The sequence below is a fragment of the Cyprinus carpio genome, chromosome A1 (genome assembly GCF_018340385.1).
Source record: "Cyprinus carpio isolate SPL01 chromosome A1, ASM1834038v1, whole genome shotgun sequence".
Classification (NCBI taxonomy): domain Eukaryota; kingdom Metazoa; phylum Chordata; class Actinopteri; order Cypriniformes; family Cyprinidae; genus Cyprinus; species Cyprinus carpio.
In genome coordinates, this window is record NC_056572.1 from 26013513 (window position 1) to 26085601 (window position 72089).

Here is a 72089-nt window from a genome sequence, read left to right on the forward strand (position 1 = left end):
ATATATATATATATTATATATATACTACATATATATATATATATATATATTATATATATAGATATATATAATATATATATATATATATATATATATTATATAACACCCCACATAAATTAAACCGGGCCTATATGCACAAACACAACAATTTTGAAAAAAAAAAAAGTAGATATTATATAATATCTATGAACATCTATAATATCTCATAGAAATATGAAATTTATATATATATATATACATACAGTGGGTACGGAAAGTGTTCAGACCGCCTTAAATTTTTCACTCTTTGTTATATTGCAGCCATTTGCTAAAATCATTTAAGTTAATTTTTTTCTCATTCATGTACACACAGCACCCCCTACTGACAGAAAACACAGAATGTTTGACATTTTTGCAGATTTATTAAAAAGAAAAACTGAAAATATCACATGGTCCTAAGTATTTCAGACCCTTTGCTGTGACACCTCATATATTTAACTCATGGTGCTGTCCATTTCTTCTTCTGATCATCCTTGAGATGGTTCTCTACACCTTACCTCATTTGAGTCCAGCTGTGTTTGATTATACTGATTGGACTTGATTAGGAAAGCCACACACCTGTCTATATAAGACCTTACAGCTCACAGTGCATGTCAGAGCAAATGAGAATCATGAGGTCAAAGGAACCTGCCTGAAGAGCTCAGAGACAGAATTGTGGCAAGGCACAGATCTGGCCAAGGTTACAAAAATATTTCTGCTGTACTTAAGGTTCCTAAGAGCACAGTGGCCTCCATAATCCTTAAAATGGAAGACGTTTGGGACGACCAGACCCCTTCCTAGAGCTGGCCGTCCGCCGGTGCCAACACTGAGCTAATCATGCGGAGAAGAGGCCTTGGTGAGAGAGGTAAAGAAGAGACCCAAAGATCACTGTTGGCTGAGCTCCAGAGATGCAGTCGGGAGATGGGAGAAAGTTGTAGAAAGTCAACCATCACTGCAGCCCTGCACCAGTCGAGGATTTATGGCAGAGTGGCCCGACAGAAGCCTCTCCTCAGTGCAAGACACATGAAAGGCCCGCATGAAGGTTTGCTAAAAAACATGAGAAATAAGATTCTCTGTCTGATGAACCAAGATAGAACATTTTGCCTTAATTCTTCTAAGCGGTATGTGTGGAGAAAACCAGGCACCTGCTTCATCAACTGTCCAATACAGTCCCCAACAGTGAAGCCATGGTGGTGGCAGCATCATGCTGTGGGGGTGTTTTTTTCAGCTGCAGGGACAGGATGACTGGTTGCAATCGAGGAAAGATGAATGCGGCCAAGTAACAGTGATATCCTTCTCCAGATGCTCAGGACCTCAGACTGGGCCAAAGGTTTACCTTCCAACAAGACAATGACCCTAAGCACACAGCTAAAATAAGAGAGGAGTGGCTTCACAACAACTCCGTGAACTGTTCTTGAATGGCCCAGCCAGAGCCCTGACTTAAACCCAATTGAGCATCTCTGGAGAGACCTGAAAATGGCTGTCCACCAATGTTTAACATCCAACCTGACAGAACTGGAGAGGATCTGCAAGGAGGAATGGCAGAGGATCCCAAATCCAGGTGTGAAAAACTTGTTGCATCTTTCCCAAAAAGACTCATGGTATTAGATCAAAAGAGTGCTTTTACTAAATACTGAGCAAAGGGTCTGAATACTTAAGACTGTGATATTTTAGTTTTTCTTTTTTAATGAATGTGCAAAATATGGAATATGTCTATATGGAGTGTTGTGTGTACATTAATGAGAAAAAAATGAACTTAAATGATTTTAGCAAATGGCTGCAATATAATAAATGGTGAAAATACTGGTGAAAAATTAAGGGAGGTCTAAATACTTTCCCTGTACCCACTGTGTTGTATGTATGTGTGTGTGTATATATATATATATGTATATATATATATATAAAATATACTACTGTTATATATGTATGTGTATATATGTATGTGTATATGTATATATATCTATATATATATATATATAATATATATATATGGATTATATATATAATAATATATATATCTATATATATATATATATAATTATAATAGATATATATAATGTGTGTACTATATATGGTGTGTATATATATATGTGTGTAATAATATGGTGTGTCTATATATATGTGTGTATATATATATATGTGTGTATATATATATATATATGTTATCTGTATATATATATATAGTGTATATAAATATATTATATATATATATATATATATATATATATATATATAAGCATATACTTTTAATAACTTTGAACCAGATGTTTCCACACACACACAGGTATATACTGTATATTTTTAATAACTTTAAACCAGATGTTTCCAGAAAGTCTAGTTTGGTTGAATTAATTACTTATATTTTCCCTTGACATCATTGCATATCGTTGAGAGTGTTTGAGTTTGTTCCCCATATTGTTCTTGAAAAATTGCAAATCTTATCCTTTGACAAGCACTGTTTCTGAAATGCAAAAGCAATTTAAATATTAAACAGCAAGTGCTGCAAAAACAAAGCATGCTTTAAATAGCTCAGACAAATATTTTCATGTTTTGTTTTTTGTAGAGTATGTCTTTTTTTTTTTTTTTTTTTTTTTTTTTTTTTTTTTTTTTTTTTTTTTTTTAGCAAGGAGTGGAATCTTTGTATAACGATATTTTGCATGGTGATAGAGGGATGAATAAATTATGCAGATTACAGTGTTACTATTTATTGTTTAGCAGTTTACAGCTTTTTTGTTGTTGTTCTCTTTAATGCCTTTATCTTTTGTAAGAGCTACTGTGGTTTGTGTGCTAGATGTTGAAATCTATGTGTAATCAAAACTTAAGTTTATTCTTCATACACTGGAGGTGAGTGGCACATCAAATTGTGGCAAATCTAGACTGGTTGTTGATTTATAATACAACAGATTTAGTTTTAGCTTCCAGTGTAGACTGAGTGTTAAATATCCTCACTTCCAATTTGTGATCTGTATGGTTTGAATGAGCACTGGTAGCTCCCCTGGGAAGTCTAAGCAATTGCCTGCATAGCCTATAGCCTCTTGAAGCACTTGAAATTCTGCAGTACAGGTCAGTGCACTGCCATTGTTTGTATATGGAGACTGTATGGCGGTACTTGAATTTCTACACCTTTTGTCAAAACTGTGATTGTGATAGCTATATTCACCACTTAAGACTAGTACAAGTATCGTATGGTGGAAAAGGCTTCTGTGCCATTATCCATAAATTGGCCGCTTTCCTGTCAGAATCGTTTCCTACTTGATCACAAGTGATTACTTGCATCTAAGTCAAAAAGGTTCTTACCCTGAATATATGTAGATTTTGAAACTGGATATCTGAGATACTGAAGCCATTGATTTAAATCACAACCTACAGAGCACAACAATATCATCTTTAGCAATTTGAGAGAGATCACTTACCATAATGTGCAGACATAGGATTTGAAGTAATTGTGTTCCTTTGTTTTAGATCTTGTTAAATTTCTTTCACATTTAAAAGTCTGGTAATTGAAATCAAAAAGCTGTTTGTCTGATGCTTTCATGTGCCACCTAAGCTCTCTGGTGCTGATTTCTTTTAATAAACAGCATACTGTGTCATGTGATCTCATCTTAATTATCATAATTGCCTGCAATTGTGAATCTCCCCTGATGCTCAAGCATGTGCCAGTTCCATAAGCATGATAAAAAACCCATGATGTAATTTTAATTAGTCTATTCAACAGCAGAGCCGCTCTTGCTGTCGAACTCTGCTATTATCACGGTATGCTAAATTAAGCATCAGCCCTCTTACTTTCTTATCAGGACTCAGTGACATTTGCATCACTGTCATTCCTTGTGTACCTTCCCAGAGTCTGTGACGTAACCTTCATCGGTCAGAATACCAAGACCTTGCCAGACCAATGAGCCTCTTCAAAGATTCAGATCTGAACAGAAAGGGAAACTGAGGAACATTTGACGTTGAAAAGAGTATGAGATATTTTTAGTATGAGATGCAAATGAAGCACTGACCCCCAACTGGGTTTAACAAACATGCAGATGATGAACAACATATAGATATCTCACAAAAACGCTATAATAGCAGAAGATAAACTCAACTTAAAAAAAAAAAAAAATAATAATAAAATAAAAATACATGAAATAAAACTCAAACCAGTGACTTCATGTCTGAAGTCTGAATCACCGCAATTAAATGACTGCATCCTGATGATACTACTGTACTTTGGTGGCTTCTGCAATTCTTTGTGTGACTCCATAGAGGAATCTTCCCTCTCAAGCGCTGAGTGACAACCGTGAAATCTCGGCGATTCCAATGTCTCTTGCATTTAGTTGAGTGTTTCTGAGAAGATGTGTATGAAGTTCTGGCAATATGTTCTGCTGAGGCCTTTGTGCCTTGGGGTCAACATGGAAATGAAGGATGGGGAAGACAGAGAGAGAGAAGCAGAGTTACAGTGTAGCACTTGCAGTATGTGAAGTACCTCAAGGTTTGTACTTTCTCTGTGGCTGGGAACATGTATCTTAGTCATCACTTTCTTTTGTAATTTGTGAAATGGTTATAAATGCATTTCAGCTGGAATGGGACTTGGCTTAAAAAGCTTTTTTAAAAGCCTAGTGATGGACAAGACTTGGTTTATAACCAACTTTTATTTTTGCAGGCTTATATACTGTGGAGGAATGTGGCAGTTGATTTCAAATAAAATCGCTCAGGCCTGTCTAATGCACATCATTTCCTTTGTTACAGGACATCACTGACAGCATACATAAGATAAAGAGACTTCACCTTCTAAAATGTTACTTTTAGACAGTATTAAATCTTGTGACCTGACCAAGGAACAGGATTTGAGAAGACATGAGCAATTCTTTCCCATTTCCTTTTAAATTATTCTTTGGCTTCCTTTTACCAGTTAAGCTGGCAAAACAAGAAATGTGCTTCCTTTAAAACCACATGAACCTGTGTGATCGTGGATAAATCATAGTCAACAGCATGGAGCCCATTCAGACACAATTGTTTGGAGGGAAATTAAACAACCTGTTTTTTGCTCTATCTGTGCCCCCATATCTACTGACTTTTGCTCCAGTTGTATAAGTTATAGTCTTAGACAGAGGAACAGCTTGATTGCTTATGTGAATATGCCATTTTTGCTTCCTTAACCACTGGGAAAATGAAAAGATACCTGAGACACCATTCAGGGGTTCTCAAATGCCACTTATACTTATATGGCCTGATGCATCCTGAACAGAAGAAAAGAAACAATGTCATCATTTACTCACCCTTCATTTGTTCCAGACCTGTATAAATGATACATGTTTCTTTCTTCTGTTGAACAAAAGAAGATATTTTGAAGAACAAATATAACCAAATAATCCACCGAATCCAATAACTACCAAAAAAAAAATGCAAAAAATATGGAAGTTAATAGCTGGCATCAACTATTTTCATTTTTGGGTGAACCATCCCAAAACAGGACACATATTGCAGCACTGCTGAAGGACCCACTGGAGAACCTCTAGGTACCCTTTTAAAAATGCCAGTTCTCTGAGGAACAAAATTGAACCCATAATTTCTTTCAAGAGCTCTAAAGACAGTAAAAAAGTTCATCCAATAACCCCATCATAAAGTAAAAGTCGTGATGGCACTATATAGATACATGGCAGATTCTCCAAATGTCCAGTGAGTTCCAGGACTATTACCATTGGAATTGAGAGCACGACCCTAATTTTTTTTTTTTTTGCTCCACTGTGATTTCATTATTTACGTATTTTGTCATGTAAGTTTCTAGTGAAAGACAAATATTGTGAAGATGGTTTATTGCTTAGGTGAATACATATTTTTGTCTCTTTTACTTGTACAAAGAAATACAATCAAACGTTAGAAAAGATCGCGGAGAAAAAAAAACATTCTAAACCATCCCTTACCAGACCTGTTTAACATTAAATTGCTTGAGGTTGTCCTCAACAGAAGCGACAAATAGTTCACCGCATCAACTATTTTCATTTTTGGGTGAACCATCCCAAAACAGGACACATATTGCAGCACTACTGAAGGACCCACTGGAGAACCCTTTTAAAAATGCCAGTTCTCTGAGGAACAAAATTGAACCCATAATTTCTTTCAAGAGCTCTAAAGACAGTAAAAAGTTCATCCAATAACCCCATCATAAAGTAAAAGTCTTGAGGCACTATATAGATACCTGGAGATTCTCCAAAATGTCCAGTGAGTTCCAGGACTATTACCATTGGAATTGAGTGCGACCTAATTTTTTTTTTCTTTTCTGATTTTTATTTATTTATTTATTTTTGTCATGAAGTTTTATTGAAAGACAAATATTTTGAAGATGGTTTTGCAGTCTTACATATTTTGTCTCTTTTACTTGTACAAATAATACAATCAAAGTTAGAAAAGAGCAGGAAAAAAACATCACAAACCATCCCTTACCAGACCTGTTTACATTAAATTGTAAAGTATTGTAAAATTAAAACTATGGGACAAATAAGCATCTACTGAATTACATTTGTCACAAAGAGTTGAAGTATATTGGATGTTTCTTTTTTTTTTTTGAATATTGTAGTCTGTGTATAACTTTAAGCTAAATAAGGCAGTGTCTAGAATTGATAGAATGTTTATATCCTTTAAACTCGTCTGCCATGCTTCCTCAAAAATTTCCACTCCTAGTTCTTTTTCCCATTCTTTCCCCTAAGGGGTCATCGGATGGCCAATTTCCTCAAGTTGATTTGATTCTTTGGGGTCTTAATGAAAAGTCTGTAACATAGTTTGGTTAAAATTTCTCAATGTTAGTGTAAAAAACACCTTTTTTTAGCCTGTCAAAAACAGCTCTTTTCAGAGCAAGCCATTTTGTAGCATTTTCCTTTAAATGCAAATTAGCTCTGCTGACCCTACCCCTCTCTTCCGAGCTGCTCTCAGAGAGACTGTTTACTTTAACCGCATTCATTGTGAAACTTGCTAATTAGCACATTATTAGGAAAAATGATTTGCAAATCTATTAATGAAAATTAATGAAAAAACCTTATACTCACTTTTTCTATTGGTGAAGCTGGCGAAGATAGACACATTTAGGTAGATCGGGGGCGCATTACCTTCAGAAACAAATGTAAGGTTAATCCACTGCGTCTTCAGCGGCTCAGATGTGGGGAGTAAATGATGGCTGCTATGTTCAGTTTTACATCCAACAACAGAACACACCAATTGCTTAGAAGCCATTTTTGTCTACACCTGCTCCGGCATCGAAACAATGGTGGACTGATGACAGCTCACTCAGGGCGGGTCTAAAGTAAGACGCCAGTCCAGTCTATGCTAAAATGCTACTGTCAATCAAACTACCGTAGGAGGGGCCTGTCTGTGTGTCGTCACAAAGACAGGCATCTGAGATTGGCTCGATTTGAGAAAGGGGTAAAGTTTTTAGTAGATTAAAAAAAAAAAATCACTAGGTGTATTTTTATCTTTATAGGGTGGTTGTGTAAACAAACTGCCAACACATATTTCAGTTCAAACAGCTTGTAAAAGTGCATGTAGCATCCAATGACCCCTTTAAGAAAACTTGTAGAGGGAGAAATAAAGGATTGTAGCAGATCAATTAAATTATCGATAATGCCTTTTTACTTCCTTTACATTGATCAAGACACTTGTCAATAATTGAGGGTGATGTATTATCCAATGAAGGTGTATGAGCACGTATATAATTCCTAATCTGTAGAAAAAAAAAAAAAAAATAAATGACTCTGAAGGAATTAAAATTTCTATTGCAGCAATGAATAGTACGTACACTAATTTGTTCCCATTGCATCCAGTTCCCATCCAGTCTGGTAAATGATGGATTCTTAGCGGCATGAGTTAGAAATGAAAGGGACTTTATCACTTTATCAGTGTTCTTTTATCTGTTTCCAGATAAATGTAGATTGTAAAAGTGTAGATTGAATTATGATACTACTATTGAAGGTAGAATGATCCAGAGTTACAAGGGAGAGAATCACCGCTCCGGGATTGTAGGGATAACACTGATCACAGATTATATGGAGCCAGACTGGCGGAGCACTATGATCATCCAACCACACTGAAATTAGTCTTTTATAAGAAGCCCAGTAATAAAGATAAAAGTCTGGAAGTGCCAGACCTCCCTCCTGTTTAGGTTTACAGTAATGTGCCTTAACTCTGTGATTTTAGTATCCCCTTTTTCTGATATTTTTTTTTTAATTGGAACAATATAATATCAAAATTCTAAAAGCTGAAAGAAAAATGAAATATGTGGTTATCCTAGCTCCATATTTACATGTCAGTATTATGGAAAAACAACTCATGTGATTATTGTCAACCTCTTCATGGGAAAAGCAGGGGCATATACTGCAGGCAGGTGTGTCATACTGGGGTTTGACAGATTTGAATGGCATGTTGTAGCAGGTGTTTATGCACATTACAGCAGCTCACTGGGTTCTGCCGAAAAACTAGGAATGTTAACATATTTTCAACCTTGAAAAAAACATTACAAATATTATGTGTTTATTATTATTATTATTATTATTATTATTATTATTATTATCATTTTAATATATTTCAGGGGAAAAATAAAAATGGAAAACTTAGTTTGATTTAGTACTACTGTCTGAAAACTGTCTTTGTGAATCAAACATGATTGACAGGAAAGCTTAACAAGGTACCCAACTTGAGTTTCAGTGTCAAACCCAAGAGTCTGACCAGTCAGCTTATCCCCATGTCATGAATCCAAGGCTGATATTGTAATGCTATTCAGACTTGAGGCTCAGAAAACCTTGATTTGTTCACTTGCTACTACATGTGTAGTATGTATTCGAGGTTATGACTTAAGTCACCTTTTGATTAAAAGGCTTATGCTAGACAATCATGAATGCATTGTGTGCATTGAACACCTCATTAGCGGAAGTTTTAGGGTCACTGGACTACATTGTAAGGGAGTGGATAATGTCCAAAAAACTTGTGATTTTTGAAATAATAAATAAACATTGGCAGATAAGAAATATTTGTGTATTGTGTATGACAGAGAATTGAGAAGAGAATTGGCTCTGTTATACAGTAATTCTATCCTTACTCAACATATGGTGCCTCTTTAGCCTTGCTATTGATGCTTACTTAAAAAAAAAAAAAAAAAAAAAAAAAAAACAACTTTTTTTTCCTCCAGGTAAACAAGAAATACACTTAAGTTGTACTAATACTGATGCACTTATTATATTTTTTATTATACCATACTAAGTTCACAATAAATGTGTTATTTTGGAACTTTAAGTATGTTAAGTGTTCTTTAAGATACTGTATGCTTAAGATCAACTTTAGCTAATTGCAATATATTTTAATATATTTGTGTTAAATTGGAACAACTTAAAGTACCTTTAGTGCAATTTAATTGTATTTCTTTGGATTATTTAAAATACACTTTTATACTTCTTGAAGTTCTTCTTCTTCTTCGGTTAGATTATATTTTAAGCTTCACTTTAATGTACTTCTAGTACATTTTTAATAGAATTTCAGCTCATTATGAATGCATTACCAGTACACTATTAGTTTGTTATAAAGCTTTTTTTTAGCATTCTAAAATAGTATATTAAAAGGTACAAAAATCATTAAATTAAAATGACACACATACTTTCATGTACTATAATGTACTTTAATATACTATATCGTGTACATTACAACAAATTCATTGAGTACATCTAAAACATACAGCTGCATATACAAACTCTTGACCAAAATAATCATAATAAATTATGATACATTAAAATAAATATCAGTGAAATGCTATAACAGAACTACTTTAATCAGTTTGTAGAACATTTATGTTGTACCTGTATTACTGGAAAGTACTCTTTGAATATTTCAACACTGAATACAAATGCATAATGCAATTTTCTGCACACACACACAAAGAAGTGAATAAAGCACAGAAGTGAATAAAGTGCTTCTTCTTTTTTTTTTTTTTTTTACAAACTCAAGTTAAACCTGCAAATGGCTAAATCAAACAATGAAACAGAACATTTCAAATGTCACTATCTTCATCATCATCTTCAAGTGAAGGGTCACTTTTCTTTGAGTTTGACTTTTGTTCGACAGATGCATTTTCTGCATTTGAGGGCTTGCAATTCAGACACCGTAATTGTGTCACCCCAAAAGTCAATTTATTGGGAAATATGTCAGCCAGAATTAAACCATTGAGATTCACTGATATGAGATTAAAACACACTTACCACTCTCTTCTTTGTTCCTCTCTCTAATCTGATTTCAAGTTGTCTTCTATTGCAACAGCAGCTGATGTGAAACTAATATTTCACAATAAAATACTAATTTACATTTAACATTTATTACAATTGTTACAATTACAAATTGTTGAGAAAAAAAAATGCCACTACTTAGACAACCATATACTCAGATCCTATAGTTGCTAGATAACTAGCTAGTAAGTGTCAGTTTCGTATTACAGCGGTTAGCATTCCATGTGTTAGCTAACATTAGCCAATAGACACCAGCACTATTCACCTAGGAAGAAATGAGTTCAAAGTTAGTTAAACAAATGGCTGGTAAAAACTTAGCATCAAAAAGAAGCATTTCCTGCAGGCAGTATCTTCATCTGTCCATATCTGCCTCGACTTGGTAGATGCACCTTTTAAGCACCTATTAAGTTGTTCATGGGAGGCGGTAGATGACCTGGTAATCTAGTCAGGAAAAAATAAAATAAAGCCAAACTTGAATGATTTCTGCTAAAAACATATTACTTGCAAAGCCGATTTGAAAAGCTTGGCCCTGATTGGTCAAATTGAATATAGCTACTGTGTTTAAAATAATAATAATAATAATAATAATAAAGGACAAGTAACTGAAATGAAATACCTAGAGTCACAAAATAAGTTCCAAAACTTTTTTAAATATATATAATATACTTTAAGAGTAAAATAAGTATGTATTCTGTAAATACACTAAAATGTCACAAAAAGTATGCTTGTGTTTTAGCATATTTCTTAAAAGCATAACTAAGCATATATTTATTACCAAAGTACTTCTGTTTTTTAAAAATATAATTCAATACATTTAATGCACTTCAAGTAAGCATGTTAGGAGTACAAATGTACTAAAATTATACTATCTGAATTTCAAGTTTTTTAATACGTTTAAAAGTACTTCTTTTTCACATGGGGTTTAGACCCTTAATTACACTTTACGTATGACAATCAGGATTGAAATTTCTTACAGTACACTTCTTACAGTAATGCATCTCAGTCTAGCAATCACTTTTCCATCGATTTCTGAAAGGTTTAGTCAAACCTATTTTCTACATCGCCAAAGGCATTTAGATGTGCAACAATTACATTCACTTACCCCATTTTCAAGAAGTACTGATTTTTTCCAGCTGAAAACTACATTCATAATACCATAAACTACTTTCCCTTTTGGTTGGATGTCCTGTATGTTTGACAAAATGTGCACATTTGACAAATCAATTTTGGGCCGTGATTTGTTTTCATTTGGATAATAATGTAGAGTTGTTTTCTCTCCACACTCTGGCAAAAGAAGCTCATGGGATTGTTTGTGTATATTGGTTATGGCTCTGAGTGACCTGAGGCTATGTCAGAGATGGTGGCAGGTGAAGCCCATGAGGCTAGCTGTTTATTTCCTCCTGGCTTTTACGAATGTGACATGTTTATGTGATAATTGAAAGGAGGTGAGACTTTTTGGAGGAAAACTTTGCGGTCACTCACCATATAATAGCTAACTTTTCCTAAACATTTCTGCCGTCATTAGAACAGTGAAGACATTATGTGATGTGGATTGATGCTGAGGTCTCTCCGCAGTTCACGACTGACAACCTTCATCATCAATTTTTAAGATTTGACTGACTGATGCCCATGCTCTATGTGCACCTTCTGCATTTAAACATTCAACAACTGTGTTGGATGGAAACAACTGCGCACCAAGGGAGTCAAAATGCAAAGTTCTGGATGTAATTTATTATTAAAAAATACACAAGAAATGCAATTCATACATGTAAAGAATACATACCTATTCTATGATGAGCATGTTTTTAAATTCATTTAAAAAAATAAAAGTTAGAAAATAATTATTTTAATTTTTTAAATAAATGTAAAAATACAATTGAAGCATAAAGTATATATATGAGCAACTTTGGACTTCATCACATCACCATAAATAAGACAAAAAAATAAAACATTTTCTCCAGCCATTTGTGACTCGGCCCTCTCAACAAGTCTCTTTCCTTTCTATCACTCCCCATATGTGATTAAATAATTTACTTCATTGTGTAGATTTGTGCAGGAAATGAAATGATCTTGTGTAATTCTTCCATTATTTTCTTGTGTTTAATTACCATTCTGGAGGCATAACTGATTCATCTGATCCCCTGGCTATTTTTTCTTCATCTCAGTTGAAGGCTTGAGTTTTCTGTACAATACCTTTCACATAAAGGAACTGCTTGCTATAGTTTGTGTATCATTTTGCACCTGAGGAGCTCTGCAGTTCGCTGTGCATCTATGCATAGACAATCTGCTATCAACCATTTCCATATATTAGTGAATGAAGAGCTACATATATTTTTTTTACTATCACGAAGGATTCCTTCATGCTATGACAAACCCCAAGGCTTTATTATCAGTGTAGAACAGAAATGCTTGCTTATTTATTTGATCATTCTCATCTTCTCATATGCACTGACACTGAAAGAATGACATTTGAGGTGTCATTTTTGAAGCTTCTGCTGGAATTTACAGTCTGGTGGGCTCTCCTTATCTTTTATTAAGGCTTGGAGAGTAAACTCTGACCTTGTACTCCATGAATCTATCAATGTTTTTCCAGAACAGCGCAGCTTGTTTTCTGTATCACCTCAAGCAGAATGAGATCTAATGAACCACCAAGCTCAACATTTGGTAGAATGTGATAAGCATGTTGCTCTGCCAGTGGTGCTTATGATGTGGAAAAACATCTGAGCCATGACTTTAAGGAAACTCTTATCAGGATTATTTACTGAATTTTGTTGTTTGGTTGTCTAGATGAAATATGTGGTACGCCAATTTAATTTGTACTTTTTGTCATTTATCATGCTTTCTGAGCAAGTGGAGGTAAAGCAGGGGTATTTCAGCATGAGTCATATCATTTATATATTTTCCAGAAACCACTAATATCTCACAGTATAAGACTTTTCAGAATCAGATCATGTACAGTATTCATCAAATGATGAATCCATATCTTAATTATAATTATGGGCAAAACATAATTTGCAATGCAAAAAAGATCCCTTGGCCCGAATATCTGAAAACACAGTAGTCATTCTGTTTAATGTCAGCCTTTGACATTTAGAGCCAAATGAATCTTTGGTTAAGAGACATTGATTATTAGTTTCTGTTGATGCCAATCGGTTCATCTTCCAGTATGGAAAACTTGTGATTTATAAACTGATTATTTACTCGCCCTCATGTTGTTCCAAACCATGCTGTTATTTTATCAGTGGAACACACAAAATTATACTTTTGTTTTGAAAGCTTTAACAGATGGAGACTGAAAATATAGCACAAAAAGTCACAGAATAGTATTTAGTTAGGTTATGGTTTAATTTTTTACTATTTAATTCCAGTGGCATGGAATTAAGTGCTGATTAAATCTTGTCTAATGTGTGTATTCATGCTAAAATTGTTCATTTGACTGTAAAACAGCATAATAAGCTACTGCACTGATTAAATGAATGGAGGTGATGGTTAGTGGGAATCTTATGGATAATGAATATCTCCTCCAGATTTGGTTCATTAGCTTAAACATCTGCAAAGTAAAACAGCTCAGAATCCCCTGCGGTTGCTATAATGCCACTCAGTCTTATTTAAGAGAGTGTCAAACACATTTTACCTGTCATGAGGATGACAGAATGTCCCAGTGTTAGGTCTACATTAAGAAAATCTTGTTGCTTTTCCTTGTATTTTAGCCTGTTGTGATCTTATTGAGATTTTTAGCATTTACTCTATAACCATTTACCATTTTGCACTGCTACATGCAGAGAAAACATGCACTGCATTTATTAGACTCCCCAAATATTCTAATGATAACCATCAAATGTGCATCACTCTATAAACCAGTCTCATCGCCCCAACTGTATTTAGCATTTTTCCCAAGGTTACAATATGTGCACATGAAATTGCATACTAAATTTCATTCAGCACAGGGTTTACTATATAAAAATCTTTATTATATGGCTGCCATGAAGATGGTGACTGACAGCTTAACCAATGGGTTTGTTTAAACTGTCTAGTTTGATATAATGTGTACATAATATAATTTTGGTTTTGGTTCTTTCACTGTCAGAAATATGAAATGGCACGATGTGGTTAATGTGTCTAATGCTATTTATCCATTATGCGTTTGACATGCACCAAGAAACACAGGAGCTGATTATCTTTTTGTTGAGGCAACAACATGTAAAGGTTTTAAATGCTGTAGCAATGCACAAATGGTCCATGGTCCTTATATGATTAAATACAGCCTACGTAAATAACTTAATACTATAACATTGCTTTTGGGAGCAACAGCCTCTGCCCCCTTTTTCCCCCCTGAACTACAGGGCATTGACCTGTTTCGTAAATGTATTTTACCCATTGATTCGATTCAGGATTTAGTCCAATTTGTCCTTGTCTGTACTCTACACCCTGAATCAATCGATAACTTTCTCTCCCAGTGGCACTAGTTAGACCAGTTGTCACATTGTGCATGGCACTGCATCTGACTACAGAGTGTATTGCGCTCGTGGCTGCGTTCAACAGGAGTCAAAAGACAATCGCGCGCGCATTTTATAACTTAAACGCAATTTAATTAATGATACCAGAGACTACATAATTCTTTATTCGGTTCATTTTGCATCGATTCCCACCAGATCGACCATTTATAAGTGACATGTTGCCGTTTTCCGCTTGAGCAAAAGACTCTCGCGCGCGTTTGGAACAGAGAGCATCGCGCGCGGTCTCCAGTCCCCTTGAGATATTTTATATCTGAAGATTTCTTGATATTTTCGCCATGGCACCGCCACAGAACGGATCTAACCCAACGGGGAACTTTACAAATCAGTTCGTGCAGCCGCCGTGGCGCGTCGCGCTCTGGTCTGTGGCGTATAGCTCAATCCTGGCGATCGCGGTGTTCGGGAATCTGATCGTCATGTGGATCATTCTGGCTCACAAACGGATGCGAACCGTCACCAATTACTTTCTCGCAGAGTCGGCGTCAGAGCAGATCTACTGGAGGGGCAGCAGAGTCGGCGTCAGAGCAGATCTACATCATCGGCAGGGGTCACTAGCGGTTGATAATCGGGGGGGCACTGTCGTTTGATAAATATTTTTTTGACGCATTGGCAACATCATAGTAGCATGGAAATCCAGACCTAAATCTGAAAGATCTATATAGAATGACAATGAAAAGATTTAAGGCCCGTTCACACAAAGAACGATGACTATAAAGATAACGATATTAGCGTCCACACCAGCGAACGATATCTTCTGTTTATTCTAAGCGCACGCTCGTCTGGCGCTTTAATTTCTCGAGCGCGTTTACAACAGGATGGATTCTGATTGGGCTGTCAATTTTTTTTATCGTTCATCAGCTGGAAAAAAAATCGTTTTTGAAAGTGATTCCAACGATATCGTTTTTCTTTGTCTTTATCGTTATAGTTGTGGTGTGGACGCTGCTGTTCTTTAATACTGAAAACGATTTTTAGAACTCTATCTTTATCGTTATCTTTATAGTTATCGTCCTTGGTGTGAACGGGCCTTTAGACTTGGGGTTTTATCTAAAAGAGGAACAGAAGACAGCGCTGAAATTTGCTGTTTTGCCGACCGGATACGGTTCCAATGATCTATATAGAATGACATTCTACCCTATAATGTTTGCTCCAATGATCTATCTATATAGAATGTCATTATATAATTTTTATTATATTACAACACAAAATGTTTTTTTGTTTTGTGTCTTGATTCCTAATACACAACAGATGACGATTGTTTAGGTTAAACGTTCAGAATACGATTCAATATAAGGTTAGTATAGCCTAGTTCAGCACGTCAGCGAATGGACAGCGACTCATTCTCGCGTTCTATGAGTTCAGTAGCCTACATTTTTGGGAAAATGTACATTTTTGGGAAACGCACGAGGAATTGCGGCTAACGTTTATAACCTTGCACGTAGAGAGCGCTTTTAAGCGAGCTAAGATAGGCTAGGCTACATCGAGGGAAACCCGGCCCAGAAAGATAGCCTAAACAACAGAACAGGACAGAAAATAATACATATAAATATAATATAGGGCTAAATAAAAAACATAAAATTGGCCTACAATGAATAGCTATATATTTTTATACTTAAATAATTTACAAATTACGACGACAAAAATAAAACACTGAATCAGTTTGAAGCTTTGAAAAACCGGCAAAAAAAATGTCCCCATCAGACAAAGTGTTTTCGTATAGATGTTTCTGAAAACTTAAGGCTTTTTTTCTTAATAAAACGAGTTGCACATCATCACACAAATGTCTGCGTATGGACCAACAGAAGACTAAAATTCGCCTGCAGAGAATAAGGATGTCACAACAATAATGAGCCACTCACACAGGGTATAAGGTTTAACTGATTTTGTAGTTTTTGATTGCGTAGAATGCAAATTCTGTAGAACTTGAGAAATAGATAAAAGAAATTAAAATACAGGAAATGGAAAAAAATAAAATACAGAAAATACAAAGTGTGCTTCAACAAATAAAATAATTTCTTTAAACACCGTTTTTTCTTAGGGTTTCAAGGACTTTAAATACTCTAAAGGACTCATTTTCTAAACAAAATAAATAAAGGACAAAAATAAATGTGTTTTTCTGCTATTACTTTATGCTAATACTTGGTTTTAACCTGGGTTACACACCTCCCAACAGTTTATGCACGCACCAAGCAGAAATGACATAAGCCCGTATATCTTTACAGACAGGCCAAGTATAAAACACAAATGCAGTTAGAACCCACAAACATTCATCAACAATTCACCTGTTTTTTTTTTGTTTTTTTTTATTATTTAGCTGCTAACAATGTCTATAATATAGACGGACAAAACTGTTCTTCAACTAGAAATGGATTTTGCGCGCGCGCTGCAAATCAAATGTAACAAGTTTACTCGGCGACCAATAAGCATTCACCATGACGAAGCCTAGTAACGTGCCATGAGCAACCAAAATTATGCATTTTCCCATTATTTTTATTTTATTTACTTTAAGTTACAGTTTGAACATTTAATATTAAAATAATAACTAAAAGGGATTTTTTTTTGGGCCACGCCATGGCCTGTAGGAGGGGCATCAATGACCGCTAGGGGGGGCACGGCCCTCGAATGCCCCACCACAGCGCCGGCACTGGATGGCCGCCTTCAACACTTTGATTAATTTTGTTTATGCCACGCACGGTGACTGGTATTTTGGAGAAGCCTACTGTAAATTTCACAACTTTTTCCCCGTCACCTCTGTGTTTGCAAGCATTTACTCCATGAGCGCAATCGCAGTCGACAGGTAGAGTACATGTGAAGATAACGTTAAATCATTGTGAGAACTCGATGGTTGTCGTGTTTAATGCATGCTTTCATTCATTCAGTGTTGAAAGTGCAGGATCAGATACTCGAAACCCTGCAACACAATCGCAATGGGCTTAAACTTTTTTGTTGCTGTTTTTAGAAATGCAATCTTTATAAATATTTATATTAATTAAATAAATAAACAAAATAAATTAATAAATGAAAAACGTAGAAAAAAAATTTTTCTAAACTAAATTTTAAAATAAAATCTAAACTAAAATGTAGTTTAGCATCGATTAAAATATTATAAATATATTTATATGTACATTATTTGTACGTTTTTTTTTTGAATAGTCGAATTGAAGATGCTCTCTGCTTTTTTGTCACATGACGTCAAAATGGCTTCTATGTTGATTAATTCACACTGCATTCGTCCCAATGTGCATACTATCCATCCTAAATTCTATGTGATATTACTAATTATCAATACTGTTTAGGGCAGATAGGGTGGATAGTATGCACATTGGGACGCAGGCATTGACTTTGATTTGGCAGACAACAATTCTTCAGATATTAAGAATATTTAAAACTAATTTGCTTTACTGCTTTATGAATAAATAAATAAAAATAAATAAATAAAAAACTCAAACATATTTTTTTTACATAAAACAATGGTAATAATCATTATGTATAATAAATACATTAAATAATAAATAATAATATAATATATAATTCATAAATTGAAAACGTCATAGAAGATATTCTGTGTTTTTATATTTATTGCAAATTTATTGGCATGTAATTTAATTAATATCACAGTATATGATTTCCTTACAAAGCCAGTTATTATGCTTTGTCCATTTTGTTTGTTCAAAAGAGTTCTATGTGTACTTATAATCTGTCCTTTGATATGGATTTGGATATATTTTACAGATTCGGTTAAGATTGATTTAAACCATTATTCGTGTGTGATGCTGATATGCTGATATTAGTTTGTTTTTTGTGCTCCATGCGTCTGTCATTTTTGTTAATGGAAAAATTGCTTCAGGCAGTCCTTCCTACTCATAGCAGAATGCTTGAGTTGAAATGAATGGCTGCACAATGATTGTGGATCGTTGAGCTCTACCTTCAGGGGGCGCCTTTGCGGGTGCAGATGCACATTCATTCTGTTCCTGGAAATCACACAGTGCAATTGAAAGCAAAAGTATCACAAGTATAATTTAATGTATAGTTCTTAGCCTGAATTGAAAAGATCAAAATCAGTGAGTCAATTTTGATGATAGATCAGTAGTATTCTTTAGAAAGTAAGGTTGGCAAGCAATTGAGAATTTGTCACAATAAAGAATAACTCAGATTATTAATGATTATTACTTTTAAAAATGTTAAAAATCATGAACAGCAACCTAATAAAAGTTTCATTTTACAGAGTAATCGCTCATGGGGGCTGCCATGTGAGATCACTAATAAGTGCTTCCTAGAGACATAAAATTGTGCTTATCAAGTAGCTTCAAAGCAATTAGCCTCCACATTCACAATATTACACTGTCATGCTTCTCTTCCTACACTGATCATTCTTCAAGGTTTGAAAGTTTTTGACTGTGTATCATAAATTTAATTTGGCCTGCCCTGAACATATTTATAGTGAAATGAATCCACACCAATTCAATAGTAAATTAATTTTCTCTCTCTGAACAGTTGACAGTCAACACAGATAGACAAATAGTTTGCATTTAGTGCTTCCAGAGAGCTAGTGCTTCTATGTCTAGCGCTCATTGATCTTGATTCTTTTTTTGTTTTTTTTTTATGTCTAATCAGATGCAGATTTTTTTAAATTGAGATTTTAAAAGAAGAATCCAAACTAATATGAATGAGTGCAACTGACAGGAGATCTGTAGGATAGAAGCTGCAAGGTACTGAATGCTGAATATTTCAGAGAGTCTCAGTGCTGTCTGAGTCAAGTTATTTTGCCTCAAGCACTGCATTGGAACTTTTGAGTTACAAGTTTACAAGTTGCAAGTTTTTTTTCCCCACCCAAGTCTTTAGGATGCATACTATGTTTGCACTCACAGGAGAATGTGCAAAATTGTCACTGGGGTGGAACCCTTTCAAAAGGGTTCCACCCCAGTACTGTAAAGTACTTTACAGTAGAGTAGTTTTAGAGTACTCAGAGTAAAGTACAGTGATAGGATGATTTAAAAGGATTTCAGTAAAAACATCAGTAAAAAAAAAAACTTTGAGGGATGATGGTAGACACCCCGTCTACAACATCACCAAGGCTCACCCCAATCGGCCTGACGGGGGCGCTACAGCAATCAAAAGTACGAAATCTCTCATAATAGCTAAAGCGCTTGTCAGACACTCATGGGAGATCATGGGCATCCTTGGGTCAAGACTAACAAAACGCTACATGACAGATTCGATCAGTGAAATTTTCGGCTATTTTAGATTTTTTGAAAAACCTAGTCCTAGGTGTTTCGCTCAACCTCAACAAATCCACTGCAGAGCATTTCTCTGGACTCTCTAGGTCAATAATTATCAAAAAAAAAAAAAAGGTTTAACTTTACACTTTGGCCAGCTATAACAGGGTCATTTAAAAATGGACGTTGCCAAATATACCCAAAACCCTAAATCCTAAATGAAAACTTAAGGAATTAAGGTAAGCTCATGAAACATATAATTTCAAACAAGCAGGCAATGTATGGAGATCGGACTATAGGTGGCGCTATAACATATACATAAATGTAAAAACATAACATTTCTATGGAAAATTACCAAAGATTTCCAAAATGCTTTTTAAAATCATTAATATAGGAGGTTACATGCTTGCTAAAAAATACGTAATTTTTTTCCAACTGTAATTATTCAACAGCATTTATTTTATTTTTTTATTTTTTTTATTTTATTCAACAGCATTTATTAAAACAGATTTTTTTTTGTAACAATCATCTTTAATGTTTCTTTTGGTCAGTTTAATGTGTTTTTGCTGAATTTAAGTATTTTTGTTTAGTTTCATTTTTGTAAATGTTTTTGTATCTTCTTTTTAGGAAGATCCTCTCACCCCTTTAAGATGTCATGCTGAGCCTTTTTTATCTTCCTTTTCCTCTCAGCACCCTGCTGATATTTCATTATTTGTCCTCTGATTAGACAGACTTTAATCTCACAAAATAATGTAAAAATAATGCAGTTTAAATGGGACTTTTGAACTTCATCAGTAACCTTTCCAGATATGAGCGATTAGTTTGGCACAGTGTGCATATGTCAGCATATTTGGGTACATGCTTAGGTAAATTATTTTTGATGCTATTGAATTATGAGCGTTATGCATTCTGCAGCTAGTGAAAGATGAAATTTCAGAGTGCAATGCTGTGCATTTAGTCCAAGAGCTAGATACTGTAGCTGTATATTTGACAGGCACCACTCTAATGTCAAAAATGGCACATGATTTTTCTGTGTCCTGTCAGTGGAGCTCATGTCAGAGAGCAAGTTGCCACTTTGCACTAGTAAAAATAATAGAAGCAACATAACGTTTTATTCCATTTAAGACTGATACCTGAAGCTCATGGCCTGAAGCTTGGGTTTCTATCACAGGTTGACTTCAACTATGGCTTCTAGTTAAATGTCAGGTTATTCAGGTATAATACTTATTAATATGAATTTAGATCACTCTAAAATCAAGTTAAGCTATTATTCAGCCAACATTTTTAGCATGTTTTCGGTATAAGATGAAATATGCTTAAAAGATGAGTTGGAAATTGATGAGCTGAATCACTTTTGCATTACAGTCCTGAAATAATACTGATTTATTCTAAAAAGTGGAGTTGTTTTGAGGATGTAACCATTGACAAGGCTTTTATATTTTTTAATACTGTAAAAGCAGAAGTAAATTAATTTAATTAAAATGGTCCTTTCATTGGCAAAACAAACTTTCATTGAGTTTCTAATTAAATCCAAATCCAAACTACTATGAAAACTTCATATCATTTATTGAAACTAAACTGCAAAAGGTCCCTAATAATTTCAATCGTAACAGTCTGTCCTGCACAATTCAGTTTAGGTAATTTTCAGATTTTCTGATATTTTGCAGGCTTTACAAAGATATTTGATACTGAAGGATGAAAAATGGAATATGCTCATAAAAAGCTACATTATGACTAATTATGCCCCAAATTCTTCACTAATAATATTAAGTGGACCTTGGCGTATAAAAACAAAATGTGTGAAATAACCCATTTAATATAGAGGAAACTATGTTGTTTTTTGGGACCAGTATACATTAGCAACCAAGGCGTAGTTACTGCAGGGAAATTATAACAAATAAGAGAAACCAGATTCAGTGTTCTAGTTATTTCCTGTGCACAAAATGTCACATAGTGCTCATGGCTTCAGGCTTCATATTTCACAACCTACATTTGCTGTTACTGTTGTTTTGCTGGTAGGCAGTCACTACTCTTATATAGAGAGCAACTGTGATGTCTGCAGGAATTTGCAGTGGGTCAGTGTGCTTGCACTGCTGCATTTGGAGGAAAGTGTGAGATTTGTGCTGACACCACTTGCCCAGACAGTATTTTCAGTACGATAAATGTTTAATTTTACCGTCAGAGAGATGGCATTGCTAACAAATCCTCATTCTGTTGGTTTATGAAACTTTAATGAAATTGTTATGTGCAACATTTTTAAAGAATAGTGGAGGCCATTAGGTTCAATGTCAGTTCAAACATTTTGTCATCAGTGGCATTACACTTTAATGCAGTGTTATTTAGCTGACTGATTTTACATGAATGGAGTACAAAATAGGGCTTGAAATTCTAAAATAGCTGAATTGGTCTGCTGTATGTATGTATAGCTTAAATTAAGATGCTGCTCAGCCGTGGCTGATTAAACATTTCAAGCATCAAATAAAGGCAAATGTATTTATTTATTTATTTATTTATTTGATAAAAACAGGATAAAGTTTCTTTAATGGGATGACAAATTGTACTGTATCCATAAAATGTGTTGGCTTGTATGAATGTGGCAACTTAACACATCACATCATAATGAGTTGTTTTTAATTGCAGTATATTAATTAATCTACATCTGTGAATGTTTACTAGATACATGCTGAGATTTATATTCATGACTATTATAACTAATACACAGTGTACCCTTCCGTCGTCTTTCCTGTTGTTCATCCAAGATGCCTACATAAGTGCTTTGACATCCATGCAGTCCACATCCCGAAATAACCTTCTCTCCCCAAGAGTATAATTGGTTTTCTAATAAGCCATTCTCTGCTTACAAGAGTGACTCGTTAACAAAGCAAATGGCTTATCATCACTCTTGAATGATTTTGAATATGTTAACCACAGAGGCTTAGCCTCACATTATGGTCCAGAGTTCAGAAGTAATCAATGACATATGATTGATCAGTGTTTCCATGTAGTTGAAATTAATAATTGGAGTGAAAGTTCAGTTCTTCTTATTACTGTTCAGTTCTGAAAAATTGTATTTGCTTGGCAGGTTGAATTCTTGCATAGCAATCGAGAAAAAGATTTAGCTCAAACCTACAGCAGCAACAGATATGAATGGTCTCTTTGATGTGACCCATTATCAATCAGCTATTAGATTATTACACAACCTGCAAATTGAAAATTGCCCAACTGTGGCGTGTCTTTGATGTTTATCATATTGATGTTATTTGAATCTTTCAGACTATATCTGAGGTGTGAGACTGAACAGTCATCTGTTTCTGTTGCACAGGTACATGGCTATCATCCATCCCCTGAAACCACGACTCTCAGCCACAGCCACTAAGGTGATCATTGTGTGTATTTGGATGCTGGCTGTGGTTTTGGCCTTTCCTCTGTGTTTCTTTTCAACCATCAAAAAATTACCCAAGCGGACCCTCTGCTACGTTGCCTGGCCGAGACCTTCAGAGGACCCTTTCATGTGAGAGTTCTTTAAATATGCATGCACAATTTTCTTCCTTTTCTCACATTTTATTTGTAAAGTACTTTGAGGTACAATCTTGAATGAAAGGTGTTTTATTATTATTATTATTATTATTATTATTGTTGTTGTTGTTATTAACAACAACAACAGTAATCCTAATACTAATAATTACAAAAATAGTTGTTAATATCACTACTACTATTACTACTAATTATAATAATATTTATAATAATTATTAACATCACCATCAACGACTAGTATTATTATTATTATTATTATTATTATTATAATTATCATTAACAGCTATTGTTATAATTATTAGTATTATTGGTTTTATTATTAATTTGTATTACTGTTGCTGTTGTTGTTGTTGTTGTTAATAATATTAAGAATAATATAGAGACAACTATTGTTATTAACGACCACAATACCACAATTTTTTTTTACTCGACACCTCAGCCAATATATGGAAATAGTGAGAGTTTCAGCATTCACAAGTGTTTTGATTGCACACCAGTCCAGTTTGAGAATGCATTATTCTTAAAGTTATTGTACAACTGTGAGGTTGGATGCAAGACTGAAAATGTGAATAAATCTGAAGTCACACTCTGGTATTTGTGTCACAATTTTGATATTTTGGGCAACACTGAGCTTTTCCCAAGATCTCTTGGAGTTAAATACAGTCTGATAAGAAGCATTCAAAAAAAAAAAAAAGATTCACACAGTTTGTAAGTGATGTTAGTGACTCCACTATTTGTCTAAGAACTGTGTCTTCATTGGCAACACAGGCGCTAAATTTCTCTCTCTCTGGTTACAGGTATCATATTATAGTGGCATTGCTGGTGTATGTTCTGCCCCTGGTGGTCATGGGAATTACCTACACTATTGTCGGGTTGACGCTTTGGGGAGGAGAGATTCCTGGAAACTCATCAGACAACTATCAGGGCCAACTGCGAGCCAAAAGGAAGGTAAGCAGTTCACGTTCTTGTTCACGATCAGCGGTTCTCAATTCCAGTCCTCGCGACCCCCTGCTCTCCATATTTTGTCTCTCTTATTTAAAACACTTGATTCAATGCATAAACTGTGCCCTGATTGACATGGTCCCTACACAGTGTTCAATGCTCCCTACTCCCTGAGCATGGGAAATCCATTGAAGTTTACTTCACTTCGGAACATTCATTCACGGATTAGCGCTATGCCACAGCCTGCAACATCTTCACACACAGACGAAACTTAGAGTGAAGTGTGACATAATATACCTCTGTAAATAAATACAATTTAAATTCACATCTCACAAACTTTAATGCACTTCACAGGGCACTTATGGTTGAATAGAACAAACGCCTGAAGTGATAAGAGATCCATACAAAAATGTGCAGAGCGGGGGGTCGCGAGAACTAGAATTTAGAACCACTGTCTTAGATTGACTAAGAGATAACACATCGTCTCAGCAGAACCTTTGAGCTGGAGCAGAAGTACAAATGCAGATTAGTTAAAGAGAATTGAGAGATGTTGTAATATTACGAACCTGTAAGACTATGTGAAATTTAAGTGGTCATCCAATACTAATCCCAGGTTCCTGGATGTAGAACACAGATGTAAAGTAATTTTGTTGTTCGACTGATGGAATGACCAGAATACACACAAACATCAGAGTAAACACACCGCACACTCACATTTAATGGGTCATTACATGTGGGATCAATACGATATTAGAGAAGGAAGTTCTTTAAAGAAAATGGAAAGGGATGGATAGACTGACAGGTCATTTAGATCACGTGTAAGAGGAAGTCGATGGAAGGGAAGGATAGATAAAGAGATGCAGACAGTGATAAACCCAGACAGAGCTGTCTTTTAGTTGGTTTTGATTTTTCGTACACACATACTGCTAGCCATGGTGAAGGAAAAATGGACTGGATGTTTGTCAAACTAATTAAATGTTAATATTTGCTCCTGCTATGGAGATTATAGAAGCAACTGTCAGCCCGCAGGCTGAATCTGGCCTGTCAATCATTGTTAGGCAGACCTCCTGCGGATTTTGATCAAATCGCAAAACTCTGCAGTGAGTTCAACGTTTAGTGGATGTCAGTTAGTGGACATCAACCCATATCAAAAGTGTTTAACCTTTTTAAAAGGTTTTTTTTTTTAGCCCAAAATCCAGCTATTAGATTTTATTGAATATAAACCAAGCCAGCATGAGTTTAGTTGCACTTATTTGATTGTTTTATCCGATCATTTATTTTTTATTAGGGGTGTCAATCAATTAAAGTAAACTAATTACAGTAATTACATGATATGCTGAATAACTGATCACATTAATCACAAGTTCTCACATTTATTAAAGAGAGTTTCAGAAAATGAAAGTTTTGTCATCATTGGTTCTGCTTAATGTTGTTCCAAACCTGTATGACTTTTTTTTCTCGGAGGAGCACAAAGTATATTTTGAAGAATGTTGGTAATCAAACAGTTTTGGTGACCACTGAGTTGAACTGGATAAAAAAAAATCAATAAATTACTTGTTTTATTTCCTTATAATTTTACATACATCAACATCAAAAACAAACAAATCAAGAATAAATCTACAGTCCACTCCACACCTTGTTTGTTTGTCTGTGTACTGTAAACAAGCTAGACAGAAGCCTTTGGCCGTTGCACTCCGTCCAGCTGTTTTAAATGCAAGATGGCTCTCTGTGTGAACACCTCTACTTAGTCTGTGCCACCTGCCTTAGTTAGATGTGATTTGGTAGGCGTGTCGCATGTAGTACAGGTCAGGGGTATTAATTAAATGTGTTTAAAGATTCATGATTATTATATTAAATTAAGTAGATTAACAAATTGACAGCTCTATCATGAAATATGAAACCTATTAAAAATTAGAACAATTTCATATATTAACATATATATCTAGGCCATACTATGTTTATGTACATGTAAATATAATACATTTTTTGACAATTATGACATATTAATGCTATAAAAATATTGTTGCCATATATGGCAGTTACATATACTGTAATATCTTATAAAAAATCATCATATAGATATGAAATCTAGAACATAAAAATATAAATGGGGATTTTTTTGTTTCATGTTATAAGCTTATATATTTTTTAGATAGCATATATGGCAATTTCACTTGTGATATAGGGCAATCTATGTCATACTGTAGATTATGATTTCATATGATATGTTGACATAAAAAAAATACATTCAAAGAAGAGTGGACTGTTATGTATGCTTTTAAACTCTGTACTTAAAGTGTTAAACCAGTGTGTCTCATTTCTCTGTAGTGCTTGTTAATGAAAGGCAAACTCTTCTTAAAGAAAATAATTTTCAAGAGAAAATAAGTATATTTTACATTCGTTTTTGTCCAGTTATGTTTAATGATTTAGGTTTTTTATGTTAACTTTTTAGATTTCAAATTAAATGCTCAGATCTTCATTACTCATTTCAATTGGAAAATCTTGTGCTTGAAGAAATTAGATAAAATTCCCTTTGATAGGGCATGAGGCATTTATTGACATGTTCTTAGCACTGAATGCAATAGATTTTCCTTGATAACCTTGACACGGTAGTGGTCAGCTTGGGGCATTTGCACAGAAAAACACTTAACAAATTAGTATGGTTGATCTATAGCACTCTCTGACTTAGCTAATGTTAAACCAATCAAGAAAAAGTCATCAAAAGCTCCCGATCAGGAGGAGGGGAAAAATGGGGTTGGACTAAAAAAACTCAAAATCTTAGGTCTGCTTCCAATTTCCTGTTCTTTCACAGTATGTACTGAATTCAGTGAAAAACAAATAGATTGCATTATGGTTTCTTTTCTAGTAGGGTGGTAACTAATTAATGTGAACTGATATGAGAAGCGGCTCTGAGTGACTTTGCTTTGTACATTTGCTGTTGTTTTAATGAGCGCAGCTCTATTTTCTCTCCGATTTGCAACAGAATCAACAATCAGATCTGGAGTGTGTGATACCTTCTGTCTCGAGGTTGTGATTCTTTTTTAAATACATTAGTGCCACCTTGATGTAGTCTTTTGTGTATCATGGATGAGAATCCTGTGGGCACTTCTAAGTGCAGCCAGTGGAGAAATCAGTTAAATATAGCCAGATGGCCCATTAAGTGGAATGATGTGACATACTCAACTGATAAGCTATTTAAGATGTTTTTAAATGAAGTTTTCCCTAGTGTACACAATATTGCAGCTCAACAGAGAACATGCATTCAAGCAAAATCTGGTCTTGCAAGCCATTGTAAGGGCTTTGACGAGGCTCACTCAGTCCTAGAGCTGTTCACTGGTTCAAAAGGTGTTATATATATTATACATTCCAATCAATAGCATTCAGAGCTCAGCCTGCCGGTTATATGTTTCATTAACGGCTGCAGCGATTGTGCTGGCTCTCTCTTTCGATCAGCGCTATATCTTGCTCGCACTCTACGGCTGCCAGCTGGTCATGTACCTTCCTTCCATTAGTGGCTGGCATGCCGAATATGTGTATTTAGAGCTGGTTAGCTCTTGTGCGTTCCATATGCTCCCAATTTATGTGAGGTGTAAAGGTGATTATGGGAACCCAGAAGCATGAACATCTTTTTCAGCCTTTAGAAGACCATCAATTAAGTCTGGGGCCATTTTTACTTTCATTGTCAGTTGAAAAGTAACTCTTTGAGAAGATTTGAGAAGCTGGTGGGTGACCAATACGCACCTATTTGAGGGTTTTGTGTAGCCATTGACAAACCAGAAAAAGCAAGCTATTTTTTTTTAACATGAATGAATGGTGCACAAAATTTGCAGCATTGGAGTGGAGATGTTAAAAGAACATCATTTTTATGTAATGTACTTTCAGATTGAAGCCTGTGCTGTTCTTTGTAATCTAATTGTGGAAAACCTTCCCGGTAATGTTCCCAATCATGCACTTCAGATAATCTTGCTAATGTTCTATTCTATATTATGATGAAGCAACACCTGTTTCTTCTCTCCTTTATGAAATGTTTGCAAAATACTGTCAAACACTGAAATTGTGTGTTTTCTGAAAGTTAATCAACATTATTTTATATTGTAAAGGAGAATAAGACTTTCATTTTTACATGGGTTTCAAAAATAACTATAGAGACTAAAGAAAGTGGCATAATACTTTGCGTCTTTGGTTGAAAATTTTACTGAGTAGGGTTACAAGTACCAAAGTGGTTGCAAAATCAATTGCATTATAAGGAATATATTATACTTTGACTAAATGAGTAAGATTCTTAACCTTAACATCATCTTTCTTAATCCGGGGCAGGACACATTGTTACTAAACATAAACTTAGTCATTAAAACTACACATTTTATCATATTAGCTGAATGCTTCAGGCAGTAGGATTTAGGCATCATGGGTCGAATGCTTCACAAGCAGTACGTCTGCCTTCAGGATTACCGAGGCAGTGCTTCCTTAGGATTGCAAGATTCAGTTATTAACACTAATCTAAGCCTGAGGAAAGTGATCCTGTGAGTTTTGCTCTGTTGGTTATGGATTAGGAGGCTCTGATCATGTCACAATGGCTGCCCACACTCTGTTTTCACGGCACGTTTTTCTCTGGTTCTAAGGTGTTGGTTGTGTGTGGTTATGTATTTCAGGGGTGGGTCATGTTTTATTTTACAATTCCGGTTCAATGAAAATGATAGAATGAAACATTCAGCTATTGATCTTCGACCATGAGAAATACTTTTTTTATATCACCATTTTTATTTCACCTTTTAGTTCACAATTTGACCATGTTCCCCTTATGTATGTATATATATATATATATATATATATTATATATATATATATATATATATATATATATATATATATATATATATATATCATATATATATATATATATATAATATATATATATAATATATGATTCACATAGCATACACAGGAAGTTGTAGGTGGTAATTTGGCTACATAAATGTTGTTAGAAGCTCTGTAGTAAATTACATTTTAAGAGCAAGTGTAACTGTTGGTGTGTGTATTTGTATTTGTTTGTGCTCATTTGTGTTTACTATCTGACACTGTAGATCAAGTGAATTTGTTAAAAACTGTAAGTGAAAGTGTTCAGTTGAAAACCTATTTAATGTTTCTAGAGCGTGCTGTGGATAATTATAATCAAAATTTTTGAGCGCAAAGCATCAATCCAGCTCTGCTGGGAGACAGTGATTGCTGCTATAGTGTGTTAACTGCAATCACAAAAGCACACTTGTGAAGTTTTGCTTATCTCATCCAAAACAGAGAGCTAAGTGCCTCAGCCACAATACTATCACAATCCATTTCCATCCATATTAGCTTTGTGGCTCCACCACTGGATATCAGAACAAAAGCTCCTTCTGGACCATAATTGTAACTGTTTGCACATAAAACTCTTTTCTATATATATTTGATTAAATATTTATTTATTTATTCTCTCTTTACCTGATACTGAAAGATAACTTGTTATTTATATGTGTGGAGGCAAATCAAATTTCTTCTTCCTTTTAGCCTTTTTCCGGAAACAAATTATTGAATTTAATTTGACATTGAATTATCGGATTATCCATTCTGATTAGATGGTTTACTAATCAGAGGAGCCTTTATGCTGTTGCTGTCAATAAAGCTCACCTGTGCATCACACATGGAACAGACATACATGTGTTAACATTCATCTGAGATATGGAGATTTGTAAGTAAATTAATTCAAACAACAGTTTATCATTGTTGTTACTTTGATCTTGAATATGAGATATTTCACAGTCTCCAGGACAGTTGCAGCAAACGGCACATCACTGGCAAATAGTGCAAAGTGAGACACTCAAGCCAGATGCACAAATATTCTGCACAATCAGCCCCTGACAGATTGTGATCCATTTTCTCCACAGGAGCTGTTTTCGGCTAGGCTTCATTTTCTAAATAACTATTCAAAATGATCCCAGCACTGTTTTCTGGAATGCACCATAATGGCCAGTGTCACAGCCTTTCTGTCATCTGTCATCTCTTTCCAGCCGGATCTGTTTTGAAAGTCTATGTGTGAAGGTACTGAACTTAGTTTCTTTTCTTCTTTTTGAAGCTGTGACTCCACCAAGATGCAGCTATGTTAGTATTTCTTTTATTTTGACTAAATTGGATTTGTATTGTCTATAAGCCAAACATAAGACAAAAGAGAAAGATTAAATTCATGCTTTCTTACATATAACATGTTTTGTTACATATATACACGGCAAAAGATTCAAAGTAGAAATGTTTTCTGACAGTATACACACTAACTTTCAAAAATTTAGGGTCAGTAATTTTTTTTTTCAGCAAGGATATGTTAAAAAGTGATAGTAAAGACATATATTGTTAGAAAAAATATATATATTTTGAATAAATTCTGTTCTTTTTAACTTTTTATTCATCAAAGAATCCTGAAAAAAGTACCACAAGTTCTAAACAAATATTAAGCAGCACAACTGTTTCCAACATTGATAGTAAATGTGATGGCTGATGAAAATTCAGATTTGCATCACATGAATAAATTATTTTAGCAAAATATATTAAAATAGAAAACTGTTATTTTAAGTTATAATAATATTTTACAATACTACAGTTTTTTTTCTGTATTTTTGATCAAATAAACGCAGCCTTGATGACCATAAGAGACTTCTTTAAAGAACATTACAAATCTTACTGATCCCCCACTGAACGGTAGTATGTTTATCCTCTTTGGAGCATAGCAGTGTAAATCACAATCCACTCTCCTTGTAGTTTGTCTACAGTATCCTTTTGGGTTTCACAAATGCAAGAAAATAACGTGGGTTTGGAAGGACATTGTGTGAGTAAATTATAACTATGTTTATTGTTGGCTGAATTATTTCTTTAAATACAGGTTGCACAGCAACACAAACTGTGCTGCTAAACAGAGGGACATTGTCTGGGTAGTATATACAGATAATATATGCTGTGACCATACTTGGTGAAGTGCATAAAGTTAAATCAGCTGTTTATAATGCACAGTGTTTGAGGTATAAAGTTTTAGAAATTTGGACACATATATTGATGTAATGAGCCTTATCCGGTGCATTGGGGTAGTCTGACAACAGTGATTTAAGTTTTATTAATAGATATTGGCTAGATCTCTTTCTAACTCCTGATTAGAGGAAGTGATGTTACTGATAATTGCATTGTAAATGGTGAAGTGGATTCGGTTCACATGTTTCTGAAGAAATACCATGATTCCTCAGTCAAGCAACCATTTGCTGAATCAATACTGGTGATTAGGATGAAAGTGAGTGTGTCTGCTGAAGTCTAATGTGAGTTTATTTGCCTTCCTGACAGTCTGAGCTGAATGAACACCCTGCTGTCAAATTTGTCAGCTTGTTAAAGGATGCAGTTCAGTTCCTCAGCAAGTAATGATGTTTATTATTGGGTGTTACTATGTGTTGCTGTTTGTTCCGTGTATTACTGTATGTAGTAATTTTAATGTAGGCCACTGATGTGAAATATAGTATGTGTTTTTCTCTTTCACAGCTAAACAGCAAAAATGGTTGACAGTGGTTGATAGGTAAATATCCACCTCATCCAGCAGTATTTTTGTTTTCTGTCCTACAAACCGTCCCAGTACTAGTTCGATGTGGGAATTCACTTAATTGCAAACAATTTTAAACAATTTTGTAAACCACAAATGCAAATATGTGTGTGTGTGTGTGTGTGTGTATTTTTGAAGTGGACTACCACCTACAAATTTGAGAATCACTAGTCTAGTCAGTTATTAGTCGACCATTGTGACTCAATCCACTTGTCTAGTAAAGTAAATCTGAAATGAATTTATAAAGTTTTAGGCACTTATCCGCTGAGACTATTTTGAAACAATCTTTTTTTTTCTTTTCTCAAGTGCCTCTTCTTTGTCATCTCTCTGGACTGTCTCTCTTATGATCTATATCAGTATATTGATTAGTACTTTATGTCAGCCCGTTGCCAGTTCTTCATTCTACAACCTTAAGAAAGATCTCCAATCTCTGTTTGCCACAGTTGGCCAGTGCCTATTCAAGCGGCAATCACCAAAAGGACTTCTATTTTAGTGAAAGTGCCCTTGTCTTCTTTCTATCTCTGAAGTGAAGAGGCAGGGTGAGATAAGAGAAAACAAACGAGATAATCTATTGTGGCGACAAACGCAGTGCGCTTCCTTCAGCTCTCAGAATGCAGAAGCTTCTATCTGGAGACGTACCAGGAGAGAAATGTTGGCTTGAAGGTGAGCGTGAGTGGCAAAAATATAAGCTCTCCTTTTACCCCAGGAACCTTCTCACTTCCACCTCCTGCTGAAACGTAGATCTGGCACTATGTCTGTTTGTGTATTTAAAATGTAGGGAATATTTGTATTGCATCTGTAGGAAAAACAGAGACAGGGTGGAATACTGATGAAAAATCATAATGGGAGTTCTTTGAAGAATCTGAATTCCATAATTATGTGTGTATTTTATATAATATTTCTGAACGTATTAATGGCAGAACTTTAACAAAGAGTGTCTGTGAAACACGCCTTATGTAGTCCTCTGATCTTTCCTTTGATTTATGTTTCACAGTTATTCATTTATGAAGGACTGGCTTTATATTTGCTGTGGACATGTTAGAGTTGGCTGCTACATATACAAAAACATGTTAAATATAAATATATGAATATTCCTTTTGATTCTACAGCCAATATACTTCATCTTTATATTTATCTATAGTGTTACTCTGAAAAAGAAAAATTTCAATCATATACAGTATATACAATATATGTGTGTGTGTGAGAGAGAGAAATATTTTTTCCATGATATTTAAATTTCATTTAATATTAATTTTTAGACTTGTAATTATTTTTGAGTACTTTTGAGATAAATGAACTAATTCTATCCATTCTAACTTTGCTTTTGCTATTCGATCAGAGCTGCTTTTAAAACATCTGTATGATGTCATACTCATGAGTTGTGAGATAATGATAAGATAATCTACTTTTTTATTTATTATTAAAAACTTGTCTCTCTAACACTAACACTCTCTATCCTATTTCTATTCTAGCTATTTGTTTTCTTTTATTTACTATACGGTTTATAAAAAACTTGACCCTTTTAATACTAGCACTCTCCATTCTATTTCTATTCCATCTACTTTTCTTTTTATTTATTATAAAATCATCTTGTCCCTCTAATACTAGAATTCTATATTATTTTACTGTCATATCTACTTGTTTTCTCTTTATTTATAAAATAATAATAATGATAATAATAATAATAATAATAACTTGACCCTCCAACACTAGCTCTCTCATCAGTTTCTATTCTATCTACTTTTTATGCATTTTATATATATAAAAAGCTGCCTTTAAAACATCTGTACGCTCTCATACTCATGAGTCCAAGATAATGACACAGCCTACAGGTAAAGTGCATTAAAGTCGTGACAATATTCATAATGTTGCTTCATTTTATATTTCTGCAACAAAATCATGAATATATTGTCATGACTAATAATTAAACTTGATTCCTTTTCTTTTAAGTAAAAAAGGTCAATTTATGTGCATATAAACAACTTTAACTTATGGATGCAGTACACAACTCAACAGTTCTGTCTGAGCATAAGCCTGTGTCTGTGTTTACGCTGTTCCTCTTGCAGTGTGATAATTGACTTTAAGACCAAGCCAGATATTGCGAATGAAATATGATTCTACATTATGCTGACTCCATGACTGACTATAGGTCAAGTTTTCTGTGTCAGTTTTTGAAAACTTTCAGAATGTATACTTGCAGAAATTATCTAAAAGTATTTAATGATCAAACCCTCATGAAATACCTGATTCCTCATTATGACCTTTTTAACATTAAAGAAAGGATAGGTGATTTGATTCAAAAACATTTTTTTGTTATGCTGGTTGAAAGTCTAAAGCTGCATCCCAAATGATGCACTATGCACTTATACACTATGTACTTATGCGCTCTGTACTCAGTCATGTAGTGTATGACTAATAAAAGGTTATTTTGTCATTCATAATTGGAGTCTGATAGCCCCTCCCACTTCACTACATAATTAAAGCTGCGACAGTTGAGCGCATGAAGTGTCCAACTTTCCACACTAGTTTTATACACTAGTCACTTTATAATAAGGTTTAATTTGTTAACGTTCAGTAGTTGAACAATGAACTATTGTTCATGAACAATAATTCGATTTAAAGTTGTATCTGCTAACATTAGATAATGTACTGTGAATTACTGTATCATGAACATGAATGTTTTTATTAACTAGCATTAAAAGACATTAATAAATGCTGTAAAAATATATTGTTCATTGTTAGTTCAATGTTAATTAATGCATTAACTAATTTTAACAAATGAGACCTTATTGTAAAGTGTTATTGCCCACCCTACCTTTAATATTTCATTGACAAAATGTATGAATAGTGTACTATTTACATTTCCATTTGTTCATTAGTTTGATTCCTGAGGTGGAGCACTGTAGTGATCTACAGATTGTAAGAGGCCCGTGCAAAGCGCCACTCGCTGTCTCAGTGGGATCGCATGGACAATGTAATTAAATTCATTAGTGGAGTGAAGCAGGAGGCTCCTCCAAATCAGACTTTGTGATTAGGCTACAGAAACAATTCACCTCGTGAAGGATGGGAAATGGATTTGTTATGGCAGAAGCCCCTGCAGGGGCAGAAGGACACTTGCTTGAAGAGAGAGCAGATATTTTGAAGACCGAATGAAACTGACAGTATGAGAACCGCACAGTGAGTCTACACACAACAGTTTGACAAATGACAGCAGAACAGTAAAAGCAGTGGAGAACTGCATGAGAAACAACAATGATTTTACATGAATTGCGGCAATTACAACTTAGTCAACAGTTTTCAGGGTTTTTTTCTTTTCTTTTTGTTTTTATTTTTCACACCACAGAGAACTTATGCCGTGAAGACCTCATGTGGTGTCCTTGCTCTGTCGGAAATGTGTTGCCTGCGGTTTTTATTCTTGCTGCAGATGCATTGCTTGCCCAGAGTGTCTAAGCTTGTTGGTGACATGACCAAGATTTTGGTGTCCTGACAGTGTTTGGTGCTTTTGGGTGTGCTGGATGCTGTGGGATTTGAATGACAAGCAGTGTCTTAATGAATTAACATAATGAATAAAAACACAGCCGTATAAGTGTTTGTGATATAATTACTTCTCCACTGTTCTCTTTGTTTTTGTATGCGTGAAATTAGGTCAGTCACAATGTCGAAATGATGAGCTGCTCTTGTTTAGTAATAATATAAAAATAGAATTATTAATAATAGCATTTTATATGTTAATAGTATAGTAAATCCATATATATATATATATATATATATATATTTAACTATAAATATATATATACACTGCCCATACAAAAAAAATTCACCACCTAGATTTAACTAAATATTTAAGGTCCTCCCATTGGATAATTACTGCATGGATGATTATGTTATGGGCCCAAAGAATGAGGTCAGCTGACTACCTGAATATACTGAATGACCAGGTTATTCCATCCACTAATTTTTTCTTCCCTGATGGCACGGGCATATTCCAAGATGACAATGCAAGGATTCATCGGGCTCAAATTGTGAAAGAGTGGTTCAGTGAGAATGCAACCTCATTTTCACACATGGATTGGCCACCACAGAGTCCAGAGTCAGACCTTTACCCCAATGAGAATCTTTGGGATGTGCTGGAGAAGACTTTGCACAGCGGTCCGATTCTCCCATCATCAATACAAGATCCTGGTGAAAAAAATAATGCAACTCTGGACGAGAATAAATGTTGTGACATTGCAGAAGCTTATCGAAATGATGTCACAGCGAATGCGTGCCATAATCAAAGCTAAAGGCGGTCCAACTAAATATTAGAGTGTGTGACTTTTTTTTGGATGGGCAGTGTATATGTATATATATTTAGTATATGTGTGCATATATATATCCAGTTCTTTCAGATGTATTAAATACACATCAGTTATGATACATTTATCATGTAATATTTCACTTTTGCCTTCATTTTCTTTTTCCAGGTGGTGAAAATGATGATCATCGTAGTGGTGACCTTTGCCATCTGCTGGCTGCCATACCATGTATATTTCCTCGTTACAGGGTTGAACAAGCAGCTGGTTAGATGGAAGTTTATTCAGCAGATCTATTTATCAGTCATGTGGCTTGCCATGAGCTCCACCATGTACAACCCCATTATTTACTGCTGCTTGAACAGCAGGTAAGACTTCAAGCATGCCACAGAGATTTATAACACACATGCATTTTGTCATAGCAACATGAGTGTTTTTCCCTCTGTTTGTTGCATGAATAGGCCTTATCATGCAGTAATGGAAGCACTTAAGATGTATCTTCTTTTTGTGAAATATTACTCATAAATCAATGATTGAAATAAAAGTGTTATTCATAATCAGTGAAGGACAGGGACAGGAAACAGGCTTAAGCTGACTCAGTATGAATTTTCTTTTTTAACAATAATCTCAACATTTTGAGTTTTGAAAACACAAATGTAGACCCAAGATTGGTTCCACATGGTCTGTAAATAATTTCCCATAGAATTAATTAATACTAATAACATAATTAATAATAATTAATTGATTAATAATAATAACACAACACTTTTTTCCCACCCTGAACTGTTTTCTCTTTGTTCTGCAAAGATAAAACATGAAGAGGTGCATTTACATAAACTTATTAAAGGGAGAGTTTGCTCAAAAATGACAATTGTATCTTTATTTACTTGTCTTAATGTTGTTTCAAACATGTATGCTGTTATTTTTTCCCCATGGAACATGAGAAGTTTTCCTTTCTTGTTCCAAAAGTAATAAAAGATGGTTATGAAAGCGAGGGTGAATAAATAATGGGGGGAAAAAAGTTTTGGGGTGAACTATTTCAAAGCAGAAAAACAAATCTTCATTCTCCCTGTGCATAGCCGACAGAAAATAAGACATGCAGACGTGAATGCTATGACAATAGCACAAGGACCATTAGGAAGCCCTTTAGAGTCAATGATTTTGTCCAAGGTTTTAATTAAAGGATTGCTCCAGGTTCAATACCAGTTAAGCTTTATCGACATCATCCTTGGTGTGTCATCGATCACCACAGAAGAAAATTCTGACATCCTATAGTTTCTTAAAAACTAGACAAAGCCATGTTTACAGCATACTTACAATAGAAGTCTGTCAAGTGAATGCTTTGATTAAAATGTGCACTGTTAAAAAAGTAAAGAAACAAAACATTGTAAATGAGATTAGTGTGATTAACACTAGATGTTTATATCTAGTTTTCAACTCATGACCATTTAAAAGCCAGTAAACCTGATAACCAGAAAAGCTCTGTAAAGAAAAAAAAACTCACAAGTATTACATTGGTAACAGTTAGATTCAAGATTTAACAATAAGAACAATAATATTTACGATTGAAGAGAGTAAGTCTGCCCACTTGAACATAAACAGTGCAAATATTTTTTTTTTTTTTTTAAATCATTGCCATGAATTGGCTATCTCAGGTTTGGTTAAAAGCTTACTGTACCTTAGTAGGAGAGCTATATAGAATATAGTCTGTTATGTGGCTCTGCATAAAATGTAGCTAATGACCTTTATACAGCTCTGCATATTTTTTTTTTTTTGAGCACTCTACCAGTTGTAGCCTGGCAACCGTTCCTATCCACCATTAACTTGATCAGACTGGGACAGCCATAGAATTGACTTTATGTAAATGCACCACAGATGGAATACATGACTAAAATGCAAGACTGGATGATAAATAATCCACATCTAATTTCTACAGGTCCCTTTTGGCTTAGTTTGAAATCACGCCAGTACCAGCCAGGGCATAACAATTTGCAACCATACGCTATTCAGTAACCAGAAAATCATTATCAAAGAGTTAAATACAATGAGAAGAAGCAAAAGAAAAAACAGCTGCTATTTAATGTACCTGGCAGTTGTTGATTATTAAAAGTGCATAGACTTGTTATGTTGGCAGTTGCCTCTGACATCTAACCTGTAATACTGGTTTTCTCTTTGTCCTGTGCAGTCACAGATTGATGATTGTGTTTAATGGCTTTTGGCCATTTGCAAAGATTTTTTTTTCATTGTTATTCTAATGAAAGCCTGTTTCCACCTCAGACACACTGTGAGAAATTTGTAGTTGCAACCTACATGAAATTGCAATCACAAGTGAAAGAAATCAGATCATGCATAAATGTACAAATAATATTGCGTTTTCCCCCATGGATTTGTCCAGTTTTTCATCTTGTTTTGTACATGTTTTTGTCTGTGCTCAGGTTTCGGGCCGGCTTTAAACGTGTTTTCCGCTGGTGCCCGTTTGTGCGGGTGTCAGACTATGACGAGCTTGAGCTGCGGGCCATGCGGCATAAAGTAGCACGCCAGAGCAGCATGTACACACTCTCACGAATAGAGACCACCGTCGTAGCCGTGTGTGACCCCTCAGAGCCAACCAGCCACCCAGGCAGGAAGAGCCTTCACAACCACCAGCACAACGGCTGCTCCAACCCCACCAAGAGCAAAGAAGTAATGCAGAGCGACTTGAAGGAGGAATTCTGCTGAGATAGACCTTTAATGTAAGATTCATACCGAAGTATCAAGCACAGCTGTTTTAATGAATCCTCATTCTGAAAACTGGAAGGGAGTGATGAGAAGTCAACAGTAGACTGTATATTTTTTTTCCTATCATTAATTGAATATACTAATATATAGCACATAAACAGCATCCTGATACAGTAATTAAAAAAAAGTGTTTTATGGAGCATGTCTACTGCACTTTGCTTCAAAAAAAATTTTGAGTCACCCCCAGCATTCATCATCACAAAGTCCAATATTGTCCAACATCTGAAGAGCACTTTGTCCGTAGCAGAAATTGTAGATAGCGGCTGCCCTTTGATGCCAATCAGGTACTGTTGTCTTTCATCATATGGTTTGCAAGGTTAGCATGCTACCTGAATTCCAAAGTTTCGATATCTCCCAGGACCAGAATGCTCAATTCTTGTTAAAATATCTAATGTTTGAAAAGGTTCAGACTGATTCTACATCCTGAGCTGGTAAATGAATAGGTGCATTGCCAGCACACGAGCAGCTTGGCTGAAACATGTAGTGAATTTTGTTAGCTTCATATTCGCTCATTTAATCTAAAACACCTTATGTAATTGATGAGATGGTAAAACAATTGTACATCATCTTAATAGCATAGCAAATATCAATTTTGAAATTTGACCTTGTTGTAGACAGAGGTGATGTATGGAATAGCATACCAGCATATTAATGCTCCTGCAGTGTATATGCAAATTTTCTGTTTGCATGGAATAACTGGATGACTTGCTTTTTTGGCAGAGAGTGCTGAGTTAGATATTGTATTCCAAAAAGCTATGTGCATTACTTTTTATTTCATACTTTCATTTCCAATGTTGATGAAAGAACGAGCTGTTTTTTTTTTCACTGTTGTTGTTCCTTTGGTCTGCTGATCAAATTTTTATTTGTTTCTGTGATAACTAGATTCTATATGCTGAGTTAAAAATTCACAGAGCTAGATCTTTTTGAATTATGTTGCACGCTTCTATATATATATATATATATATATATATATATATATATATATATATATATATATATATATATATATATATTTCAGTTTTATATTTCTATTTCAGTTTCAAAAAATTGTTCCAGTGATGGCAAATCACAGATTTTCAGTCGTAATCACTCCAGTCCTCAGTGTCACATGATCCTTCAAAATCCATATATGCTCTTTTGGTGCTCAAGTAACTTTTCTTCTTATTATCACAATTAAAAATATTCATGCTGTTTGATATTTTGTAGAAACTGTGATACAGTTTTGACAGGATTCTTTGATGAATACTTCAAAAGAATAGCATTTATTTGAAATATAAATCTTTTGTAACGTTATAAATGTCTTACTCTCACTTTTGATCACTTTAATGCCTCCATGCCAAATAAAAGTATTAATTTCTTTAAAAAAATATTACTGACATGAAACTTTTGAGTGGCAGAGTATAACAAACTTTAACTTTACATTTGCAAATAGAATGCTGGCTGGCACATAATTTAAATGCTTAAATGAAATTTAATGGACTCTTATTTAGAACAAACTAATATAATGTAAAACAACAACAACAAAGCTAATTGTATATTATCCATTGACAAGGCTTTAAACCCTCTGTTAATCGTCTAAGTGGACAACTGATACCTAATATCGGCCAATTAATCAGACCAACTGACTATATGAAATATGCTGGTGTATTCCATCCAGAACACAGCCAGGGTGTAAGATAACTATGGCTTCGTCTGCACTAATCAGGATACATCTTTCATTACAAAATGCTCTCCATTTGCACATGCATTTGCTGAAATATCTCTCGTCCACTCTGAAATCGAATCGCTCATATGCAAAATGTTATAAAAGCTCACTGAGATAATACAGAGAGACCAGGCATAAGTTCTCATGCTTTTCTTCTGGCATTATCAGTTTATTACCAATATATCTTGCAATCAGTCACCACTGGTTAAAAAACACAATTGCCCTCATGTTTTGCTGAATAACAGCAAATACAACTACTAAATTTTCTGTTGTCTTTGCATAAATGCAATATGAAGATTGTACACAGTAACATATATTTAGCAACGCTGTGAAAGTGAATAGCATGTAACAGACACAAACCGGTATAAACATAGATGTCTATTAGTACAATATGTGTAACATGACTAAACGTGTCACCATACTTCCTTTTCCCAATGCAAAAACAGCATTTTCAGATTTATCCACTTTGGGAGAGTGTCTACAAAAGGCTTGTTTTAGCTGGACAAAAATGCCATCTCAGTGTAGATGTAAGGCCAAAACGTAGTGAAAAAGATGCAACTTCAAATGTATCTGGATGTAGCCTGTTTTTTTCTTGTGATGTATTTTCTGCAAAGAAAAATAATTGCTATTTTTGTTTTACCTGTATCAGGTAAATCACTGAGACTGAAACTGGTGTGATTTATCTGGTCTGTTTGATTTCATTGCCATTACATCATTACTTTGAATGGAATTGAGTAGCGTTTTTGCAACTGCCAGCCATATTCTGGGAGCAATGCTGGTGTAACTATTTGCTTATCTGCCAACTCAGTGACTCTTTGGCACAGACTATAACTGAATGTTACAGTGATGATTATAGAGTATGACTTCTCATCAACCTTATGATCACACAGTTTCCACAACAAAACAACTCCTCATATTGTTTTCTAATCAGCCTCCCAGTCTTTGAGTTCTTTTGTTCATTCTACCCTTTTCTTCTTATTTTTTCCATTTCTTTCCGAACTCTTCCAGGAAAGCTGGTGTTTCGTTTGTACTGTTCAATGAAGCTTCCAGCAGAGCAGCAGTGAGGGGTCTGTTTCTCAAACTAGAGACTTTGATGTATGTGCCCTCTTGTTGTTGATCATTGGGCCGTCCACATTCTGGCCTGGTTAGATCTAATTTGGTTTCTTCTTTAAAGACAGTAGTCATGGGAGAGCCTTAATCTTTCGAAAAAACAGACTGATGAGTTTCTAGGAAAAAAATATGTCTGTGTCTGGTCATTTCTAAAGCAAAATAATAATTAATTTAGGTAAAAAAAGACTGGGGTAATGGCTGATAGAAGTGAGACTTTGCATGTATCAGAAGCAAAAATTTGATGTAGTAAATATAAACAAATATAGAAGTATAAAAGTAAATATAAACAGTTATAATATTTTAATAATCATAATCTTTTTTTTTATTATTATAGCTTTTGTCATACCTCTTTTTTCTTCTTTTTTTTGTAGTCTTGTAGTCTAAAAAAAAAATCATTAGGTTAAAGATAAAAAGTTTTTTTTTTTTTTAAATGGAGGAAAGGATTTCCATACTTGGAAGAACTCTTACCTTGCTCAACGTCAGGGTGATGCAAGTGCCCCATTTAAATTTCTCTCTTATCTTGTCCTTAGGTTGTCTTTCAGGGTTTGTCCTTAAGTCTTATGATATGCTCCAAGTCTATGCTCTTGCTTTGTGTCTTTATTTTAAGCTCTGTGTTACAGGGATCCACTCTGCAGGGCTCATATGTTTAAACGAGCAAATAGTGTTCCTCCAAAAATGAAAATTCTGTCTTCATTTACTCGCCCTCATGTCATTCCAAGCCTGTATAGATGTCTTTCTTCTGAGGAACACAAAAGAAGATATGTTCACACAAACACAAAATAAAAAATGTTGATAACATTTCTCAAAATATATATTTTTGTGTTTCACAGAAATAAAAACGTTTGCAACATTAGGGTGAGTAAATGATCCCGGCTTGAAGTTTTTTTTATTATAGATTTGCATAGATCACACTCCCAGTGGATGTTTCTTCATCAGAGTATAAACTGTTTTCCTCATTTTACCCATTTAGAAGCAATTATCTAGTAATCCATCACTAATAAACACAAAACAAGATATATAGCTGGCTTAGCCTTAGGCATTAATTGGTTAAGCCTGAGGGGTGCTGGCCACAAACTTGACTCTTAAGTTGTTCTTTGGAAAACATGTCTGGAGGCCTTGGTATGCTCACCCTCACTGCACCACCAATTGCAAGTTTAATGGATTTTTCCAGGTGAGGAAAGCCAGCTGTGGCCACTCAGATAAAAACTGTTTGTGCTCACTCTTAGTGCACATGTGTGCACCCAATCATGTATGCATAAATGCATGCACACAGCATATATTCGTCATAATATAGTGATTTTTTTTTAATTATTTATTTTTTAAAAAAAAATATGTTTATGTTTTTACTGTGCATTATTCTGACATTTTATTGTGTCCTTGTCATGGTTAAACATAGGTTAAATTAATGTGGGCATAAATAAAGGATGCCAGCTTTCAAGGTGAAAACTACTAAAATGTATTATTATTATTATTATTATTATTATTTATTTATTTATTTTTTTACAGGAAAAGGAATGTGAATCCTTGTAAATATCCTTGATAATACCTACAATTAAGAATTGATTAAACATTTTACAAAAGTATCTTTATAGGCCTTGATGTTCATACTGTATATAATACTTTTTAAAAGTTTGTGGTCAGTAAATTTTATATATATATATATATATATATTTAAAGAATCATATATATATTAAAAAAGAATCATAGAATCATAAGATTCATAAGAATCATATATATATATATATGTAGCTCAAGTGGTAGAGTATTGCGTTAACAAGCGCAAGGTTGGGGGTTTGATTCCCCGGGAACACATGATAGGTAAAAACTGATAGCCTGAATGCACTGTAAGTCGCTTTGGATAAAAGCGTCTGCTAAATGCATAAATATATATTATAATTGATATAATAAAATAATTATTTTATTCACCAAGGATCAATTAATTTGATAAAAACTGGCAATGTTACAGGAATATTTAAATAATAAATAAATGTTTCACAGTTGTGCTGCTTAGTAAATTTGTGGAAACGGTTTTTAACTTTGATGATAATAAGACATATTTGATCACCAAATCAGCATATTAGAATAATTTTTGAAGGATCATATGACACTGAACTGAACTGGAAAAATGGCTACTGAAAATTTGGCTTTGCCATAAAGTACACTTTAATATATATATATATTTATATATATATATATATATATATATATATATATATATATATATATATATATATATATATATATATATATATTTTACAATTGTATTGTTTTTACTGTATACTTAATAAAAAAAATGCAGCCTTTGTGAACATAAAAATTTCCAACCCCAAACTTTTAAATGGAAGTGTACATTTCACTGTACATAAATATTTAAAGAATCATCAATTTAATGATTAATCAAGCTTTTACCTTTATGAACACTCTAAATAACCCATGGACAAATATAGGTTAATAAATCTCACACAGACAAAGCAACAATATCAAACTACATCAACTTTGTCCTTTGATGTTGTTTGAACAAAGGACTTCTGGCATTTTGTGGCCTGGTTTCTTGTCTCATATCAGCTCTTTCAAACACTTGTATTGTTCTGTGTTGTTTAAGTGACTTTCCTTGACTCTTTTGAACCTTTTATTCTTGCATAGTTTCTTTGTTTCAGTGTTAATTTTGTTGATGTTCAACATCTTACATATCAGTAACCTTTAATTTGTGCATAACTGCACTGCTGTTTTGGACAAGCCTATAACTGATTTTCTTTTAAATAGGCCAATGCACCTGCCTAGTGAATGCTGAGACCATTTGAAAGTATTAACAATGAATGTAGAATATGTCACTGTCATGTTTTGCCAGTGTTGTACATTCATAGTATATAGTACAGACAATGAATGAATGATCAAACCATTATCAACTCCCATCTGTCTGAGAGAAGACTTGTGAATGTATACATGTCAAAGCATCGGAGCGTGTCCTTCTTGCCTTATCACTGTGTTTCTGAAATTTGTGTATGATTTTAATTCAAAAAGCCCCTATATATCCTTAATGGAATGCATTCAGCAACTCTACAGTATGTCATAGTTTGTCATGTATTCTGTTGATTCCAGTGTATATAGTATAAAGAAACATACATTGCTTCCCCCCCATGTTTAATTGTGTTTGAGGTCTGAGGCTCTATAGATTTATGTGAGCCATTCCTATTATAATTTAACACAAGGACGTTTGATTTACTGTGTATACTGTAGTTATGTAAGTATAACACTCTGTACTTGTGGATGTTTGTGCAGGTTCTTACATGTATTATCCAACACAGTATTATTATATTTAATTAGATAAGCTTTGAGATTTTAAATTTAAATAAAAAATGATTGTATAATAATCTGTCGTATAACTATAAGCTCAAATATTTGTGATAGCTTGTGACAAATTAGCATTTTAACTGAATGTTTCAGCTGTGGTTTCATTTTTAAAACAAGCAAACTTGCCATTTTCCCAGACTAAATGACTATACTGGTTTACAAGCATTCTCATTTTTCAAAGAATAGTTCACCCAAAAATGAAGATTTGCTGAAAATGCACTCACCCTCAGGCCATCCAATAAGATGAGTTTGTTTCTTCATCTAAACAGATTTGGAGAAATTTACATGACTTGCTCACCAATGAATCATTTGCAGTGAATGATAGTCTGAAAAAGCAACCTAGTAATCCATAAGCAATCCACATGACTCCAGTCCATCAATTTAAATCTTGTGAATTGGAAAAACTGTATATTTGTAAGAAACAAATCCATCGTTAAAGCATTTTAACTTTAAACCATTGGCTAAAATATGAGTCCATTATTCATAATTCGTAATGCTTTCTCCAGTGAAAAGTCCATCCCGTTGTCCTCTCACATCAAAATCCACTGACATATTTGTTTAGATCTGTTTGCTTAATCTTTGCATAGTTCTCTTTTGATTCAGACAAGATGGCTTTTCCACTAGAGAAAGCAATATTATGGACAGAGCACTCATATTTAACCGGAAGCAAAAGTGTGAAGTTAATAATATCTCGATGGATTTACATACATGCATTACATACAAGTTAATTGATGTACTGGAGTCGTGTGGATTATTGTGATGCTTTTATCTTCTGTTTGGCCTCTCAATATGACGGCACCCATTAATTGCAGAGGATCCATTGGTAAGTCTTTGATGGCTTGAGGGTGAGAAGCAAATTTTCATTTCTGGGTGAACTATTCAAGGATAAAAACTGTGAGATAAAGCTTTCTGTTATGTTGGACATGTTTTTACAAATGACTAGCTTTTTTGATAATGGTGTTGTCTGATCTTGCCCATGATAGAGAGGTTATTAATAAGCGTAATGTTTACTGTGGTTTTTAGTTGAATGTGTTTGTTTGAAAAGCTCTGTACTGCCAATGTTTTTGTTAGATATTCTGACTCTAGTGCAAGCATTGTAATTGCCAAACTGTGATTGATGAAAATAAATGTGTTCAAAGGCTTTTAAAATGACAAATGTGAGATTCCAGTCCTTATCGATTGACAGCCCTGTGGAAACACTATTTTGTAAAGAAATAATTTCTTCTGATTTTACTCAAATTGAAATAGGGTCAGCTGAGCAATGTTAACTAAAATCCCCTCTGGACTCGTGTGTTTATGATTTGTGTTGTAGCAGATGGGGAGGTGTAGTTTCTGAACCACTGATCTACACTCATCTTGAGGCACTCGGAGGACTAGATGGAGTACTTTAAGAATAGTTCAGCATCAGTCATGTGTGCACAGGATTTTTATTAAATCCGGTGTTACTCAAATGAGACTAATCCCTAACTCCTCTGATAACACTTGAGGTGTATCTCTTTTTCCACTCTGAGATACTCCCTGCTGACTTGCTCTATTTGCAATGGAATGTTCCCACACAAAAATTATGTGAGTTTACCAGTGCTCACCAAATAGTGAGCTTAAAACATCTTCAAACCAGCATGATTTAACACAGTGAACTGTCACGAATTGCAAGAATAAACAATGTGTACGTATTGGTTACTGGTTAATCTGTGACGCTCAATTTCAGAGGCCCTGGAGATGGTCAGGGAAATGGTTTAGAGATAAACCTTCAGCATATTTCCATTTCTATCATATATCTCTATATGAGAGAACAACTCACCTACTGATAAAAAGGTAAAAACAGAAGAGCTAGTAAAGCACAGATAAATTGGAAATGCCCTGTGCAGCACAGCATAGTTCAAAGCCCTTTAAAATAAGCTAAATGAGCTGGCAGAATTTAATTGCACTCAGTTGAACCCTGACCAATTTATGTCATATTCTTATTTGCAGATAAATGTACTGTATAGTGCTTTCTGAGTTTCCGAGAGGCAGAACCAGGAGCTAATGATTCATTACAGGTGTCTTGACCTGAATTTCACTTACAAATTACTCAAAAATAAAGGGAACTTTACACTTTGAAAAAGGATTTGTCAGGCAACCTAAAATGTGCTTCATGTGGTAACATCAGTCCACAAATAGAAATGGGAATAAAAAAGTACTTTATTGTCACTGTCCAAGGAAGATAAAAAAAGATTCCAAAAAGGGTTCACATGATAAAAAGGTATTTATTAAAACAAAACCAGGTAAGCCACAGATGAGAAGCCAAACGAAACAGCGTGTACAACACAACAATATCCAACAAACTAAGGAACAGAAGCTGAGATACTTGAATACACAAGATGATGAACAGAATACAAACAGGTGTGATCTAATTAATCAAAACCCATGGACACTAATTAGGGAAAAGAAAGCAAGGGAAACAGGAAATGAAGAAAAACAAACTAAGAGTCCATGAAAATGAAACTAAAACAGAGGATAAATGTGGCAGAAATAGGTCACTACCTTCATACTTTAACAGGCACGACAGATAACAAATTACTGTTACTTCATTTACAATGCACAACATGTAGCCTTTAATTAAATCTTCAATGTTTAATGTTGCAATAAAAATGTAAACACTGTACACACAAGCTTTCATAACACACATTTGCTGCTGTGCTACAGTTGTAAAAAGAAAACACTACAGCCGTACGGTCACAAAGAAGTTTGTCGCCAAAAATGTCTGAATGTTTGTGCAACTGCATGGAACACCAACAGTTGGACAGTTGGTAAAGCCAGGCATACCAAGGTAAATTGCATGATACCATACTTATAGTGTATGCCAGATTTACAGTTTGCTGAAGAAATTACTTATTTCAATACAAACCAACAGACGGTTTATCAATTGGATGAGCAAACTCATCCACTCTTCTGACAAACACAGGACGATGATAATAGCTGGATGATGCTCATGTAATACTAGGAAATGGGTAAATAAAATGTATTTGCTGCAAGACACAATAAAGTAAAGGATATAAACTCTCAAGGGCTGCTACAAATCAAAGGTTCATCTTGAGTACCTGAGCTATTTGATCTCCAACTTAGACACTCCACAAGAGCTCAATCAATTTGTACGTAGGCCAGAATTGATTTATAGCATACAGCATTATACTTTTTGAACATGCCCTGAAACTGCACATCTGGTGTGATAAGACTGTGGATGTGTCAGTTTTGCCCTGCCATAGAGACACAACAAATAGAGATGCCTTATTTGCACTGTGTGAGGGATATTAATAATCAATGGAGGAATGTACAAAAGGAACACCAGTTATGTGTGATGAGCAAAACACTCCCACAAGGCATTTCCCCCCTTATAGGAAATGACTCAACTGGGGCACCTGATTCACTGTGACTCTGTGCCCCATGTACCTTCATCGTATTTCTCCTCTTTTATTTCCTCACTAAGTTTCTGTGCGTAATAATACCCCAGCTGTGGTCATTTTTGGTAAGTATGCCTACTTGGTTTGCATTCACACTCACACATTTCACTGACAGAAATTTGCAGCAGGAAAGTGACCTGAAGTCATTCATTTTCATAGAGAATTGATTATTTATATTTATATCTTGCTCATGATATGATGCATTAGGTAGTTAAGCAGCTGAGTAGATTAAATCAGTTTAACATGATTTGGGTCAACACCATAAACTTCTTGAATATTTGGGATGATTTTTTATTTATTTCTAATTAATTAATTTATAAATTTATTTGGCAAGATTTTGTCTAAAATTAAATTAAAATCATTAAAGGCAAAAATAAAAGTCATTAGCTAAAAAAACCCAAAACAAATAAATAAATAAAAAACTAGAATCTGCATAAAATCTGCCATTTGCTGCAATAATTTTCGTTAAAAAGCACAACACAAATACAAAAAAAGCAGCAGGTTCTGATGAGTCATTAGCCACTCTATTTCCAACAGCCGCATGCATGTTTGAAGAAAGCCACAGGATCCTAACCCACAATCTGTCTGTTGCCTGCAGTTAAACATGGCAGGCGACTTATACTGATATAGAGCTGTTGATTTTGTGGAAGGCATTTGATGATTGTTCAGCATTTGTCCAGATAATATTATGTTGTTTTATGTATGAGATGATAACATTTCTCCAACATTTCTCTTTAAACTATGTGGCGTTTTTTCAAGGCTCAGCTATTGTTAACTGCATCCCTTTTCTCCCACTTTGAGCACTTATGTGGTCACTGTTATTGGTCCTGATGCCATAAACATATGTCCAATGGAGCCACAGTAATTGGTCCTTTAGAAGTGATTGCTTGTTGACTGTCTTGAAATGTTTTCATTAGATTGTTTCTTTCCAGACGTCTCAAAGGAGACATTGTGAACTGGACCATTTGGCTTTTCATTTTCTTGTCAGAGAGATACAATCTCCATGCAGGTTGTCCATACAGCCCCTATGGAGTAACCAGTGACCGAGCCACTTTTCATCATGTTGATGTGGTGCTTCAACTTCATAGGGCATGATTTGGGTCTCACTCTCTCATAGTCCAACAAATCACAAAAATATATGCTTCTGGCAACAAATGCTGACCAGTGACATACCCCAGTCATTTCAGTCCCTCACATCCATGTAATATTAAATTATGCACCAAGGGGGGCTCGTGTTTGCAAGCCTCTTTGAAAATGTCAAATAGACCTCAATTCTAGCTTAAGGAAAGGGGTTCAAATGATGTGAAGTCAGTGAATGCCCAGAAGGGACATTTGGAAATGGGGTCTCAGTCACCTCCCTGCTCATCAACCACCTGCTTCTGCATTCACTTCAGAGTGAGGATCAAATATAGTTCTACTCGGTAACCAGATGTTCCATTGTGCATGACTGCAACAGATGCCAGTGTAACCCAAAGCATTGTCACAATGCAGCTGCAGCGTTTGCTGTTATTTAATGCCTGTTGTTTTGCACCTGTTATCTGTTAGTAGCCTAATTAAATGGTACATATTATTACCTTTTGAAAGGGTATCGTCCCAGTGACAGCTATAGTATATACCTTTCCTTCTGTGAGTGTTTCATTGGTTTTTATTTATTTATTGACTTCGTAATGATTAATGCAAACAACAGACTTCTTTCTGGTGACATATACCAGACTTCTCCAATCATTTAGTCCACTTAAACCCCATCCCTCCACAATCAACTGCATTAAGTTTTGAGTGTAACACCCACGTCACAATCCAATGTACAACCAGTGATTAGAACAAAATCCCCAACCTACATTTTTTCTTTCTGATAATTCATTACTCTCAGTTGTCCTACATTTTTTCTTATTTAAAATTCATTACTCTCAGTTGTAATTTACAAGAAGGAAAGATTTGACCCAACAAATTCCACATCACACTCACACACTGCATTAATTTAAACATTCAAAAATCTAAATTTTTAGTACTATGTATGTAATAATATATTCTAACTTAAATGTTTCTAAACCTGTGTTAATTACATACTTTTACATTTTAGATGCTGTCATTACTTATATATTGTGCATTTCAATGTATATTCCCTGTGTGTGTGTGTGTGTGTGTGTGTGTGTGTAAAAATTGTATATAGCACCTTTAAATAACACTTTAAAGACAGATGAGGCCAGGCTGTATTATTACTTTACATGATAGTTCGGTTGCTGTTGAATTTAGCACCTGTTAGTGATGCACAAACATTTTCATATTTCATATTTACTGGCACTTTACTGTGTATTAACTGGCTTCAGAATATTAATTTCGAGTAATTTTGAATAATGATTTTGAGTTATTATGGCATAACAATGTTGCAAAGGCACTCTGCATAGCCAATTTGGGGAATAAAATGCAAAAACAAAATGAAAACCCTTAAATGTCATCACTTTAGCGTCCCAGCATGCTTGTTATTTTGTTTTGATTTCCATTAAATCAATCAATAAAAAAAAATAAAAAAAAAAACAAACCAACAAAACAAAAAAAAACAAAACAACAAAAAATAAATGAATAAAATAAAATAAAATAAAATAAAATAAAATAAAATAAAATAAAATAAAATAAAATAAAATAAAATAAAATAAAATAAAATAAATAATGAATGGGCATCTCACTGGGCATGTCAATGAGACATACTGAAATTCTGATTACCGGATCTTTTTGAAGGAATGGCAATCCTTTTGTTTTCATCGTTAAATGCAGAAGGCAGTTCAATACGATGGGGATTACTGTTGTGGAAAAGATACACCAGGCTTTTGTGTGTCTGTCAAAAAAAATAAAAATAAAAATAAAAAATTCTAACCAAGCTCTTCTCTAATTTTGCTGATGTTGATTAGATGATTGCAAGACAGAATAAGGGGGACTATATTCACAAACATGAAGGGGAGAAATCTCTGGTTTCTGTACGAATGGATGTTCAAGGAATAGTTAAAAAAAAAAAAATTCTTTCCTCATTTATTCTGGCATTTTTTTCAAACTGTATGACTTTTTCTTCTGCAAAATGTTTAATGTGTCAATGTTTTCCATCATTGAAAACATTGAGAAAAAAACAAAATCCTTTATTTGTTTTCCAAAGAAGAAGAAAAAGTAATGTTTGGAACTATGTTTTTGGGTGAACTATGAAAAGAGCCAGTTGCCTTCTGCTTACTCTAGGATGTGCATTATTGGCTTCTTTAACCATAACATTCATTTCTGATGGATAGAATTATGTGCCACAACAATTTGTGTTGAATTTAAGAGACAGATATGTCTGTTTTGTTTTGTGTTAAATCCAAAAGTTTCATCTCAGATCTGCCTATACTGAAGAGAAAAGCATTTTTTGAAAACTTTTTCAAAAAGTGCTTTTGGGAAACCCTCAAGGAATCATCTCACACTATGAAATGTTTCAAGATAAAGTGTTGTCTCTTAACTACAGCAGATAGCTGTGCCCTGCTTTCATCGCACACTGCCTCCAGCTAACCAGGCATGCGGAGCCTCCACAGAATCGTTCTGTGAGCAGTCCTCCAGAAAAAAGAAGAAGAAGAAAAAGAAAGTGGGTTGAGAGACTGAAATTACAGAATGAAGGATTGATGGCAAAGGAGACTAGACTAGGCTGTTTAAAACTGGTCTTCAACACTGGTCTTTGAATGGAATGGGTGAAATTTGTTTCAAGAATTCAAGAATGTCACACATGAGGCTCTATAGAAACTGTTAGATGCCATCTATAATGGAAGTTTCTCTAAATTACTCTAGAAGATTCAGTTTTGTTTCTATTTTGCCACAGTGATGTCCTTTGGTGTGTGAATAAATAATATATAATTCAGCAATGTTTCAGCAATTTAATTTGACAAACTGTTTTCTTTATTTTTAAATTAATTATGCTCTTTTGTTGAACTGCTCTGAGGTTGAACTGCCCCCTCTCCTCCCTCCGTCGTCTCCGCTAGTCCCGTCCAGCCCTCCTTCGTCCTTGGTTTCCTCATCCAGCCCTAGAAAGTGTCCTCCAGTGCCCGCTCCTAGAAGGTATCCTCCAGTGCCCGCTCCTAGAAGGTGTCCTCCAGTGCCCGTTCCTAGAAGGTGTCCTCCAGTGCCCGTTCCTAGAAGGTGTCCTGCAGTGCCCGCTCCTAGAAGGTGTCCTGCAGTGCCCGCTCCTAGAAGGTGGCCTCCAGTGCCTAGAATGTGTCCTCCAATGCCCGCTACTCGAAAATGAACCATCTACTCGAAAATGAACCAAAAACTGAACCATCAGCTCCACCGGGCTCCCTCATCCCTCCGGCTCCGCCTTGGTTGGGTGTCAACCCATCATAGCCTCTGGACTCCTCTCCACTGGCTGCGCCTAGTCACTCTGTCCCACCAGCTTCGTTGGGCTCCTTCTCTGGATCTCCGCCTCGGTCGCCAGAGCCCTCGGCTCCGCCCTGGCCCCCCGGATCCTCGGCATCCCCCTGGCTTGTTGGCACTCCATCTCCGCCTTGGGCTCCTCCTCCACCTGCTCCACCGCCATTGGTAGGCCCCCTGGAGACAGTGGCCATTCCTCCTCCATGGCTCCTCCCACCGTCGGCTCCACCTTGGGCCGCTGTTATGGCTGTGGCCTGGGACCTGCTATGCTCTTCCTGCTCCAAGTTCCTCCTGTCTCCTCCCTGACTCCTCCTTCCGTATTCTCTGTCTGCTGGCTCCCTCCCAGGGGTCTGTCCTCCACCGGAGCCACCTCCCAAGCTCCCACTTATGTCTCCTCCTGTTGTTGCCTACGGTGCAAGGACGCGCCTTCCAGGAAGGGGGCAAAATGTCGGGATTGGACCTGTTGTCATGTGTTTCAGTTCCTGTTTTGCCTTATTTGGTCTGTTTCCTGTCCTTGTTTAGTTGATTGTTAGTTGATTCCTCGCACCTGTCTGTTCCTCATTATCTTATTGTATATATATATATTATATATTATTATTATATTATATATTATTATTATATATAATAATATATTTAATATATATTATTATTATATATATTATATATTATATCCCCACCAAAAAATACAAAATGAATACAATTATTTCAATTTTAATAAAAATTAAGTACTAAATCACTGACCCATTTGCAGTACAAGCTAATTTTAACTCCATGTCCCTAAAAAACAAAAAAATACTATTATGAAAACCTATGTATAATTACTCTATTAGAAATATTATACATGAATTAAAAAAAGAAATACATTTAATAATGACTACACAGATGGCAAAATAAAAATGAGTACAGTTTTAATTAAGCCAGCATTTAATAACATTTAATCACCTTTAATTCCGTGTCTACAGCGGCATACTGTAACTGAAGGTGGCTATAGCATGCTAAGTTTAAGAGGCTTTGATGATTTCAAAAGATGAAATGAGCATGATGGTGCCTCCTAGTTCACTGGTCTTTTCAAATCAGGTGCATGTCATGGTCAAGGGCCAGATATCTCTGAACAGAGTCCTCAGGGCATAAGACATGCTCAGAAGTAACCTATTCTATTTAAGTTTGCTAAGTTGAGCAAGAAATCAAACCTTGATGTGATACATAAGGGAATGATTCATGAGGAATTAGGAATTCAAAGAGAGATGTGGAAGATTTTGTAATTGTATGTCACATACAATATTTACTTTCTGAGTTTACATATGCCATATATTTGGTTCAGATGCTTGATTGTTCAAAACATGGAATGGAAATTCTTGCTTGCTTATTTTACTTCTGGTCACTGGAGAAGGAATCAAAGTCCATGTAATGAAAATCTCTTTTAAGCATGGATGGTTTTCCCATAAGACAGGAAGCTCAATCTTCTGGATTAATCTCATCATATTTTCTAGCTTCTGCTGTAGTGGAGCTCCAACCGCTTGGCACTGAATCTAGAATCATCAAGTAAAATTTCTGCTAATCAAGAATTTGAATTTCTGACATTAATTAATTTTCAGATTTTCTCAGGTTATTGGTTTCAGTGTCTGCCAAATAAATTGTAGGTACAAGCTGTTGGGTTGGTGTCTGTTCTTCTATGGCTGTGATTGATTGAAATATTAATTTTGCAGGTCTGAGGCTGCCCAAACATGAAAAATAAGTAGCTCAAAATCTTAGAGCTTAGAATAAACCTTCAAATATTATTGCATTTGCATATCATTTGAAAATGATTACAAAAACATAAAAATACATATCTAACATTAAAGTGAATAACATTTCTGAACAGCTTTACAAATTATTTCAGAATAAGTAGTACACATCATATTTGGTTGTCTTGAGCAGACAGATTTTGGTGAGCAGTCACTCATGGGGGAGGCATATTTTTCAGGGCAGAATTTTGTACATTACAGTACATTAAACACATGTCTGCTCAATGTTTGTACCATATTTCTTTATTTTTTTTTATGGAAAACTATGGAGGCTTTCATAAATATTCCAGAAATCAGAAAATGCATATTAGTTCAGCGCCTCACTCATATTCAAATGTATATGAATGTGTGTGTGTGTGTTTGTGTATATATATATATATATATATATATATATATATATATATATATATATATATATATATATATATATATATGTGTGTGTGTGTGGGGTGTGTGTGTGTGTGTGTGTGTGTGTGTGTGTGTGTGTGGGTGTGTGTGTGTGTGTGTGTGTGTAAACACATGTTCTTATTGTTAGCATTACTGTCATTATCATTACTTCTATTATTACACTTGTTAACGTAAATATTCTTTATACTTTATTATCATCAATATAATTATATCATCAATATTATTATATACCCTTATGTATAGTTTCATTATTCATGTTTTGTAAAAAGCTAGAAAAGCAATTTACTTAGCATAAAAAAAAAACTGAAATTTTGCTAAATAATCAAATAAATAAATCAATAAATAAATAAATATGATCTTCATGGTATGGAACCTCACGTTCAAAAAAAGTTTTACTGATCAGTTTACATGGTGTTTGATTGTTGATGGAATCCATCTGAAGCGGTCTGAATGATTCGTTCGCTAATCGGAGTGAATCATTCCAAGTGGCTCTGGAATTAATAACTCGCTCAATCAAGTGCTGACAAGTGAATGTCTTGAGTGTTTTAATCATGAGACATTTTATGTGTATTGCAAGCCATTTAATAGAGGAATAGCTTTCCAAAAAAGTAGACATTGGCAAAAGGTGGTCAAGACATGATGTTGCTACAGTATGTCCCCTCTCTATACATGTGCTCCGAGTGACTGGACTGCACAACAATCATTTCTAAGTGGACATGAGGATTTTATGAAAGGCAATGAGGTGTTATATAGAACAGCATTCACAAAATGATATTCTTCAACACTGCATTTAATTGTATCTATCTGCTTTAGAAACTGAAAAAGGGAATGATTACAAGTTATTTGAGTTATGAGTCATGACCTTCACTCCCCTGTGATACAAATGCGTTTAAAATGACTGAGATGAAAGGGGTCTTGATTCTCGTATATCTCGAAAAGCATCTGTTATTGGCCATTAGTGTTCTGACCTACCAGGTGGATCGCTGCAGTAGTTCTGTTTCTCGGTCAGGTTCCTCTGCTAAAATACCAGCTGATTCGAACGCCTACAACATGCTTTTAAAGGCACCCTTCACATACAGCAGTGCATTCTCTGCTGTAAATGATCCTATGGTGAATGTGAAATATATTGTTTCAATAACAATATTTTTTCTGGTGAATACCAGGGCAAATATTTTGAACAGTAAGAAAGATCCAATAGAAAGATCCAAAGATCAGCATTTGTCTGAAATAAAAAAGCTTTTGTGACATTATACATATACCATTCAAAAGCTTGGAGTCAGTATAATTTATTTATTTATTTATTTTTTGTGGGGGAATGATAGAATTAAATTAATACATTTACTTAGCAAGGATGCTTTAAATTGACCAAAAGTGACGATAATATAATTTATAATGTCACAAAAAAATATAGATTTCAGATAAGTACTGTTCTTCTGAACTTCCTATTCATCAAATGTTTTCAACATAATAATAATAAATGTTTTTTGAGCAGCAAATCAGAATATTTGAATGATTTCTGAAGGATCATTTGACTGGAGTAATGATGCTAAAAAATTCAGCTTTGAAATCGCAGGAATAAATTACATTTTGAAATATATTCAAATAGAAAACAGTTATTTTAAATAGTATATAGAAGTGGTGGTGGGCCACCTGGACCAAAGAATGCCAGGGCCGATTTTTTGTCCCAGTCCAGCCCTGGTGAAGGGGAATGTTTTTCTTTGTGAGCATTTACATATTTAGATATATGTCATTGGAAATATAGGCAGACAACATTGGAATGCATATTAGCATATAAATGTGGTCAATTCATATTCTGAAATTCTGGAATTTAAACATAGCCTACTAAAGTGAAGATTTATATATTTATAATAAGAATCTCTTATGGGGGGGTAAAATAGCAATTACTGGGTTGAAATATTCAGTGTGAGTTGAGCAAAGTAAAAAACTAAAATAAAAAAAGAGGTTACTTCACCCTTCAGAATTAGCTGCTGGTCATTAACTGTACTAATATCACAATTAAGCATTTGACTGGATTTCAGTGGTAGGATTGTTGCAATAATGAAGTAAAATTTTCTCAGTGTGACATCAGTATTTTACAGTGTTTTACATCTATGAAGAGAGAAGCCTGATGTGCTATAGAAACAAATAATATCTATTGGTCAAATAAGAAAAAAATCCAAATCACAACAATAAAACACTGAAAACAATAAGGCTCATCAATCATCTTCTTGATCAGATTTGCTCTCACTTTTAGCTATATAAATCAATTGGTGTTGTTTCCAGTTACACCATGTGACTAATATTTTTAAAGGAGAATGTGTGCTAGATATGGGCTTTGTGTGACAGCAAGATTAACAATGAATCATTACTTAAATGTCAAAACAAAAGCTACTGAATGAATGGCTTCAGCAGACAAGAAATAAATATTAAATGACTTGTACACTTTAGGTCCTTACACCATTTAGGCGTGGAAAGATATACCTTTTAGCTTTTGTACCTTAGGATATCAGTGACAGCTTCATACTTTTTTTTTTTTCTTCCGAAAGTGTATAAACTGCTGTTGTCAGTGTTTCTACTTTTATATTCCACAGAAAAAAGTAGCAGCATATGGGTTTGGAACAAACTGAAGGTGAGTAAATGAGACAGAATTTGCATTTTGGGGTGAACTATCAGTTTACATCAGTGTTTCCCCGCAGTTATTTTGCATTAGTAATTCAAAGTGCGAACTATTCAGTGTGAAATGCACAATGAAATCTAAAAGAGATGAGAGAGAGTTTTTCAGCAGTTACCCACAAGCACATCTTGTCTTTATCTTTTAACTAATTTACCTGCAATTTAAAAGCATCTTATTGAGGAGGTTTTGTAATATCCAAATCAGTTTTTTTTTCTGCAGGGAGAGAGTGCTGGATAATGGAAGGGAATTCTCTCCAGCTGTGATAAATTCTCTTTATCCTTCTGCCTTGGTTTATGATCTAAATGCTGAATGTAATTGAAACTGCATGTGAAATGAAGCTGCTTTAATTGGTAGAGGCTAGAGCAGTTCATTCTTTCAGTATGTGTCACTTGAAGCCTGTTGAAACAGGATTGGGCATCTTTATATGCAATGCCATTGTGGCTGTGCCAGTCATTAAATTTAAGATGGCTTTAGAAAGAATCCCGTTTAGAGCTGTTGAAAGCCTGTGTGCCTTCAAATATCTGCAGCCTGAAAAAGTTTGTGTTTCACACTGTTCTGCAATTAGTTGATGGAAATCTACATATCACAGCACAGCAACATTATGGAAATTATGCTCATATGCTCATATGCTTAGACTTATTTGTTCAAAACCTTAGGATATAGAATTGGCTTTTGTTTGTGTAACGTAAACACAGAGGCTATTTAATAATGTAATTTCAGAATAATTGCATATTGCTAAAGCTGGGAAATTGCAATAATGGATGGATTTCTTGAAAATTCATCAAGGCTGTTGCATAACAAATCCATTTGTGCACTAATACTAATGACTGTGTGCTTGGAGGGGGGAACTTTTTTACTGACATTTAAATGACATTGTTCACTTTTCATTTTATCCAATAACACTGGATTCGTTTAAAAAATGACATTTATCGATTCTAGTCGGGGAAAAAACTTACTTCTTAATCAATCAGTCAATCAATCAATCAGTCAATCAATCAATCAATCAATCAGTCTGTCTGTCCGTCTATCTATCTATCGTTCGTAAGGCAATCTAAGGGTACAGATGAATTCAGTGTGTGAATCATTCAAAAGCACAGAATCGATCACAATACACTGGGGGGAAAAAGGTGTAAAACTAACATTGAAACAATTCTTACTAAAAAATTTGCTTGCAAATTTCACATATAATTACAAAGAAATGACATGCAATGCTCTGAACTGCACATTAAATTTTCAAGTAGAAAAACTGAAATAGTAATTTCTTGTAAAACGTTTCTTTCTTGTAAAAAAAATTCACTAGTTCTGCTGTTGCTTTGTTGATATTACTATTTTCAATGGCGGAGCACAAAAAAACGGACAATATTATTTAAAATGTAAGTTAACTACTCAGTATTAACTTTATTTACTGTACTGTTGTATAAAGGCAATATACTATAATTTATTTATTTTTTTCTTTACAAATGAGTGGAAATATCATTTGAGTTTCAGATTTCAAGTAAAATTTCAAAAGTTGAACAGGATTGTTGCTAGCTCACATCTTTCCTGACATCTTCGAATTTCAAATAACTTGCTGCTATCATTAAAGCAAGATAGTACCAAATTGGAGACCATTTTGTAGACCGACTGGAGATACTAAATACTAATTCTGAAATTCAACTTTTTCCACTCTTTTGTAAACAAAAAATGAATTAAATTAGAAAAAAAAGGAAAACATTTTCACTAGCGAACTCAGACTTTTAGACACAGCATATATGTGACCCTGAACCACAAAACCAAACATAAGGGTCAATTTCTTGAAATTGAGATTTATACATCATTTGAAAGCTGGATAAATAATATTTCCATTGATGTATGGTTTGTTGGCATATGACAATATTTGGCTGAGATACAACTATTTGAAAATCTGGAATCTACGGGTGCAAAAAACATCTAAATACTGAGAAAATCGCCTTTAAAGTTGTCCAAATGAGGTTCTTAGCAATGCATATTACTAATCAAAAAATAAGTTTTGATATATTTACAGTTGGAAATTTACAAAATATCTTAATGGAACATGATCTTTACTTAATATCCAAATGATTTTTGGCATGAAAGAAAAATCGATAATTTAGACTTTTGAATTTTGACGTATTCATACAATGTTTTTTTGTCTATTGCTAAAAATATACCCCAGCGACTTAAGACTGGTTTTGTGGTCCAGGGTCACATATTTAATAATCCTAGAGGTGACCATAGTAGATACTTCAAGAGTATCAGTATCTTGTATTCTGCAGTGTTTTTTTCTGTATGCACTTGCTCGTGTCTTTGACACATTCCACTGCAACATTTGGGTCAACAATCCTCTCTGTTCACACCGAGTAATGGCACTTAACCCTGGTAGCTCGAGGGAAACTGTCTCTGCAATTAGTGTCCAATTGCAATTTCAACAGCACTCGATGGAAAGCTTTCACCAGGTAAAGAATATAAAATGGAATGCTGCCTGGTTTAGGTAAATGCTCTGCTTGAATATAGCTTACAGATGGTGACTATCTAGTATTTAAGCATCTTCTTCTTCTTTTGAGTTCAAATGTGCTATGACAATCGAACTCAGGTCAGACCTTCAGGATGTTCTGATGCTACTGTATATATATGCGGTATGTGTGATGTATCTTTTCTAATTGATCAGACTTGTGTTTTTTGTAAAATGGTTAAATCTGTGAAAAAACGCTCATGCTTACACTGAAGGGATCAAAACTTTCAAATATTAACTCTTAGAGTATTTAAAGTCTAGCAACTAGCCTGTCATGTTAACAACATGTTAACAACATGTTAAGACATGTTAGCCACACTGTAAAAAATTAGTGAAATTTTCACTCTAAAATATTGTAAATGAAACGGTGGAAAAAAAAAACTTTTAATAGGTAAACAGTAAGTTCCTGTACAATATATAGGGAAAAACGGTAAAAAATCTAACCTAATTTCATGTAATTTTACAGTAAAATGCTGTTAATTGTAAAATTTTTCAGAAGTAAAAAAGAACAAATCAACGTATAATGTACAGTAAAAAAAACTGAAAACTGATATTCCCAGAATTCTCTGCATGACACTCCACATTTGAAAGAATTTTGTTTAAATAATCATGTTTCTTAATAATAGTTTTGTCTTGTTTGTTATCAGTTATGTACATGTGGGTTTATTTTAACATATTCTGTTGTTTAATGAATGTCTGTTGTATTATTTAAGTGTTATGTGTGTTACCATCATGGTGTTTAGTGTTTGAATGACTCGGGGCACCGTCTATATATTAGTATATACTTCAGCCTGAGGTAAAGCTACTTGTGATGAACTGATTCTTCATATTGCTGTCTGTTTTACCACCAGCATTATTATGATGGTTGTAAATTTATGTTAAATATACAAAACAGATTTTAGTAGCAGTGTGCATTGTTGAATTTACTAGTTTACACTCAAATTGTCTAAAATTTACAGTTTGTTTGTAAATGTTTTTACAGCTTTTACATCCACAGCTGCCAAAATTATTTTGCAAAAACTACAGATGTTTTTTTTTATTATTTTTTTGTTTTTTACAGTGCATGTGCTAAAACATGCTCATCTCACAAGTGTCATGACCTATATCATTTATTATTTATTTATCTATTTTTTTGTGATACATTTGTGTACATGCTGAAAATGTACAAATAAAGCAATGGGAAAATATAATCTGTCTGAGGACTCTAACAACAGTGTTTAATTGTGTTTTTTTTTTTTTTTTAATTCCACTGACTGATTTAAAAGCTCCAGCTTCTTTTTGTTCCCCACCCATTGTCATCCTTATCTAAAATAAATTTCTCTTTAAATACCTAAAGATTATGCAGCCTTTTAGAGAAGAATGCTGACTGAGAGATGAATAAGGACCCAACAGGTTCATTTTTGAAAGTACAACTCATTCAGTCTGCCAATAAAACACATGTTGATCATTTGATGTTTATAAACCATTTATTTATTTTTTATTTTTTGCAGAAGTGATGTGTCTTAGGAAGTGTCTAAACTCATGGGTAATCAGCTAATGTTGTAAATGTCAAAGTTGTAAATCACTGCATGGTGAGAAAAACAGTTCAGCGGTGGGTCTCTTTCCTTAAAATATTGTTCTGTTCAGACTCATTACTAGAGAATGGCTTGACCTACAATGAAATCTATTAAAAGTAGATTTAAAAAGACAAGCACTTTACTCACTTATCACTTGTGATAAATCGAAACAGTCGAGCCCATTTGTGGAAAGAAAGTAAGATAAATCTTAACATGAAAGTTATGTTACTGCAGGACGAATTCGACAGTTACATTACTCTCTGCAGCTCAGACTAATTAAGGGTACTTGATTAATGATATGCCATACTACAGTAATATGAAAACAATAAGAAATCAATTATCCAGTCTTCTAAGGAGCGCCCTTTCCATTTAAGGTGTCAAGATCCTAATTAACAATACCACAGACGTTATGGGTGTTTGTGTGTGCATGCATTTTTTTTTTAAAACACTCTTCTGTGACAAATACTTATCTGTCTGTGGGTTTGGAAACAATTGATGTATTGGTTTTGCAACATGGGGTGAAATGAATTAATCAGTAAGCTGTAGAATCCTGAATTATTTTTGCTTTCACATTATTTGTGGTATCAAATAGATACAATGTTCTTACAGTCCAAAACTTGATTTAAAAGGATTAAATCTAACACTCACAATAAAGAATTTCTGCAGACAGTGGTTCAAGCTTCTGTGCAATGTGACAAATTAGGCATATCAGGATACCAGCCAGAACAGTAATGAAAGACTGTTGTGCACTGACAGAATATTGTAATATATAATATGCAATATAAAATATAGAACTATCATTTCTCTGGAAATGTTTCTGTGCTGTTTCATTATGAAAGTGATTCATTTTTCAATTCTCACTTGTACCTGTGGCACATAAAAAAATAAAAAAATAAAAAATATTTGCTAAAATGACATGGACATCTAAAAAATGACATGGACATATAGGTAAAAATGAGGTTGGTTGGGACAATTTTCATTTTTTGTTTGAAAAAACAAAAAACAAAACATAAACCCAACTACACCAGAGCTAATCCACTCTAGCCAAAATGATGAAGGTTTTAAGTGGGAAGCAAACAACAACAGCAACAACAAAATAATAATAATAAATAAATAAAATTTCATTTCTAATATATATATATATATATATATATATATTATATATATATATATATATATATATATATATATATATATATATATATATATATACTGTTATTATTAATATTATATATTTATGATACATAATTATTTCGAATAGTCCTCATAACGTTTAATGGCTTTAATAATGGTTTCACCACTATTTTAATGAGTTAACCACTCAGAATCAGCAAATGAAAAGCACATCGCCACACATTGCCATCTTTTCAAACTCTAATTTTGTTTGTACAAAATTGCTGTTTTCATTTATCTACTTTTGCACGTATTCACTTCTTTTCTTCTTGTGTAACGTGCTCATGTATAAATAAATAAATCTATTAATGTGTTTAAATCAAAGGAATGAATGGTTTAATGGCAAGCCTGTGATGCAAAAAGAAAGTGAAGCCACAGGCATAAAAACCTTATTTATCTCCACTTTTTTTGCAGGATCGATAAGCCATTAAAGGTTTCCTACAGCCTTAATAAGACATCCAATGAACTACAATGACCCTCTGTATGTATCTCACTGCAGCGCTGTGTGTTTATTTTCATGCCTCTAAGCTCACAAAGCACTAATTTCAGCTCAGTGAATTGGATGATGGGATAGATTCAACATCAAAGTATTAAGAGTCAAACAATTGGCTTGTAGGTCCATTCGTGTTTTTTGCACTGCATTGGCCTAGTGGTGACTTTAGATTGGATTTGAGTCGCACCTCATGACAGTAAATGCAAAATGGAGTCTTTAAGCAAAGTAATTTTTCCTTTAGCCATTTGTTTGGACCATCATGACCCTAAGTGGATAAGTGAATCATGTCAAGTTGCGACTTCATTCTCTACAAATCATGACACCATTATCAGTGTTTCAAAAAATTAAATTAAATTAAATTAAAATAAATAATAATAATAATAATAATAATAATAATAATAATAATAATAATAATAATAATAATAATAATAATAATAATAATAATAAGAAGAAATAATATTTTTATATATGCTTTAAATATACAAAACTCATATACATAACTACTCTTTTTCACTTTATTTTTCACTTTCTCTCTCTCTCTCTCTCTCTCTCTCTACTAAAATATGAAGATAGTGATATGGTGGTTGTTGACCCTTGCACCCGAAGCAGTTCTGAGATTTTGAACAACAAAAAAATAAAGTTATGTTAGTTAATGTTTATTTCAAAATAAAAGCCTATTAAACTGTGGCATCACTGCTTAATGCTAGTTCTCTATTACCCAACCATTACACGTCATGCTGTTGTGTTACACCATTTTCTTGAATCTTCATGTAGCACTGAAATAGACTAGATTTCCTTCTTCCTTAGTGCTTCTGAAATATGCAATTTGCCACATTTTTTTTTGCCAGGGCATAAAAACATTTTTTTTTCTTTCCCTTTTGGAAAACACCATTGTCTAAATGTTTCTTGAAATTTTATATTAATTACCTAGCAGTTTAGATCGAATAATCTGAATGTGAGCATATGTCTTTTCTTTGAATGGAATGATTATTGGCCATTGTTTCATTCTGAATATAGCTATATCACTTCTCCAGTAATGTTATCATCATCATCATCATCATCATCATCATCACGATAATCATTAGTGTTGTTGTTGTTATTTTTCCTAATATGGTTGTTAATTTTTTTTAAATAATATTTGAAAACCACATATTTCCTATATCTTGTGTTGACGTATTTGCTGTACAGTAATTGATTGTATTATGTTTTTCATTCATTCGTGTATTTATTAAACTTTATATGACTTTTATTTTGATAGAAAAGTGAAGCCTGAACTACACGGACGTTGGTCCGTCACGTGTGTGTTTTTCTGGAACACAGAAGTTGTCAGTAAGTGAAGTTGTAAGTACGTTCTTCCACTGTTCGTCATTCGTGTAAACAGGCTCTGACAGTTTCCACTGACTAGCTGTGAAGTATTAAGGGCGCTTAAACTTGAACTGCGTTTATGTTTATTCGATGTCATTCATTAGACTTTCTGCTGCACAGTGTTACCTTTACGCTCGTCACGTGACACGCTTGCTACACATAATGAAACATTACTAAATTACCGTCTCATAATGCATGATATATCTATATGCTCCGGGATTAATCGTACACTCCTGAATGTTCAATACCTACAATTACCCATCATCAGATTATCAGGTTATTTGCTAACTCAATCCATGCAGGTTTTGTTAAACTGGGATATACACAACATGACCTTTCGAGCTGTTCAGTGTGACTCTAAAAGGGTAAATGTGTTATCTTTAATAGAATTTCATTTAACTTATGAACCTTGCGTTTTTATGCCTTTTCCCTACACGTTTAGGTTATTACTGAAGACAATGGGACGTTTGGATGGGAAAGTGATAGTCCTTTCAGCAGCAGCACAAGGCATTGGAAAAGCTTCTGCTATAGTAACTATTCATTTTCCATCCATTTCGAAGATTTCTCATCCTCCTTACAGCTGTATGAGTTTGCTGCACTTTGCTGGGGCTTAATGACAGCCCTGCATGCCACTTTGATGAGTATTATAAATGGATTTACTCTGAGGGTTTACAATTGCTATGTGTTTTCCTGTTGAATAAAAGCTTGTCATGCAAGGGCTGTCAAGTGTAGATGCAGAATTCTTGGACACAGTAACGCTATGAAGAATGCTGAAACCAGCTTGAGGGTAGACTGTTTCTAGCCTTTGCAACCCATTTCCTCTTTTTACAAGCATTTTTAATATAAAAATGCTAGAATAAATCATTAACGGGGGAAGCATAGAGTGTCTCAGATCATTTAGGCAAATTCTCTAGGAGTCAACAGCACGTTATCAGCAGAGCGCTGGAGGTGGTTAAGATGCACACCTGCTAGGTGAATACATTTCCATATCAATTAAATATTCAAATGAGTATTAAATGAGAAAAACTAGAGATTGAGGAAACACTGTAGCCCTGAGCCAGTTGGAAGATCACATGGTGGGAACAAATGTCATTTAACGAATTGTCTTCAAATGAAATCTCACCAGTGGAGTGTTATTGAAAGTCTAGATATGGTAGGATTTGTTATCGGCCCACGGGCCCAGGCTGCGGTGTGCACTAACCCTGCTCAGTTTAAGCTATAAAATATCTGTTATCAAAATAAATTTAATTAAAAAAAAACATTAAATACATCCGTCCTACCTATAAAAAAAATCTTGAATCAGATTCAGATGTTGAGAAAGTTAACAAACATCTTGTGATTCAATAGTAGTCAAGTCAAGTCTGCTTTATTGTCAATTCTTCCACATGTACAGTACATACATACAGAGAATTGAAATTGCGTTACTCTCAGACCCATTATAGTACGTAGTCATGTTAATCATGCATGTTGTTGTTTACTGACTTTAAATGTAGTATCATCTTAACTGTAACAGGCTTTTGCTAAGGAAGGTGCTCAAGTCACTGCTACAGATATCAACGGGGAGAAACTTAAAGAGCTGGATGGCATTCCAGGTAACTCATTGACTGGCTGTGTATTGCCACCTAGTGGGAATATGTGAAACAAGAACTTTTATACACATAAACAAGATTCTTATGTTGTTTCCTAGCTATTTATTGAATTTCTTCAATCTTTATATTAAGCTCTCATATCTGATTTTTGCAAACTGATCTGAATTTTTGAACAGATTTTTGACTATGCTAAAAATGCAAATTTGATAAATTTTGAGTGACAGTGATTATAAGTAGAGTGCACTCCACTGATACACCCTTGGTAAATATGAGCAAAGATGGCTGTGAGAATAAATCTGCATCGTCTATCCTTTTGATATTTCTTTCATTAAAAAAAAATCTAACCTTTCATTGAAGTAAAACAATGGAAAGTGGGGAGAAAATCTCATTATGAAATAAATGTTTTCTCTAGTTCACGTTGGCCACAATTATTGGTACCCAATTATTGCAAATGTCCATTTTAAGATTTCTAACAGAGGCAGTCAGGTTTAGATTTTTTATCTGCTGGTATTTGATATATCAAGTATATTTAACCACGAACAAATTAAACTTTTTTTTAGTGAGGATTATCTTACTTCACCCTCATAATACAATGTCCCATATATTTCTAACAACCTAACATACCCCACTACTTAATTAATCTAGCGAGGAGGATTTTACTTTTATTGTAGGGGCTGTTTGTTATATATTTTTTAGGCTTTCTGACCCCAAGACTCCAGCTGTGATTCTTATAGAGCCTTTGGCCTCTCAAACTCTCCTCCTCACCGTGCATTAGGATGATACAGACACACCTCCTCTTCCAGGCAGATTTGTAACATCTTTAAATGATTGAATCTTCTTAATTATTGTCCTGATGGTAGAAATGTGGATTTTCAGTGCTTTAGCTGTTTTCTTACAGCCACTTTCTATTTTGTGCACATCAGAACTATATTCTTTGGTTTTACTCCTTTGGATGATTAAGGGAATTTGGCTTTTGTGTTACTCAAATTTATAATCCTGTGGAACAGGAAGTCATGGCTTGACAATTTCAAGCTCCTAGTCACCCTGGTGGGCTAAAAATATGAAGAATATGAATGGGAATATACTTCAAAGATATTTTATGATTATTTCCCCCCACTTTCAATTGTTTTACTTCAATGAAAGGTTAGAATGTTTTTTTTTTTTTCTTCATGAAGATATACAATGCAAATTTGTTTTCACAGCCGCCTTTGCTCATATTTACCAAGGGTGCCAATATTAGTGGAGGGCACTGTAATTTACTACTTTACTATAATTTACAACATATGCTGTAAAATCGTCCTGAAAGGATATTTTTCTGATGACATTAAATTATGAAATTTGAATGTCTGTCAAAATTTTATAAATCACTATGCATAAGCTAGCTTGTACAGCTAGCATTCAAAATTTTGGGGTCAATAAGTTTTTGTTTGTTTGTTTTTTTTTTAAAAAAAAAAACAAAAGAAAACAAAACCCTGCATTTATTTAATCAAACAAAGTAATGTATGTTATTACAATTCAAAATTACTCTCTATTTTAAATCTATTTTTTTTTTTCTGTTATTGGCAAAGCTGAATCTTCAGTGACACATGATCCTTCAGAAATTATTCTAACATGGCTGATTTTGGTTTCTCAGTCAGAAACATTTTTTACTATTATTAATGTTGAAATCAGTTGTGCGGAAACCATGATACATTTTCTTTCAGGATTTTTTCATGAATAGAAAGATTAAAAGAACATTTATTTGAAATAGAAATTTGTTGTAACTTTAAACATGTCTTTACTGTCACTGTTGAATAATGGGAGTGTTTACAAAATCATATTGAATGTTTTTGTTTGTTCGATTTAATTAAGTTGTTATTACCTGAATTGCCTAAAATCTCTCAAATCCTAACTTTAGTGATGGACATCTGGTCCATGTGTGTGCTTTTTATTTTGCTCAAGCATTATCTTTGATCTTTGAGCATGTTTATATAAGAGTTTTTCCACAAAAAGGGATTTCAAAGGCCTTTTTTATCCCCCCTTTTCATACTGCTCTGCTTTCCCACATAATCCCATTATGTTGGAAACAAATTGCTTTAGTTCAAAGGTGTTTCTCTTCTCAGGCTTCTGTATGCTTTTCTGAATCCTGGAAAGTTTTTTTTTTTTTTTTTTTATTCCCTTATTTTTTTTTTTAGGGATCAAAACCAAGGTTGTTGATGTTACCAAGAAAGACCAAGTGGAGGCCCTGGCCAAGGACTTTGACTATGTGGATGTGCTCTTCAATGTTGCTGGGTTTGTATTTCTCCTTTAAAGCACCGAATATATATTTTTAGCTAACGTTTAAAGCCATATAGACATACAAAAAATGTAATGTTATACAAAATTTCTGTTTGTTGCCTATCCTGCCTAGTTTTTCCTTTCAGAAATCACATTTCATGAATGATGCAAAAGCATGACTTTATTTCATTTTTGGGGGAACTGTTCATTTAATGTGCATACTCTCTCTCATTCTTCTTTCTTTTGACACAGATTTGTCCATCATGGCACAATACTGGAGTGTGAGGAATCAGATTGGGACTTCACTATGAACGTGAATGTCCGTAGCATGTACCTGATGATCAAGGCCTTCCTGCCTAAGGTCATCTTGTCCTTCTCCTGTCTAGGATTATCCACCTTCATGTTTAAAGATTGTTTTTATCCCCATGTTGTTTGTTCTTTGGGTTAAGAGCACAAAACAGATGCCTACCATGCGGTTTACTACTTAATCCCTGTGACGGCATAAATGTACTCAAATGCTTGCTCAGGCGTTGTTGTTGTTGTTTGGTGATTTTTAATGAAATATAAATTAGTATGATTTTATACATCTCTGTGTGAAAGCTAGCCCATAAACTAATGTTCAAAAGTTTGGGTCGCTAAGATTTTTTAAATGTTTTTGAAAGAAGTCTCTTCATACAGTTATACAATTAGTATGCAGTTTTAATGCATTTTAAAATGTGGTTTATTCCTGTGAGGGTAAAGCTGAATTTTTAATATGCTGATTTGGTGCTCAAGTTTCAATTTCAGTTATTATCAAAGTTGAAAACATACATTTTTTTTTTCAAGATTCTTTGATGAATGGAAAGTACAAAAGAACATTTGAAATGGAAATCTTTTGTAACATTTTAGATGTCTTTACTGTCACTGTTGATCAATTTAATGCACCCTTGCTGAAAAAGAATTTCTTTAAAAAAAACAACAACAAAAAATCTTACTGAACCTTTGAACGGTCAACATGGGATGCATGACAGCTACATGAATGCAATAATCCTGCTGTCTGTTTTGAAGTACATTACTTTAACCAGTCAGCCCATTTAAACTGATTTCCCTTATATCCATATAGATGCTGGCTCGTAAATCTGGTAATATCATCAATATGGCATCTGTGGCATCTAGTATCAAAGGTAATAATTATATTCTGTTGCTACCTATTTGCATTTTGATGCTGAATTATAAATGGGCTGCTGTAATACATCATGTTGTATATCAAGATTTGGCCCTTTGCTCTTAATTACATGTGATGACTGACATTGTTCCATGTAGCACTTGGCATATTACGTTACCCTCATTATCTCCAGTTTGGCTGATGGTGAAATTGGATAAATGCCAGGTCAGGTGAAGTTTGCCCTCTCCTAATTGCTTATCCCTTAATTGCATGTCCAGGAGTTGTGAAAAGATGCGTCTACAGCACGTCTAAAGCTGCCATCATTGGACTGACCAAATCAGTGGCAGCTGATTTCCTGGAACAAGGAATCCGCTGCAATTGTATCTGCCCACTTTATTGCACTTAGGTTAAAAATATAGTTGGATGTCTAAAAATAATCAAAGGATTTTCATTCTTGCAGTCTGCCTATGTAACAGGAACAGAAGCCATCATTGATGGAGGATGGAGACTCTGAGGATGTTTTGTTACATTTATTAAATAACCTTTAACATGCATGCAGTTTGAGTTCCAGACAAACATAGTCACTGATTTTCTTCATCTTTAAAACTGTAATGCTGCAATGGTGCTGTTGATTGTACTGAATATGAATTGAATCGTTCCTGGTAATAGATGTAAAAAATTGTGGATGTCAAGCTCACTTACTGCACGTCATCTAATCTTCAGTTTTGTTTTAAAGATAAATTGCTTGGTTTAAATAATTCTAACATGCAAAATGTAATCAACATTTTTTGGGGGGCAATTTGTATCTTCTATTAGACAAATTCATAAATAAAGGTTGAGAATCAATGTTTTTAAACTGAAATCTTGCATCAAAACAATTAGTAATTTAAAACAATAAGCTTTGAAACTCGGATGAGACCGCACATAAAATTTACAAATAGCCGCGCTCGATTTTAGGGGAAAAATAAAGTGGCTAAAGCATAAATCATTGTGGATGTCGCAGGATTATGAGATCATGATAAACCATAAGACTAGTCACTTGCCGACGTCTTGTGATTGGACAGTTGCTGTTAGATCTAGCCAATCACTTCACAGGAGGTGGGACGTGTCAGAAGAGGGGTTGGGAAAAAATAGCACGGCTTGGATCTGATTGGACTATTTTATTATTAGGGTTGGACCGGACGTACAGTAAAACGATATTGCCAGCCGTCACTCCACACATCTGGACTGCCGTGCAGGAATTCGAAATATTAGACGTTTAAAATCTGTTCGTGCATTCTAGGATCAAACGCGTATATTTTCCAATTATTTTTGTATATATATAGATCTTACTTTATGTCGCTCAGCCCTTGCAGATGGTTGAACTTACAGATACTTCCGCATGCGATGTGATGGCATTAAAGATTAGTACGCCAGATTTTGTTTCAAACAGCCAACTTGTGGTAGGTAGAAGTGGTAGAACATGGCGGCAGTATGGTAAATGCAAAAACAAACGACAAACAAAAAAAGATGCCAGGACGGTGATCACGAAACAATGAAGGAAATCAATCTTTTACTATAGACGATGCTGTAAATAAGAATACATGGACTAAGAACACTTTGTTGATGTCAGTAATGCTATTCAGTGGAGTCTTACAAACAGAGAGACCATGCCACGCGCTCTGCAGTCCTGATAAATCACCATATGGCCCAGGCGTCGGCGTTAAGTCATGTCACAATCCGATTAACCTGTTGAATAAACCATTCGGTTTTCTTTTCTAGTACTCGTGTTATTTCCTCTTTGAAGTTCATCGATAGTCAAGAGTCTGTAATCGCGATTTATATCAACCTGATGGACTGTTGCTGGCTATGAGCACGTGCGATGGCTGGCTAGAAGACTCTGACTAGATAGAGCAGACCTTCAGTGCCATGGAGGATGCCCTCCACTCCTCACAGAAGGGACTGAGGATGCAGCCTCCGCCTTGAAATCATGCTGAAGTAGGTTATTAGTGAGAATTCCCCTCTTATAATAACTTTT

The 72089-nt window shown here is 34.4% G+C and overlaps 2 protein-coding genes across 2 annotated transcripts; both read left to right on the forward strand.

Annotated features, from left to right (window-relative positions):
- Nucleotides 1–14755: 14755 nt before the first annotated feature.
- On the forward strand, nt 14756–40068 carry LOC109054144 (neuromedin-K receptor-like). The gene is made up of 6 exons (XM_042759805.1): nt 14756–15264; nt 17416–17567; nt 23309–23497; nt 24318–24468; nt 36529–36725; nt 38793–40068. Exons 1-6 carry the CDS (start codon nt 15052–15054, stop codon nt 39073–39075), a joined length of 1185 nt encoding a protein of 394 aa, XP_042615739.1. The 5' UTR covers nt 14756–15051; the 3' UTR covers nt 39076–40068.
- A 25018-nt stretch (nt 40069–65086) lies between these two features.
- LOC109101300 (3-hydroxybutyrate dehydrogenase, type 2) lies at nt 65087–70478 on the forward strand. The gene is made up of 7 exons (XM_042758481.1): nt 65087–65448; nt 65526–65613; nt 66597–66675; nt 68847–68943; nt 69181–69289; nt 70031–70091; nt 70351–70478. The coding sequence occupies exons 2-7, from the start codon at nt 65542–65544 to the stop codon at nt 70476–70478; spliced, it is 546 nt and encodes a 181-aa protein (XP_042614415.1). The 5' UTR covers nt 65087–65448; nt 65526–65541.
- Nucleotides 70479–72089: the final 1611 nt, after the last annotated feature.

What these genes read in the sequence shown, in the direction of transcription:
- LOC109101300 (XM_042758481.1), top strand. Translation starts at nt 65,542, where the DNA reads ATGGGACGTTTGGATGGGAAAGTGATAGTCCTTTCAGCAGCAGCACAA. An exon ending in TTGGAAAAGCTTCTGCTATA is followed by an intron (nt 65,614 to 66,596) that starts GTAACTATTCAT and finishes TAACTGTAACAG; the next exon opens with GCTTTTGCTAAGGAAGGTGC. An exon ending in TGTGGCATCTAGTATCAAAG is followed by an intron (nt 70,092 to 70,350) that starts GTAATAATTATA and finishes TTGCATGTCCAG; the next exon opens with GAGTTGTGAAAAGATGCGTC.
- LOC109054144 (XM_042759805.1), top strand. Translation starts at nt 15,052, where the DNA reads ATGGCACCGCCACAGAACGGATCTAACCCAACGGGGAACTTTACAAAT. An exon ending in AGCGCAATCGCAGTCGACAG is followed by an intron (nt 17,568 to 23,308) that starts GTAGAGTACATG and finishes TCTGTTGCACAG; the next exon opens with GTACATGGCTATCATCCATC. An exon ending in CCTTCAGAGGACCCTTTCAT is followed by an intron (nt 23,498 to 24,317) that starts GTGAGAGTTCTT and finishes CTCTGGTTACAG; the next exon opens with GTATCATATTATAGTGGCAT.